The sequence below is a fragment of the Dermacentor silvarum genome, chromosome 6, assembly GCF_013339745.2.
Source record: "Dermacentor silvarum isolate Dsil-2018 chromosome 6, BIME_Dsil_1.4, whole genome shotgun sequence".
In the NCBI taxonomy this organism is placed as follows: domain Eukaryota; kingdom Metazoa; phylum Arthropoda; class Arachnida; order Ixodida; family Ixodidae; genus Dermacentor; species Dermacentor silvarum.
Window position 1 is genome coordinate 184738972 of NC_051159.1, and position 53678 is coordinate 184792649.

The 53678-nt window shown below is 47.8% G+C and overlaps 2 protein-coding genes across 2 annotated transcripts; both read left to right on the forward strand.

The window, feature by feature from the left end:
- Positions 1-1496: 1496 nt before the first annotated feature.
- On the forward strand, positions 1497-51473 carry LOC119456536 (anionic trypsin-2-like). Its single transcript, XM_037718368.2, has 6 exons — positions 1497-1655; positions 7262-7448; positions 13360-13450; positions 27504-27687; positions 42022-42167; positions 51049-51473. Exons 1-6 carry the CDS (start codon positions 1559-1561, stop codon positions 51217-51219), a joined length of 876 nt encoding a protein of 291 aa, XP_037574296.1. The 5' UTR covers positions 1497-1558; the 3' UTR covers positions 51220-51473.
- Positions 18482-19137, forward strand: LOC119456538 (putative nuclease HARBI1). Its single transcript, XM_037718369.2, has 2 exons — positions 18482-18565; positions 18604-19137. Exons 1-2 carry the CDS (start codon positions 18525-18527, stop codon positions 18986-18988), a joined length of 426 nt encoding a protein of 141 aa, XP_037574297.1. The 5' UTR covers positions 18482-18524; the 3' UTR covers positions 18989-19137.
- Positions 51474-53678: the final 2205 nt, after the last annotated feature.

A 53678-nucleotide genomic window follows, 5' to 3' on the forward strand; every position in this document is an offset into this window, starting at 1 on the left:
ATTGCTATGTTTTCTTGGAAAAGCTAGGATTAGATTCCGGGTCAGCGACGTGTGATTGGGCCGTTTACTCACTAGTTTCTTTGGGGCTTGAGGCTTCTTGAGTGACTGTGCACAATTTACTGTTTGCATATCTGGCACCGTGACAATGCTGTCGCTAGGTCTCACATCGAAACCGTGAAAGCAGCCGGCCACAGCCACCGAACTACTGAGGTCGCCTGCCCGTTTTATCAGTAATATTATTGGCTATACTTAAGCCTTACTACGACTATCAATGCCCGGGGTTCAGGCTGTACATGCCTGCGAGAAGGGTGGAGTTGTTTTATTGCGATAGCAATTATATGGACACTCCAAAGCAGATTTCTGCCGTCGGCGTCGCCGTCGTCGCCATTGTCGTCGCCGTCGCCGTGAGGTTCCGTATGACGTCAACGGCGATGAATTCGTCGCCGCGCTCCGGACGCTGTATGTGCGAGTGAAAGGGAGTGAGGGACTTGCGCTTTCACGGGGAGCGAACGCACGTCGGAGAGCAAACCTGCGTTCTCCGCCGTGCTCCCTGAAGGGCTGCAGAATTAAGCGTCTCTTTCCTCCTTTCCATATATAAAGAGCAAACGCAACTTTTTCCGTCGCGCGAAAGGCTGTGGGGGACGGGAGGGGGGGAGGGGAGGCGACGTTTAGCTGCGGCACCAAATACGTATTTACATAAAAACGCTGCGCGTGTTCGGTGCGAACGCGGGCAAAACGCCGACGGCGTCGACAACAGTTCTGCGCGTTGCTGGTGCTGTTGCATGTCCAAGTTTATACAGCTGATAAAACTACTATCCTTACTCCGTATAGCTCTCTACTAATTTGCTATCGCAATTGGTGCTTCGCCTTTCGGGTGAAACTGCGACAATGTTTTTCATCTGAACGCTGATAAAGTCACACTTCTTCATTAAGGGGAAATGTGCCAGCGAAAAATGGCACATCAGAGTGCTCGGTTGTCCTTTTGAAATAACCACTGAGCTTATTAGTTGTGGAGGGCATGTATTGTACACAGCAGCCCAGGAGAGAATTCTCAGTCCGCACTGATGAAGTGCGCAAGCCTCGGTCTTAAAGCTGCGACGGCGTGCAGGTGCGATCGACGAAGCCGGCTCGGTGTGGCTTTGATTTATCCCTGACGGCGACTGGAGAGACATCTGCGCCGACGGTGATGTAAGCACCGAAGGCCACACGGATTCGCTAACAGGTGCGAAAGCTCGTAATCAGATTACAAAAAGCCGTCCTCTAGAATAACACAATCTGCGACTTTACAAAGTTAAAGCGCCATCTGCTATCTGCGTTGCCTACTATAAAGTTGTTTAAAATATCAACAAGCGCAGGATTAACTTAAATACTTGGCAATAGGTGTCGCAGCTGCCGGTCTACACCGCAAAGGTAAGCTTCGAAGTGCTTGCCCCTGAAGCGTGGTTTTACGGTTCCCGCAGACAGAAAGTGCTTATGCGCAGCTTGGAATGGCCGCGAGTGAGCTCGGCTCGCTCGTGGCTACGAGTGGCGCCAACGAGGGCCTGCACTGGCCCCAGTCATGCGGAGCGTCCCGCTGCGTCCGGTGCTGCTTCTACGGCTGGCCTGCGTGCTGCTGCTGCTGCTGTGCGCCGTCCTCGCCGGCGGTTCCGAAAGAGGTGCGTGCTTGGTGGCAACGGGGACTTTTTCGTGTTTATTTCTTTTTTTCTCTTTATTTATTCCAAGGGCCCTTTACGGGCATTACTTAGGGTTGAGGGCAGGGATGCATAATCTGACAAAACACTGAATAATAGTCAAAGGTTACAATAAGCGCGAGTAACAACAAGGTCAGTACGAACTAGTGCGTGCAGACGGGTGGTACAATTTACTCATAGTCAGTGGAGAACACTTCAAATGAAAAGCGAATGATAACAAGAAAACATTTAAAAACATGAGTAGCACACTTGTAGATATGAGGCGAGTAGCATGGTGGCTATACAAACACGTGTTAAAAGGAAACCGAAAAATGAAATCGCGTTATAACGAAGAACTTCGTTTAAACATACGATAATGTAACAAACCCACGAAGAAAAATAAAGAAGGAAGGAAACAATGACTATATTATTATTTGTGACTGGCAAAAATGTGCTATTTGATTACAGCCCAAATTTGTTGACGTTTCTTATCTCAGCCACTGATCTCGGAAGGTGATTCCATTCATTGATAGCCAAGCGATGAAATGAAAACCGGATTGCATCAGTCCGTGCAAATGACGGTTCAATTTTTAATCCGTTGTCGATGTATGGAAATATTATTCTTGCTAGTTTTACTAAAGCTGCAGTGCGAATACTAGGGTTGTGAAAGTAAGTCGCGATAATATCCGTGTAATTTCTAATGGTTCAAGCCCGAGGTCATGTTTTATTTTAGTTACGCCTGAATGACGTGAGTAATCTTTTGAAATGAATCTAGCTGCTCTGTTTTGTAATCAGTCTAGTTCGTAAACAAGTGCATTCTTGGTTAGGATTGCTGATTACCGAGGCATAAACTATAGTTCAGATGTCACAATGTAGCTATATGCAAGAAGTCTAGTCACTTTGTTATTGCAGGGAGCGACGGATAAAACCGAGTTTTGCACGTCTTGCTCAAAAGGCTGTCAATATAGACGTTCCACGTAAGATTAGTTGTCAGCCGGACTCTTTAGTATTTAAATGATCGTACGAGTTGAACGGGTTCATTATTCGTTTTGTAAGTGTAAGACAAAATTTCACTGCCCGTAGTGAATAGCATTAGCTTGCTGGAATAGTCCTGGAACGACCGTGTCAATTTTTGTAAGTCGATCTTTATAACACTGCAATCGTTTGTGTTAGTTACTGGGCGATATATAACGCAGTCGTCTGCAAAAAGTCATTGTGGAGTGTATACCAGTATGAATGTCGTTCATATATGTTACGGCAGAAGACTAGGTGGAGTGATGAAGTTGGGAAATTTGAAGGTGCAGGTTGGAATAAGCGAGCGCAAGACAGGGGTAATTGGATATCGCAGGGAGAGGGAGAGGGGGATCGCCTGCAGTGGACATAAATACAGGCTGATGATGATATATCACACACACACACACACACACACACACACACACACACACACACACACACACACACACACACACACACACACACACACGCACACGCACACGCACGCACCGCACGCACGCACGCACGCACACGCACGCACGCACACTGAGCATGGACTTCACATTGCCACGAACTTGACGTGCCTTTTTCGGCCGCAGGGAATTTGGCGACTTCCACTGCGGCGACTGCTGTTTGGTTGCAGGATCGTAGCCATAAACCCATGTCTCAACCCCGGTTATTACACTGGATGGGAATGTGGGATTGTCTGACTTGTTGCTTCAGTTTCGTACACAGGTGCAGCTTCTGTTCGTCACTGAGCAGTCCTGGCACAAATTATGCAGAAATGCGCCTCATGTTCAAAACATCCGACAACATTAGATGAACTGTGCCGTACGATTGTCCTACAATGTCGCAGACATCCTTTATAGTTAGCCCGCGATTTCCAACGATAGCCCTTACGAACTTCCGCTATCGTTTCCGGGGTTGTGCTCGTTAACGGGCGTCCAGAACGTTCATCGTCGTCAACACACATTCCACCCCCTTCGAAGCGTTTATGCCATAAAAAGGTCTTGCTTCGGCTCATGGCGTTGACTCCAAAAGTGTCCTCTGGCATACGATGAGCTTCTGCCGCAGTTTTGCCAAGTTTAAACCAAAACTTGATGCAAATGCTTTGCTCCTTGAAGTCTGTCATATTGGTTGCTAAGAAATGCGCCAAATCAGTGAAACATTGTGTTGCAAAACAACACTTCGCAAAACAACACTTCTTAGATGCAAATCGTTCAGCACACTATCCGCAAGGTATACTGCTAGCTACATCTAGAGGCGGAAATGTGTACCACACTAAGTTTTTGCGTGCTTTTCAAATTCTCGGAACTTTTGGATATCACCTCGTACATGTCTGTACCTCCTGGACCCATCCTTCCGATTCTGCATTTCGTCTGGACTATCCCGGGAACCGATGCAACTGTTCTCTACCGACTGTGGCTTGGAATATTTTTCATAAATACATTTGCTTGCTGCATCGGAATGACTGACATTGTTGCCTGTGACGATTGCGGCAGCGAGGAAACCATCGATCATGTCCTCTGTCACAGTCCTCGATACAATTCTCAAAGATCGCGTCAGCGTTGGCAACCCTCAGCAACCGGCCACTTTTAGAGTGCCGGCCTATGCAGTCTTCACACCAGAAGGCGGCGAAGGCATTGCTGAAGTTCCTCCTGTCAAATGACCTAGTTGAACAAGTCTGACACTCCCGTGTTATTTTATGTGTATGTTTGTGTATGTGTTTGAAGGAATATGGACTATGGCTAGCCCTTCATTTTTCGCCGTGAAATAGCCCGCGCCTGATTTCGATAGCCAACGACTGGCGTATCCAGTAACTTGTCATTGTTAATTCTTTATTTGTAATATAATGTCACTGATGACGGTACTGCTGGGGTCGGTGTGGATCCTTGCGTCGGGATTGAAATTTGCCAGAATCTGCGAAGACTGCATAGGACGCAGGAACACTTGAAATGCCGCCCTTCTGCAGTGCTTCCTTCTTCTGCCGACTATTACTTTGTAAGAGGCATTGGCGGTTACGCTGATGGTGAAAAGTCTTTATCAAATCACCTGTCGTCGGCGCTTCGTCCCAGAAATCTGCAAACGGTGTTGCGCAGAAACGGAAACTTCCGGATGGCAGGCGTATTCTATGGACGCAACTTCGGAAGTGACCGAAAAGCACATGAGTCGTAATTTTCCAGTTTTATTGCGCTAATCTTGAAGATTCGAGATGATCAGTGTTCCTCCGGATTCTCCAGGGCAGAGTACGACCACTTCTAGATACACCATAGACTTAGAGATTGACTCCAACCAAATAAGGAAATTTACTAGCCCAACGTTTCGGAACCAATTCGGCTCCTTCTTCAGGGGGTATTCTTCGGAGGGGGCGGTGTGCCGCTTTTAAAGGGTCCGTCGTAACAAAGGAGAGGAAGGGGGAGAGAGCGTAAGGTGAGGAGACACTTGGCAGGGCACCTGTTCTAGACAGACAAAATAGGGGGTGGGGGGCTCGGCGTCGCTGGTCGGCTGGGTTGACCGATGCTGGCGCCCTTTAGTCGCGGGAATGCGTTGACGAGGGACGGGGGGGGGGGGGGGGGGGGCGAGTTGTTTTGGTGTTGCTGACCTAGAGCGGGGGGTCCTTTCTTCCCTTCGTCGCGTCTGCAAGGCCATGAACATACAAAGAAGGAAGAATGCCCTTCACGCGGTTTATATTACCCGCCGTGTTCTGAATGTGCCAAGACTCGAGTAGTAGCCGTTTTCGCCAGCTTGTCTCTGTTTGAAGGATTTGGGTTTCTTGGAAAGAAATCTTGTGGTCGGCGTCTTCGGAATGTTCGGCGACGGCGCTGCGTATTCGGTTGAATGTTCTGACGTCGTTTTCATGTTGTCTGATTCTTTCTTTTAGATTTTTGGTTTCCCCGATGTACGACGCCGGACAGTCGGCACAGCTGATTTTATAGACGACGCCTTGAGATTTTTCTTTTGGTGAACGGTCTTTTGGTTTAGGAATGAGGATATTCAAAGTGTTCATCGGTTTATGCGCGACTTTGAGGCCTTCTTTTTTCAATATTCGGCTGAGAGCTTCGCTGGTACCTTTGACGTATGGGATGGACACTCGTTTCCGTGGTCGAGGGGGGGGTCAACGGTTGTAGGTCTCGTAGTTTGTTTTTTCTTTTTTGTTGTCGGGTTGTTTTTCGAATGAATTCCGTTGTATAGCCGTTCCTTTTGAGTTCGTTGAGAACCGTTCTCCTTTCTTTCTTTTGATCTGATTCCAATGTGCAATGAGTTTCGACTCTTTTCAATAAAGAATTTACGACCGATGCCTTGTGGTTTGCCGGATGGTTGGATGAGAAGTGTAGGTAGCGGCCTGTGTGGGTTGGTTTTCGGTAGACTGAGAATTTTAGATTGCCGTTGGTTCGTGTAACTTAATTGTACATCTAGGAATGGTAGCGATTCGTTTTGTTCGCGCTCCGACGTGAACTGTATATCCGGGTCTATGGAATTTAAATGGCTCTGCAGGTTTTCGACTTGCGACTCCTTCACGATACAGAAGCAATCATCCATGTACCTGAGGAAAACTTTTGGCTTCGGGGAAAAAGTACTCAGAGCTCTGTCTTCGATATTTTCCATAGTTAGGTTGGCCATGGTGACGGAAATTGAGGCCCCCATGGGAGTTCCTCCCACCTGCTTGTAGTGAATGCCTCGGAAGGTGAAGTAGGTATTTGATAGGCATAGCTAGAGAAGGCGGCAGATCTCGTCTACACTCAAGGGGGTTCTCTCGTCGAGTGTGTCGTCGCGTTCCAGGGCATCCCTTGTTGCGGATATAGCTAACTGAATGGGTACTCTGGTGAACAAAGAGATCACATCACCATAGAAGTTTAAGTAAACCAAGGCGTTGAATTTTTCGTAACAGCCACACAAAGCCAACAGACAATAAAGCCAATATAAGCATAAGCGAAATTAACTCTGCCTTTTATTAGACCAATAATAAACAAAAATACAATGAAGGTGGATGAAATGTCAGCGTACCGCCGGTGAAAGGCGAAACCTAAGATTGCGCATTACGCGCGCGATGTGCCGGCCGGTGGCTCTCGCCCTGTCCACTTTCTTGTATATTAATGTGAAGCATTGTTCTCCAAGTCCAGCCACTTTTCGGCGGGCGAGCTTATTTCGCCTTTTCTTGGGCCGATCCCGGTGATAGTGCTGCTTAAAAATTGTGCCTCAGGGGCGATGTGCCACTGGAAGTTATAGAGAAGCTTACCAAGTGCGGAAGCGTGAAACACTGTGTGCGTAGACTTTGCAAAACCAAGCCAAACAGACCTTTGGTTCGTGATAAACTGGGTTTACAAGAGTTAAACCTCAGCCAATGTTTTATTTTTGAACCATTTCCCGCTACAAGTGTCTCACGCGCTAGCACAAGAAAAAGTATAAGAGCGAATCAGTAGTTTGAAGAGTAACGTGCGTAGGAAGTGCTTTGTACTCATCGATGGTTCTTGAATGCATTATTATTTAGGACGTGCGTGGGTTGTGGTCATTTGCAACGTACGACACGGTGTGCTCCAATGCAGAAGGCGTTTGAAAATGCCTCAAAGCTACGCCTGCACTGGTCTGTTATTGTGCAGCGTCCGAGTGCGGCGTGCGGCCTATGCGGCCCCTGGGCCGCATTGTGGGCGGCCGTGTCTCCAAACCAGGTGACTATCCGTGGCAGGTGGGCATCAAGTACCGCAGCGGTTTCCGCACCATTCACCTCTGCGGAGGGGCACTCATCGCCGACAGATGGGTACTCACAGCGGCGCACTGCTTCCAACAGTAAGGCACTTGGCGTGCGGCAATCTTCCGCTCAAAATGAACGAGCGTAGTTGTATTCAGGCACTGTCAACGGCAGGATCGGTAATAATGTCGAAGGCACATTGGTTAGTAATCCAATCCATAGATGCATGGTAGCACAAACTGTTTTCGAATGAGACTAAAGTGCATGAAAAGATTTAGTTAAACAGCTTAGTTAATTAGTTGGTTAACTTTGCTAGTTAGCTTGATTGGTTACTTAGTTTTGTTTAATTATTATACGTTTGTTACCTAGTTGGTCACTTAGATAAATAGTTCTTTTAGATTAGCCATTTAAATTTGTCATGTATAGTTATATTTGTTTAGTGGGTTGTTATTTCGTTAAGTTAGGCTATTATTTAGGTTAGTGATTAGCTATTTTAGTTGTTTATTTATTAGATGAATTACTTACTTGTTAGGTAATAGTTTATTAGTTCAATTAAGCTTGTTACAGTAGTTAGTTACGTTAGTTATTAGCGAGTTTAGTTAGTTATTTGTTATGGAATTAGTTGAAATGATGAATAGGTTAGTTTATATAGTTATATTAGTTAGTAAGTTAAGTTAGTTTAGTTAAATATTAGTTTGATAATGGCTAAGTTTATCTAATTAGTCATGTTAGCTGTGTCGGTAGTTAATTTGTAATAGTTATATTTTGCTAGTTAGTTCATTAGTTTGTTTTTGTTTTATTAGTTTAGTTAGTGAAGTTAGTTCTTTATAGTTATATTTGGATAGATACGTTAGTTAATATTTAGTTTAGTAAGATTGATAGATAGTAAGGTTGACCAACACATGATAGCCCTGCCAAAGCCGCATTGGGCTTGATGGGCACAGGCAGCGTTTACAAAACTGCTCTATCGCGGACACCACAGAATATGCCAGAGCGTTTTTCAGCAGGAACATGCAAGAAAAGAAGAAGAAAAGAGCCTAACAGCAATGAGGACGTAAATAAAAGACAAACAAAACAACGTAACTTAAGCGGAAATGTAGTGTGAGGTAGCACTCGCAATACAAAGCAAGCAAATAGTGATCATGCAGTTATATAATACTAAAAACCCGTGGATCTTCTCGTGCTCAGAACCAGTGATAACATCTGAAAAAAGAAAAAAGAACACGGGATAGGAAAGTACATAGGATATCAGCAGGGTACAGGACAGCACAATAAAACCAAAAAAAAAAAAATTACTGTCCTCACGGTCTATTCTTACACGTCAGCACCTGTATGATGAAGTAGCAAAACCATATTTCGTCCTCTTAAGGCTCTCATACCAGACAGTTCTCTATGATTGGAGTGAATCTGGAAGGGAAGGCCGAGGGCTAAAATATTAAACACTAATGCGACGAAGAATTTGCTTTAGTTTATATTTTGTATTCACGCGAAAGGCACTTGCTGGTAGTTGATTGAGACAGGAGAGTAGGAAGTAATCACGAGTGCGCTGACCGTATCTGGTAGAGCAGCGGATCACCCGAAAACGATCTTTAGGACGAAGACGAATGCCAGGCATTGTCGCAAGCACTGCTCGAGAGAGATGTGCCGCGCAGGGAGGTTTTAACTGGAGTGGCAGCCCCCGAATTTTCTTCAGCACAGTGAAGCCAGAGTTTGCCTCTTCTCTGAAACTGTGACAGCTGACACCTTCTCACAGCTCACGTCCTTTTGGTCAGTTATGCAAGAACGGCTATTTGCAAGTTGTGGCGCCAATGTTCACACGCCAATAGTGGCAGTTAGCTCTCGCGCGCGTAGAGTTTGCTACAACAATTTCATTGTTGTATGAAACTCTATGCTTACGCGAAAACGGACGTACGCACGGAACGCCTGTGGCGTCCGTCTCCGGGCGTCTGCTCCGGTTACTCGCGCCAGCACCCCGGCGTGTCCACTGGCGCGTTACGCCGCGGGAATTTCGTGACCAGAACTGCCACTTTCGCCACACTGACTGCTATAGCAAGGATCAACTTCTCGGACCTTGTTCTAACTTGACGCGGGTCCGACTGACGCCGGGTGCGCCCATATGTACACGCACACGTTGGTTTGACATGACAATGGCACCCGCCGTGGTTGCTCAGTGGCTATGGTGTTGGGCTGCTGAGCACGAGGTCGCGGGATCGAATCCCGGCCACGGCGGCCGCATTTCGATGGGGGCGAAATGCGAAAACACCCGCGTACTTAGATTTAGGTGCACGTTAAAGAACCCCAGGTGGTCCAAATTTCCGGAGTCCCCCATTACGGCGTGCCTCATAATCAGAACTGGTTTCGGCACGTAAGACCCCATAATTTAATTTTTTTCATGACAATGGTGTAAAGCGCGCTATGTGTGTCTCCTTTAGGCGCATTTACACCATCTATACACGTACGCTTGTCGGCGCGGTCGCGCGCCTTGCGTTTGCGGCGCCTCGCGAGGAATGGCGGTTTCAACCTATACAAGACGTCTTGGCTCACTATTTTCAGCTTGGTAGACATCGTTTCGTAATTTCGCGAGGCAGCACCGATATTTGTTTGGAGAATATCTCTATGCTCGTGCCACGCTTCGACGCGTACGATCTGTCGTACACGGCCTGCGAATGCGTGAGGCGCGAGCTTTCGCGCGCCGGCACCCGTACGGGTACTTTTCTCTGTAAAAGGTTTAGTAAACCACGCCGTGTAAGGCCTGTAATGACAGTGAACAGCACAGGCACCACTGCGCTTGCCGTAAGGAGTAAAATTACTTTACTCTCAGGTTAGAGCTCTGATATTGTTTTGCACTTTTAATATTTAACAGTCTGAGAAGATTTAAGATAGAAGGCGTGAGCTGTGAGATGACATTTGTTTGTGGGCTGACATTCTCAAAATTCCGAGGAATAATTTATTCAAGAATATAGGACCTGGTATGAGCAACTTTGATAGAACAGTGTAGCAATATAACCCGGATACGCAGCGTGGCATGTACGTAGTATGGCGTGGTATACCGTGTGTCCCAAACTAACGTTAGCCAAGCTGTTCACAGAAAAAAAAAATAAAGACTAAAACGTCACGAGGCAAGATAACATTATAAGACCTACGCTGTTCTTTCGTCAGATAATTGACAGCCGTCGCACCGTAGGTCTTAAAATCGTATCTTGCATCATGTTTTTTTTTTTCTTTAAGCAGCTTGGCTAATATTAGCCGGGACACCCTATATAGCATAGATATACCCAAGTATATGCGTAGCCTCTTGGCAACACCGACGGCGGAAATTCGTTTGGGGTGTCCATGTATAATTGTTATCACAATAAAGTATTGAAGGATCCTGCTATATAACCTTTAAGTCACGGATTCTACTTTCTTATGTTTAAGTTTATACATTTGAACAATTCGGCTCATTTGGGCCGCAAACGCAGACGTATGACGAAAAGGCGGAATAATACATGGTAGCAAGATTTTCATTTCCATAAGTTGTGGGAGCTTGACGCTTTGACATCAGTGTGCAGCCGCGCAGCCGATAGAGGTTAGAAGAAACGGCCACCGAAGTGCAGGAGTGATGCCACGAAAGCTTTAAAAGCTTGTGCACTACAGAACCACAAAGATTGAACTTTGTGGTTTAGGTCGTTTGCATGCGCTTGGATGTGCTTCCTGGAGGTGGCCGGGGGCTTAAAAAAATATGCAGGCAAGTTTAGTTCTGCACAAACTCGCTATGTGACTGTTGAAGATTTATGCAAGGTAAAGTTGCCATCCTTCTGAAAGTAGCATTACCCTACATGTGAAATGCATACACGTTCTTCGGAAAGAAAACTTGGTGCGTGCTAGCTGGGACAAGGTTCCGCTATGAGCCTCGTGCGCTGCAGCTTGTAACGAAACAAGTGGCGCCACTTACGGCGCGGAGCCGTACAAATCAGTTGGCTCGAAACAAGCTCGCGCATGGCTGAAAGCATGACCCTTGTTCGCCGGGAATATACCAAACAGCGGCAGAAATTTGTGGTGCTGCGTTGATTGGAAGTTTCTATTAAAAAAAAATGCGTTTTGATGCTTTGGCGTTTCGATATGGCGTTTCTCCGCGTCGACTGTCATTTATTAGTTTCAATACCAGCTGATTCGGAGTCAACGTCTGTCCCTTTTCGCACTCTGCGTGATGTTTTTTGAGCTCGAAGCTTTCACCGCCTATCTCTCTCTGACGCTTGTCATCAAAAAGTGAGAACGTGTGCACTTGTGTGTAAAATAGGAAGGCTATTAAAAATGATTGTACGTGTCACCTTGTTGCCTTACCTCACCAGTTCTGGTCATTTCGAAATGACAAGCGCAGTGCATACAATGCGCGCTAACGATCGTGCCTGCAAAGTATTACTCCGCTACGCGCCGCGAAAAGGTCTGAGATGTCAAAGTAGGCGCCGTTTGCCCGTCTCCTCGCGGGCGCCATGCTCGCAGCCGGACGTCTGTCGCGCAAGTGCTGCTGCGCTGTGCTGCAACGTCGCTCATGCATAGTGACACGTGTCTTGGAGAACTATTCAAGGCAACAACAGTTATTTGTTTAATCTGTTGCTTCAATACACGAATTAAAGTTGAGAGAAATAATTAAACATACAAACCGAATGTCTCCGTTTTTACTTTGTAAAAGAAAAAGAGAAATGTACTTCCGTTTCGTCTGCCCACGCCGTGCAGTCGCGCGCACAGAGAGCGAAACCACGTCACTTGCTACCTTGTTCCAACTCGCGATCATTCTCTACGATCCACTTGTGTCTGCATCAGTGTTCGTGTAGCCCTGACTTATACCGCTAGAAAGCGCGCAAAATCGTGCGGTGCACGAAACGAGACAAACGCAACAGCTCGCGCGCGAGACCGTCAGCGGAAGTGCGCCGCGCAGCAAAAAAATCGAGGAAGAAACAAAAAAGGCAGGGTCCGTGACGTATTCGTGACGCGAACCTCCTGCTCCGGTATGGGAGAACGCAGGGAAGGAATTTCACTTGCGGAGCCTAGACGGGGCAAGTGGAGAGAGTGTGCTATTGGCGGTGACGCTCGCCTCCTGACGTCATGGGTGCGCGGCGCTGAAATATTTCTATCTCGGCTATTAAATAACCAATTTGAAAAATTCCTGCGACAGCACACTCCATAGACAGCGCGCAACGACTTCCAGCGTATAACCAAAAATGGCCATATGACCTGGCGAGAAGCCTTTCAAGCTTCAAGTGTTACTGTTGCCTTCGTATGCAATATGCATACCATCACCCCAAGTTGAAACGTGAGCATTAGAAAACCTTACACATCCGCCGGCCTGTGCTACAGTGAAGAGATTCCTTGACCGATGCTTAGCACTGAGGCCGGAGGCTATCCAGCTGCCAGTTACGCCACGATGACACATCTAAATTTCCAGTAAGTATAAGTAAGTAAGTAAGTAAGTAAGTAAGTAAGTAAGTAAGTAAGTAAGTAAGTAAGTAAGTAAGTAAGTAAGTAAGTAAGTAATTAGGTAAGTAAGTAAGTTAGTAATTAGGTAAGTAAGTAAGTATAGGTAAGTAAGTAAGTATAGGTAAGTAAGTAAGTACGTAAGTAAGTAAGCGTAACAGATATTCCACGGTTGCTTTTTCCGTTCGAGTTTTATTACCAAAAGGTTGTACATGCGCACTAAAGCGTCCTCTGCCGCAGCTCAAGCAATGGATAGGCTTATTTGGGTGTGTATACCGTCAGTGCCGCCACTGCGCGTGAATTGCAGTGTTGTAGCATGTATCTGCATTGACTCAGCGCAATTCAAGCTGCACACTTGGGCCGGTATTTTGTAGCGATACCTTTAAAGTAATAATGCCTTCTCGCGTTTATCGCGCTTTGTCAGTGGTCAGAGCGATGGTCTGCTCGCGTTATCAACGGGATCAGCCGGCCGTGAGCGGTGGATGATAAGACTAGTATGGAATAAGTCATCGCTACAAAATCGCGCCCTTGGTGTCGTTTTTCCGCTGCCTGTAGCCGAAGAAACATATCGAGGTACATCTTCCGCCTTGGAGACTACAACAAGAGTGTCGTGGAGCCAGGCGAGATCCACTCCAAAGGTGACATGGTGAGTTGTTTCGTCTTCTAGTTCGCTCATTAAACTCAAGGAGACAGCTAGTTCACTTTCAGAACACATCACAGACCCTAAAGCTGCCAAACAGTAATTACAATGACAATAGCATTTGAGATTTATGAAGGCACAAGTTCTTCGAAGGCACCCTGAATGCGCAATAAAGCAAGGAAATAAGTAATTCAAAATTAGGCTTGTATCTTCAGCCAGACCGTATCGTTTATCACAACAAGACGCAGTTAACTTTTCTCGCCTCTGAAGGCTAGCAGTCTGGTTTTCTGATCGGTTACGAAAAGAAAGCATTCTCGGTTCGTAACGCCGCCTCTCTCTGACTTGAGCGGTTGGCGTCATCGCGAACGAAGGGTCGCTGTCAGTTGAAGAGACTGGACTAATAAAGCAATCGACTCCACATCTGCTCACGACTAAAACTCCTACATTTAGCAACATTAAACCCTCGGCCGGCACAACAAATAGATATCAGAACAAGGCATCTCAGGGCGCCCTACGCTGGTGAACAAAAGCAGAAAAGCTGTTTGCACGACTAGAAACTATTGCATCGAGAAAGTCGCACACAAAACTAAAGCAAAACTTGATCGGCCTACACGTGCTCTTCCCCAACCCACCCACGGAATGTCACGGCCATGAACAGATGAAGATCGCATAACGCAGAATTCGGGGTCGCATAATAATAATAATAATAATAATAATAATAATAATAATAATAATAATAATAATAATAATAATAATAATAATAATAATAATAATAATAATAATAATAATAATTAAAAAGAGGAAAAAAAAGAAAATGGTGATACGTCATCGAGGCGAGGCCCCGCCCCTGCACGGATTTATTGTGAAAACATTCGCACCCGCTCCGCAAAGGGTGCGGCTTTGTTCAGTGAGTTGCCGCGATGTGACGCTACCCAGAGGGTACGACTGCTTGCGTCACGCGTGCGTCTGAGCCACTGAGCGCGCGCCCCTGCTGTTTCGGAGGGGGTATTGCACTGGCATTGAAAAAACAGAGGAGGCGCTGCCAGTGCCAACAAATGGTTGAATTTATCTGCGACCTTGACCGATTTGCCAGAAAAAGAGAAAGAAATTGGGCTGATGTTTGCGGCGTTCTTGCCACGAAGGTAATTTACCAGTGGCCATGTTTTTGTGGCATTCCTTGATGACTGAAGAAATTTTTCGAAAAAGTATTGGCGCTTCGTGTATCTTATCAAAGCCCTATTACCCTATTTCTTGCAGCTTTGTACTCGAGGCGTAGGTTTTTATTTTTTGAGACATGTTTACACTGTTTCCAAGGCACGTCTTTGTAAGAAATGACACACATTATGTTCGCAGTCAACCAATTATAATCCTTTCTAAGTTTCTTTATTACGACGTGTTCAGAAAGATTTTGGAACTTTCTTATTTGGTCGCAGAAGATACTATAACCTTCTCTGGTGAATTATAATCAGTTATAGTCATCCAATTAAAGCTGTTTATAAGGTTATCTAAGACCCTCTGGTCCATTATAGTGATGTAGATTAGGTTATTGGGTGTATTGGTTCGACGACCAGGTGGCATTAGAAAAGATGGAGATGAACGATAAGCACCGAGATAGTGATCCGCAAAACGTTGCAAAATAACACAAGAAACAATTTACACCGAAAAAGCACGTGCATGTGGTACGTAAAAAGTCACCCTCGGATGTTACAGGCTTCTCATTGAACTCAATATTTCCCAAAGCCTTTATATTACCCACTGTTCCATAGCCACACGAGTTACTCCACACATTACATGTGCTGCTCAACTAGATTTATTCATCTCAATGTCAACTAGAATATCGGCTGCCTCTGAATGTTATACCTTACATCTTTCGTTCCATCGATTCTTGCATGTTCCTTGAGTTCTTGTCAAGCTTCCGTGTTAACCTTTGAGTTTCTATCCAATGGTTATTACCGATAGAATGAATGATTGTAAACTTCTATTTTCAATGATAGGCGAAAAGTCATGACTTAGGGTGCGATCTTGTACGCGCTCCAAAATAGAACGGAGGCGGTCCGTTCCATCGAGCCGCACACGATTGGTCAGTTCGAACCGTGACGAACGCCATGACGTTAATTGTGACGTGAGCCGTGACGTCTTGCTGCTGTCAATCATTCCGTGTCGTCTGCTATCGGACGAACGCAACGGAACGAATGCCGAGTCCGCCCGATTCGATAGAACGAATTAGAACGGCTACCAGATGACTTGGATTGGATTAAAACGTAAGCGCTTGGGACAGTTAGCCTCTTTTGTATCCGGTTCAATCTAATTCGGCAATCCCAACAGTTGGAGAAAATGGCGTTTGCTTTCTCTGCCGTGCCTATTCGTGTCACCTGTGCGGCTGCTGCAGTCGCGCAGAGACGACGACCCGAGGTAGATGATGCATTTGAAGATTTGACGGAAGAAGAGTTCCGGCAGTATTTTCGTCTGTCCAAACGAACAGTGCGTAGCTTGTCCGACGAGCTTGACCCTATCACTGGATTCCAGCGAGCCAGTGGCCTTTCCACAGAAAGCAAGGTGTTGTGCGATCTGCGATTCTTCGGCACCGGAAGCTTCTAGAGGAGCGTTGGTCGCGAGGAGCACATAGGCACGGCACAGTCGGCCGTGAGCAACACCATTCACGAGGTGAGGGAGGCCATCACTTCCGTTTCTGCCCGGAGAAAGTTGGTGGACTTTTCACTGACACCGGCTGCCAAGGATGAGGCAAAGGCGGCGTTTGCGCGACGCGGCACCATTCCAGGCGTGCTAGCGTGCGTCGACGGCACATTGGTCGCCATGATGAAGCCAGAGGGACACAGCCCGGCCGACACGGCGAGCTTCCTGTCGAGGAAGGGTTATTACGACTAAACGTCTTGGTCGTAAGTACCGTTGAAATGTTTTACTTCACACTGTAGTCGCCATTTTTACTCGCCCATAGTAGCAATTGTTCAGCTTAATACCCAAGCTGGCATAACTAGTAATGTAACGATTAAAAGAGGACATGCGGGGAACTGTGTACGAGCTCGTTGAAGTCTGACATGTCAGCGGTAATGATGAGTGCCATGTGTTTGTGTGCATAAGCCGTCTGCCGTTCCAAAATTGTGTTTTCGTTCTGGCGTGCATACACAATGGAGTTGTGCATTGTGGAGGTGTTAAGGAAAATGGGCAGCAGTCGTAGCAGAAATCGATACACTATAGGGAAGATACGATGGAAGCATTTTGAACACGGAAGTACTTACATCCATTGCATGGGCTGGCTTTGGCTTGTATGGGTGTTCTTGCGCAATATCGTGCCTCAAGTTTTCATTTAGCTATCAATTACTGCAATCCATAGGCGTGCGCACAAGGGGGGGGGGGGGATTGCCCCCCCCCCCCCTAGCAAAACCCTGTGCACGCCTATGACTGAAACAGTGTAGCCGCTTGTACCAGCGTACATGTATGTATTGTTTTCTGCATATGAATGGCAAAAAGGGATTTCGAACACATCTGCAGGGCTATAGGCACCGGGCGGCCGTTGTAAGGCGCCAGCAGCGCGCCGGCGATATGCTGGGGAACAGCGCCGCGAACGGCAGCTGTCGGAGTACTGGCATGTGAAGCAGACGACGGGACGAAGGCACTCGGTGCTTCCAGTGATTTGGCACTGCGGGTTTTAAGGGCTGACGCAGCAGAAAACGCATGTTCGTCTGTCTGCTCTTGAGAAAGGTCGTCACTTGTATGAGGCAGATCACATTCGTGGCATCAAGTAGTAAATGAAGCAGAAAACGAGCGCAAATTGCGATGCAAATGCACCACGCGAACGGAGCTCCGCGGCAAGCTAAGACGTGGAACTCCAGCAGTTATATTCCAGATGTTATTTTGCTGTGCACGTTAACATTCTCGCGTATTTAATCATGTAAATAGGCGAAGAATACAAAAATTGTGGACAGAAAAAAAGGAGACTTACGTCTTCTTTATTCTGTTTCTTGAGCTGCTTCGCCGATCGCACATGTGTCAGTAAGTTCCCGCTGTCTGTCCGTTGTAGTTCTTTTATCTTTGCAATGCTTCCCCATTCTTAATTGCTTATAAGCTAGCCCAATCTTCAGTCACGGCCCATTTTATATAGCTTAGCGCGACGGGAGCCGTCGGTGGCGGTGAGTGTGAACACGCCACTGCGTTGGCGTTCGTCGTCGATGGACAGCACAGTCATGTTCCGGACGCAACCAGAGTTGGGAATTGCTAGAAAGGAAAATCTACATTAAAAGGAAGACTGATACACTGATAAGACGGCAAAATGACTACAAATCTGAGTGTTCGCCTTCGGTGCCCAAGCTCCGCAGCCGTTACACTGCGGAGGCGAAGACAGGCAAGTGGGACACGAAGCTCTTGCGTATGAACGGCTCTTTTATTAACGTTAGAACAACTAGACCATAGCAAATTAGGGTCGGAAATGTACAGTGCCCAGCGATTGAAGCGCTGGCAGCACGCGGCTGCCGCCGTGTTTTTTTTTTTTTTTTTTTTTCACGCCACAGGTGAGCGCCGTGGGACCGAATGCAGTCATAATGCGTTACGAAGGTTCTCGCTTTCACTCTACACCACAATGCATCAGTTTGGCGTCCCCAGCGCTTACAGTCAGTGCAAAAAGCGTTGGGGACCATGCGATGCGAGTATCGCGTTTCAATTGCTGAGCACTGTACGCGCTGTTGGCTACAGACCGCACATATACAGACTTTCCGCCTGAAAAACGCGATGCCGCGATGAACAACGATTGAATTGAATGGCCTAACCAGCTCCAGTCATGTTTCAGTAACTGTTGGCGCACCTAAAAACGCAACATGTTTGATCAGACTTGGTTTCACGGCAGCGCCTGCTGCGCGCGGACCGGCCGCCACATGCCATTACATGGGCGGCGCCGCCGCATGAAGGCGCCACCGGTCCAAATTCATCCCGCGCCCGGTGCCTATATTGCATGTATTGCTCCCCCATTGCAGGTGTGCAGCGCGGAACTCCGCATTCGTGTTGTATACCTCCGGTTCCCTGGTTCGTGCCACGACTCTTGGTTGTGGTAGCACAATCCACTGCGTTTATGCCTAGCCGCACAACTGCAGCCTGGCGAGTATTTGCTTGGTAGGGCAGAGCACTCAGTTGTCATTTTTCTGTAACAGGAGACTCAGGATATCCCCTCGAGCCATGGCTGCTGTACCTGGCAGTCATGCCGGCACCACCTCCGAAGGCCACTACAACCGGGAGCACGCATCCATGCGCGGTGTCATGGAGAGATGTATCGGGGTGTTGAAAAGCAAGTTCCACTGCTTGCAGCACTTTCGGACACTGCTATACAGCCCCGATAGAGCAGCGAGAATCATTTATGCATGCGTTGCTCTCCAAAACATTGCCTTGGACGCGGGCGACTGGACATTGGATGAATATGGTGGGGAAGTGCCACCAGCTGAAGAGCCAAAGAAGCCTGGAGACAGCCAGGTATTGGCACCGCATGACCTGTTCCTCAGAGCAAGGCAGCAGCGTAGCGCCGTTGTCAACCTTTTCTGAAGAACACAGGAATGGTGATTTTTCATAATACATAATTTATTTATACAAATTGCAGTGCCCCTAGGCTATCACAGGGCTGTGTTTGTACAGTGGAAAATACATTAAAGAATTTGTATACACATTAAGTGCACCTCCATACGGATGGTTAATGTTCCAAATCCACACATCCGACAGATTATGATAATTTAAACACAAACAAAGTAAAGTTATACAAAGAATCCTTTAAAAAGAATACCACAGCCGTCGACTCGGAAACAATTGTACCCTCTTCACTGTGCAAGAGTCTCCAAGGCTACCACTTATTAACAGTAGTACTCGTGAAGCAGTCGTAAGACAATGCGTCATGTCCCTTTATTTGAGAAGAACTGCATTTGCTGCTGCCCCCAAGCTAGCACTGTTTTGTGCAATATGCGCATCAAAAAATGCTTCTTTCCTCGTGAAAAATTAGAAATACGATGCTACAACAGCTTGTATGCGGTGTGTGCATCCTATGATATGCCACTTGCTGTACATGTAGATGCAGCAGTTGTTACTTTATACTCGTGTCAATACACCGAACATGTGTTTGTTTTGCGATAGTTTGTGGTTACAGTTATGGGGAATCGGCACAAAGTAATTCTTTCCTAGTGCATCATGAAGTTCCAACATGAAACATGGTAGCAACGTGAAAGTGCAGCCTTTTCTTTAAATATCACATGAAATACGAAATGGAAGCATCCCTTGACCCATCATAGTCATGACAAAATTGATGCAAGCAGTACATATGATCGGCACTCTGTGCTTCTGGTCACCATCAGGAAAAGGTTTGCACAATTTTCATAAAACATACTACAATGATCATAACCGCCGCATCCTGTGCATTCGGACGCTCGGTATACATTGGTATGAACGAGGCAATATGCTTGCTAGCCACCTCTTGTGCTAGGTGTATCAAAATTTCCGTGCAAGCATGAATACGCAGACGAGGCAAGCAAGTAAAGCGTAATGAATGCGGATTCAAACACACACAGAAAAATGTAACGCTGTGTGTTGGGACAACATTACACTCGCCATATCATGTTCAAATGGGTAGACGTAAATTAACGTAAAAACACAAAAAATACAAAGGTCAACTTTATCACACGCTATGATGACAAGTACATCACGAACCTTGTAGTACAACACGCTACACGTAGCAAAGCATGTCAACATTGCAACATCAGCATCACACAATTCGTTTTCATCACGGCACATAAAACTTGCACTTACATTTACGTGACCTTCCAAGAAAGTATGACTTTGACAGGTGTGTCTGTTCATTGGCGTAGCCAGAATTTTTTTTTTTTTTTGGGGGGGGGGGAGGGGGGCTCAGGTTGCAGCGCGGCTTCCTCCTTATAGAATTTGTCGAGGGTTCAAATACATGAATAATACCTGCATTGCCAATGCCATTGTATATTAGATGCTGCAAACGAATTATTGAACGCTACGCACTGTCAAGTAAAATATGTATTTTTTTCATGAAAGAATATATTCGTATGTCCCAGAAATTGTGGCAGACATAACTGATACCAATGCTGCCGCTTTTTTTGTCTATTTAGTAAGTAAGGAAAATATCACATGAACTTTAGAACTATATCACTTCGAAACCAGCAAGGTAGTGCATGCAGCTGATATGAAAAACGTAAAGACCATGAAATGAATAACTTGAGGACAAATATTTTGATGAATCTTTGTCATTCAAGAACCTTGTTTACATTTTTGCACATAAGCAACGGCCAGGAAAAAAACTTCAATGACGCTGTTCTTAGTTGCAATGGATTGCGCAGGAGCAGCAGGTACCGGTCGTGTATTGTGAGTAATTGCACCGAAATTATAGTCGCAACAGTAACAATATAAAAAGCAGTTCTGCAAAATATACATTACAAATGCGAAGATAGAATGGAATATACAAGTGCGAAGATACAACTTGATAAATGGCCAAAAAAGAGTCGCTGGAAACAAAGTTCACTGCTTGTATACACAAAACCTCGCAACAAGATATTAAATATACGTCTAAGTCTCCAATAAATCTACGTATTTAAGCAAACGTCACTGTATATAATGCGCCAAACAAGACAAATAAACATGTTGCGCAGTCACAGATAGTAAACTTTGCGCACAGAAAGACAGATGATCTAGGCAAGAACAAAACTATGATCGCAAAAATCTTGATATGTACTCGGGCCATGCGGCGGTCGCGACAGCGCCATATGGGTAGAATAATAGAAGAATATTGTATAGAAATCAGTACGAAAATGTGTAATTTAACTGCCTGCACAGCGGCAACAATTATTGTACACCCAAACTTAAAGGAGGGTATTGCTTTGTTTCAAAAAAGAAATAAAAGAAGGTAGCTAAAAAGGAAAGAAAAGGACAAACGAAAGCCACAGATGATGCGGCAAGTTACACTGCCCAATATCCGAGATTGTTTTTGGCAAACGCCGCGTGGGCCGGGCTTTCAATGAGCAAGCTTGGTCAAAATTGGTTATTGGTGTCCTAGTAATTTTCGTATTCGCATGATAATTTTGATCATGATGCTAACTGCTAGAATAAACGGCTAAAATTTCTGTGGTTTTAAAAGCTAACGAACAGTGATACGTTTTCATAATTACGAGCTTATGGACCTGAAGGAACAGAGCTTTTTACTTGCATTGATTTGTGCTGCTCCGCTATCTAAAGGACAAACTTCTCACGGCGGGGAAGTTGAGCGAAGCGGTCAATGACTTCGGACACGTTGATGCCGACGTCTCTGTGGGTGTATAGAAGCGCCAGCCTAACCATGCGTTCCACATACATTGTAGAGCACAAGTAGTTTTTTTTAGTAAACTCTTGTTAAAAAATATTCTCTCTGCGCTGGCAGTGGTCACTGGAAGGTTGACTAGAATCTGCAGCAGTTTGTACACATTTACATAGAACCTGCAGTCACAATGAGAGAGGGCATCTATTCCGGTGCTAAAACCTAAAACACTCCTTCGATGTCGTTGGCATCCTTGTTTAGGTACCTTGCACAAACTGTAGGCTGTTCGATTCCAGCGATGTCCGTCGTTTCGTCAGGAAGTATGGAGAAGCAGCCTGCTTTTGCAACTAGGCTTTCTTAATGAATAGTAAAAACCAGTCAAAAGACGAAGGACAGAGAAGAGACGTGTGTGCCACGTCTCTTCTCTGTCCTTCGTCTTTTGACTGGTTTTTACTATTCAGTATGTACCAACTTACCCAGATAGCTACTCTACTGCTAGGCTTTCTTCGATAATTTCACCAGAAATTTCTATAATTTGGTTTTGTGCATCTGGGCTTAAAAACGAGGCATTACTGGGGCAATTTTCCAAATTGTTCCTCAGATATGTATCTCTACAATCAGCTCGCATGCGAAGAAGCGCTCTGAAAATACGTGTATTTTCAGCGGGGGCTATGCTCAAATCCATAGGGCCACTGTCCTTGTGGCCACGGAGAGCCAGACCTTGTCGCCCGAAAGAAAAAAAATTCCTCAATAATAGGCCGTTTACTTTCTTCTGTTTTCTCATATTTTACTTTGCCTGCCCTGGTCCAGCTGATCGATCACATTGGGCACGCTTCCTGAAAATGTTTGGAGAAAATTATCAGCTGCTAGCTCAGTTACGGTGATATTTAGTATTTTCGTCTGTGTGGAAGATTGCGAGCGCGTGCTTTCATTTCTGGAACGGCTTGGACACGAGGGCTCCAGTGCACGCACGTTGGCCCAAGTTTATAAGAGCATTAACCCCATAAAGTTCCAGAATTGAAAATATTTTAATTAAAGCAGGCCTTTGGAAATGTCAGTGCACCTTTCACGTCAAAAGTTTATAAGAACTTTATACCCATAAAGTTTCGTAATTGAAATCCATGCGCTCCGTAGATTCCGCGGCCGCTGCGAGACGCCGCAACGCGCCCGCTCGCTATCGAAAAGCCCTTGAAAGTTTGTGCTCGGATGGGGCTCCTTGCGTTACGTGACTCCAGGTGCAAGGGCGTTGCTACGAAATCCAGCCCGAGTTCGGATTGTTCGTGCCGAAATGTCTTTTCGGGCGTGAAAAAGACATTGTAGACAGAATCCAGAATAATTCCCGGCGTTGGTGGTATCGGTCGGCGGTGCATGCCGGCACGAAAAAGTTTCGGGGGGTGGTGGGGCTGAAGCCTCATCAGCCCCCCCTTCTGGTTACGCCCCTGTGTCCGTTCCCTTCTCAGTGTTATGAGTCACTGACTAGAAGCATTCATTTCTCGACAGCAATTGTAGTGCGATGCTAAACAACAGGTGAATCATAATGGTAAAAAGGTGAGTGAACTTGCCAGCTGTGATGAACCATAAATTACATGAATAATCGGCTCTACAGACTCGGAGAACTGGAATGAATAATGGTGGTGGAACTGTTCGCATGAGTTGCTGATAACTCGCAACCAGCTCATGGCTGGAAGCTGCTGTTGTCAAGAATTGCAACGTGCACAACAATTCCCTCTCTGTTGAAGAGCCACTGGCCTGATGGCATCCTTTGGCAGTGTCAAGCGTCGTGTACAAGCTATGCCCTCTTCGTTTGGACAGACCTACTGGAACTACTCTTCCGTCATCTACTCAAATGCATCTCTTACCACCAAACAGCCCTTTTCAGGGCTAACCAACCTTTTGCCTGGCGGTTGATCGTTGGCAAGATACGATACGGAACCCTCAATACAACACATATTTCTTGTTTACATCCCAAGTTGGTTTGTTTTTCAGATTCACGATTCACTTATGATAACAGAGCATAAAGAATATGTATGTCCTTCATGTAAAATGGTACCCAAGAATCTACCAACCTGGAGCATCTAGTCGCCCTGTTCGAGGCTGCGGGCGCACTGCGACGACATCGTGGTGTCCACCCGTCGCGGTCGACGTGGTGGCCGTACAGGATGCTGCAACACTGAAAGCATGCACCATTTTCTACAGTCGCACTGCATTTTATGGTATGCATAAAAGTGGCTATGACCATGTTGTTATTGGGCTAGTTCAATAAAATACGAGAGTTTATTTTCTCTAACAGCTTGAGGATCAATAACATACCAGGTGCAGCGGCCACCCTTTCCGTGACTGATGCGCCGCGCGGTGGATCCTCTGCCGCTGTAGAGTAAACACATTAAATGTTTACGAACTGCACACACATTTGGCGATAATTCAAACACTCATTCCTCTGATGCTTACGTGTCGCTGTGCTCCTCACGCCCGCAGCCTCGACGACGACTTCCATGGCGGCAGTGGGAATGTCAGCCTGCTGGAAAGTGTCATAAACGTGTCCTTTCACTACGTGACTATTCGTTACACTGGCTATGTTACAAGCTTTCGTACTACACATCTGCGGAAATATTCTGCAATTATTGAGTGCTTAATGGTCCCATGTATTACCAACCTCGTGCACTTCCCTGAAGGCATTTTATTTCTGCGATCCCCCTTTTCCCGAAAGCGCAGCCAACTGAGATTGTAGTTGATTAACCTACCTGCTTTTACATTCTCTCCTACGCTATTTTCCTGTTCACCAACAGTGTCGCGTTTCGCTAAAGGTACTACTTGCAGATAATGGCTAGTCGGCACCGGAACCCATGATATTACGGCGGCAGTGTGCTTGGTCGGTGACGCCACGCAAGCGTCAGCTGCAGTCCTCGGCCGCGGAAGCGGCCCCCTCTAGTGCTTCTGAAAATACACACCAATGTCGAAGGACAAATCGCCCAACCATTCGACGATCACTCACCTTTGCTCTTGGGCAATTGCGGTAGCGTCGCGGCAGGCCTCGTATACCTGCTTCCGCCACCACTCCTGCCAGCGGTCCACCGTTTTTAGGCCCTTCCTCGTTCAGCCCGTCAGCCAGCTGCTGCCAGAGCCGTCGCCGGTCGCCAACGGTGAAGCCCGACCCCAGCTCGCTGGATCTTAAAGCCAGATGCTGCTCCATAAAAGCGAGCACCATCTCCCTCGAAAGCGAGCGGTCCCTTGATGGGTGCGCAAGCTGTCACCTTTTGCGCCATGGCTCTCCCATAGAATGAACAACTTTGGCTCTTCGCACGCAACTGCTCGACTGAACCAACCGCTTCAAAAGTCGCGCCGTTTGCTTGATACGGGGTAGTGGCTAGCGCCAACACTAAACGTTTCGCAAAACTGCGACACCACTTAGCGCCATTTCAAGATATTAACCGCAATAATTTGTTTCAGTGTTTCCGCATTCCAAATTGAATCTTTGAAAAGCAACACCAACACATTTTGCTCTCAGTCATAATTTCTCAACATCTTAGAAATGCTTCCAAATATATTATACGGTCCCCAGCAGATGTCAAAAGCGTGACGTAGGCTTCCGCTTCGCTCACTGGCTGTTTGCTTCCTCTCGTTCTCGGGAACTTTACGTCACGAAATTTCGTGACGTAAAGAACGGACCGCCTTCGTTCGATTTTCGAACGCGTACAAGATCGCACCTTTGGTGATGCCTACCGTATGCGCTCGAACCCATCTTTATTCTTTTTTTTTTATTGCGATAGCAATTATATGGACACTTCAACCGGATTTCTGCCGTCGGCGTCGCCGTCGCCGTCGCCGTCGTCGTCGCCGTCGCGGTGAGGTTCCGTATAGATAAAATCTTCACCGCGCGCCGTATGCCCGAGCGCAAGCGTGCTGGGACGCACGCACTCAATCCCCCACGCGCAAGCAACGAAGCGGGAAGCCAGCGCCGGAGGGAGCGGGGGGGGGGGGGGGGGCACTTCTACTGTGCCAACAACCGCGCTCGTCGCTCGGCCGCACGGTCTCTTATCTCTCCCGCGCGCAAGCAAGGAAGCGGGAAGCCAGCGCCGGAGGAAGCGGGGGGGGGGGGGGGGGGGGGGCGCACTTTTCTTTTGCCAACAACCGCGCTCGTCGCTCGCCGCACCGTCTCTTATCTCCACACGGCTCTGACCTTTATGAGCCGTGTATTCGCGGCTCAGTTGCTGTTGAAGCGATAGACCGCACGTACCTTCGCCCGCAGCGGCGTATGCTTGCTGCCAGCGTTTTAACAGTCGTTATCTGTAGTCATTCAGTGTGATCTCTTCATGTTTGTTTGTGCGCGCTCACACCACGCTTGTTCATTCAGTTAGTAATAGTCGGGTCACATTTTCCAACGCACGCTACACATGTAATGCTGCCCGGATCGACAGTGCAGCGCTACAGGTGTGTCCCTTCGCACGCGCGCTGCCTACGGGAAGCGCTTCTCATCAACACCACCGTTTCACACGCGCCTTCTCGTGGTCATCGGGTCTCTCTTCATGTCGGTCTACTTACGCCGCAGCACACCTGCTTACTTAATCAGCTCATGTTTACTACAATTCATATTGTTACCAAAGCCGCTCACCTTACTTCGTATGACATTGCTGTGTTGCTATCGCATTCATTGCTTCGCCGTTAGGGCGAAACTGTGACATTTTTTAGGTTTCCTTCCCTTGATCACGGTTCCCTGTGACTAATTGGCCTAGATAAAGGCACTCCTGCACAGAATCTATGGCCTGAGTGCCAACAACGAATTCCCGTTTTCTTGCCAAGCTATTGAACGTTACCTTAGTCTTATGGATATTAATATTCATTTTAGACTTACTCTTACGCTCTGTCGACTAAAGTCATCAATGATTTGTTGCAAACCATCTCTATCATTGCTGAACAGGAAAATGTCACCTGAAAACCGCAGGTTGCAAACTAATTATTTCCAGTGTGACAATTTGAATACTGATTATAAGCAGGCAGTGAATGGCATTAGTGATTGTATCTCCTTGCCTGACCCCTTCATTGATCGGCATTGTTTGGCTTTTGCTATGAAGAAATAAGGTAGTTGTGGAATGCGTATAGAATATCTGCTAAAATATTCACGTATGCTTCCTGTGCTCTTTGACTACGCAATGCCTCCATGATTCCATGATACGCGGCGCCAATCTCTATGAAGTTATGACGAAGTTGGTAATTAGTAGTGGTTTTAGTGATAACACCACATACTGTACGGCCGCCCATGGAGTCTTGTCTGCTAGGTTTTTGCCGTGTTGCTGCGATGCGTCTTTTATTTTTTTGTAGGTTATTATAACTAATCAGATGCATGAGATATAGGTGAACACTGAGAGGGCAGAACTGCTGTAATAGTCCACTTAGTTGACTGTCCATTTCGGCTGCCGTCAATTGGCTCCAGCTGCAAAAGCGAGAAGGAGACTGGCTGGATCCTTCTCGCTCGTGCAACTGGAGCCAATCGGCGACAGCCGAAATGGACAGTCAACTAGGTGGACTCTTACAGAATACCCCCCTCCCAGCTATACGTGCCACGGTTCCCTTAACATCTGACGTGTAAAAGCAATGAATGGACAACGTTGCCAGTCTGGAACTGTACGTGCTTTCAAGTTACCAGGAGAAACAAATGAAGGAATAGATAATGAAAAATATTGACATGCTATATTGAGACCGTATTTTTGTAGGCCGCCGTGACCCACTGAGCGGACACTCATGTGCGGAAATGATGGTGCGCAGATGATCACGCACAACAAGTTTGACATCCAGACGTTCCGAAACGACATCGCCTTGGTGCGGTTGGCGGAGCCGGTGGACCTGGAAGGGAGTAACGCCAATCTGCAGACCGTCTGCCTTCCCGACGGGGGCATGGACTTCTCCAAGGCTCGCTGCATGGCCACAGGCTGGGGAGAGACGCAGTTCAGTGAGTGCCGACGAGGCTGTGTTGAGCGGGAGCAGCGCACGCGGGGACGAAAATGAGATGGGACCGCGAGTTGGCGCTGGTCCGTTTTCGCCCCTGCGTGCTGTTCACGCTCAGAGGCCTCGCAGTATGCCTGTTTGCAGCGGTTGTCCCTGAGACGGAGCTAGGAGATCTTACTACATTTGTGTCTGATTTTACTACATCTCATACGGAATAGATATGGTTGACGTACCACATATTTTTCCTTATTGTCTTTCTGGAACGGTCGACCATCTTACATTAAGCGCTCTGCATCACTTCATATATATAGATAAAAAAAAATAACCAAGAGAAAAAAATATTTTCCTACTTATTAAATTGAAAATATTGCGTTGTCTTTTTAAAATATTGTTCATAGTTAATGTCCTTGTTTCTTATTTCAGTGCTGATTTCCTTGTTTAATTCAACTAAGTTTACCACCGTGTTAACGCTGTTTAAGCAATTAGGTACTCTGCTACAATGGATGGGAGGTCCCGCTACAATCTTAAGGTCTCAGACTTGCTTCTGTGGGCTATTTATTTTTATGTTGCGTTCAACTCATGAACCTAATAAGCACGTTGCCTTCTGAAAAAAAAAAAATGAGGCGAGATCGTGAAGGTCAGTATTGTAAGCCGCTTTTTCGTACTTGTAGAAGCTCTCCAGTGGGCTTGTCCTATAGGATCTAAGCTCTTTTTTGTCGTCTTGCGTTGTGAAGAAAATTAGGTGCTGGTTTTCACGATTGGTGATCAGTGGCTATGCGTTGAACGGATATATACAAATGCCCGATGTTAGATGGACAATGTTTGGAGAAGCTTGTCTCGTTCTTGCATCAACATGACATGACATGACAAGAACTTTATTTGAGTCCTGAGGAACTAAGATCTAGGCGAGCCGAAGGCTCCCCCAGATTATGTCGGTGGCTCCGCCCACGATGGGACCGGGAGACCAAGTCCCGTCGCGATGTCGTGGGCCCTCTGGCCTGGTGTTGAATTTGAAGATTGCTGCTCTTGAGGGATTCCTCCCATTGCTCTTTCGTGATGGGTGGAGAGGCGTTAAGGGCTGGGCACAACCAGAGCATGTGATCAAAAGAGCATGAGTCATGACCACATTTGGAGCACGACTGTGAATGGTCAGGGTCTATCCTGTTAAGGGACCGGGGAGTGGGATACGAACGGGTTTGCAGAAGTCTGAGTGTGCTAGCCTGAGGTTTGTTCAATTTGGGGTGGGGGGGGGGGGGGGGGGATTTCCTTCTGCCGAGACGATAATGGGAAACAATTTCGTGGAAGGTACATAATGGATCTTTGTGGATGTTGACCTCGTTCCGAGCCTGGCTACCCCTGACAGCGCGGTACGTGAAATCGCGCGCTATCCGGTGGGCCTGCTCGTTAGGATTACATCCGAGCGGGTTAACTGAGGCATCTATATGGGCTGGGAACCACGAGATGTGGTACCCTCCTTCGCTGCTCTCCCGAGTTCTTTGAAGTGCTTTGTTCACAATATTGTTCGCCTGTTCAGACACTAGTGCGGCCGAGAAGGATCTAACTGCTGTGCGTGAGTCCGAGAAGATGATAAGGGGAACTTTTGCGCTGTGAAAAGCCAGAGCGATCGCCGCTTCCTCCGCCACATGTGCAAACTTAGTATAGACAGAAGCTGCATTAAGCAGGTTGCCCTCCGCGTCTACAACCGAGACAGCGAACTTATCCCCACTGTCATATCTGACAGCATCGACAAAGAGGGCCCCTAGTTTGTGCTGATTGATCTTTTTAAGGATCGACTTGGCTCTCGCGAATCTTCTACCCTCGTTATGCACTGGGTGGATGTTTCGCGGTGCGGGGTCAACCATGATGCGAGTTCTGGCTTGCTGGGTCAGGCTAATTTTGGTCCCCGGTTCATGTCTGGGTTGGATACCCGCTTCTTCTAAAATTTTGATCCCTGGCTTAGAGGACGACAATCTCATTATTTGAGCCACTGTGTGAGCTTCTATTAGCTCATCGATAGTGTTGTGGAGTCCTAGCTCCAGCAGCTTCTCGGTGCTCGTGGACTGCGGAAGGCCGAGCACGCGCTTGATACCGGTTCTGATTAGAGAGTCGAGTTTGGCCTTTTCCGCCTTACCCCAATTAAGGTACGGCGCGATGTAGGTAACATGACTTAAGAAGAATGCCTGGTAAGCTCTGAGCAGATTGTCCTCTTTGAGACCGCCTCTCCGATTTGAGATGCGGGCTAAAAGTCTTAGGACATTACTAGCCTGTCCAGTGAGCCTGTTGAGGGCCGTCGAGTTACAGCCCTTAGCATCAATGTGGAGACCTAGAATCTTGATCGAGTCCATCCTTGGTATGGGATGTCCATTCTTAGCTCGAATTTCTATCGGCAGAGTTTTCAGAGGCTCAAGGTTTCGGACCCCTTGTCGGGACTGTCGGTATAACAGTAGTTCTGACTTAGCGGGGGAGAGTTCAAGGCCCGTGCTGGAAAGAAAGTTTTTCGTTGCCTCCAACGCGCTTTGTAACGAGTGTTCGAGCATGGCAAGCGAGCCGCCCGGCGCCCAGATCGTGATGTCGTCCGCATATATGGCGTGACCCACGTTTGGGATTGCATCGAGGCAAGTGTAGAGCTTGTGCATGGCTATATTGAATAACAGTGGGGAGAGGACCGAGCCCTGCGGGCTTGCCGCAGTTGCCTAGCTGGTAGGGCCCTCCTGAGACCGTGCCTAGTCGGAGGTGTGCCTTGCGATCCGCGTCAACACTAAAAAATAAAAGAATAATGCATGCTAGTGGACACGCTGCATCTACCCTATCGAAAGTACAACTACTCTTTTACAAATCTTTTCTAGCGGTGCAGTAGAGGGCCGTAGAGAATTTGCAGCACATACACTACAGAACGCGCAAATGTTTTCTTAATAGATGGTGGGAGAGAGAGAGTAGATTTTAATGATGAGAAGGGAGGAGAGGTCGGCCTGAAGAGCGTGTCTCTAGCCTGCTACTCCTCACTGGGGTAAGGGGAAGTGGGAGATACAGAGAGAGGTAGGTGGCAGGTGATTAGGATATCGTACAATGAGCACACGTTGTCCAATACGCGGTTGTGCACTTCTCACACACTACACGCAGGAGTAGTGTTGTACACACAGGACGTCATCGCACAAGCACATTTCGCGCACTGCACACTGCACAGGTCCTAGAGACGACCGTCTAAGCCCGTCTCCCACATAAAGTTCAAAAGTGATCTTATGGTGCGCTGGGCATGATCAACGCTTCTCCATGCGCCTAAAACCTTGGCTTCCGAAAAGGGGCGGGAGTTCAACCAGTCAACACTACGCTTTAGTGTCCTTCGCTCGGCCGCATATTGAGGGCACACGCAAAGTATGTGTTCTATTGTCTCGGGAGTGTGACAGACGCTACAATCAGGGTCCCGTTCTCGTCCAATCTTGTGAAGGTATTTGCGAGTGTACGCCACACCAAGCCGTAATCGATGGATTAGTGTTTCCTGGCCTCTCCGCATCCGAAGTGGAAGTCGGAATCGCAAACCGGCGTCCAGTCTATAGAGGCGCTCTTGCGATGTTCGGGGTTGTCCCATTGTCGCTCCATAGACGTTTTGATGGAGTTGTGTAGCAAGGCACTGGTGTCATAACGGCAAAAGGGAAGTTTTATAATCTTCCCGTCAGTGTGCGCCATTTTTACTTGCGCGTCAACCTGCTCATTTCCGGCTGTTCCACAGTGGCTGGGAATCCACTGCAGTGCAATGGTATGTCCGGATTGAGACGCCTCAGTAAACAGAGCCATGATGTCGTAGATTAGAGGGCTATATGCGCTTCTGGGATTCATATAATTGCTTATGAGTTGCAGCGCCGGTTTTGAGTCGCAGAACACTGTCCAGTTAGCGAGGTTTTGTTGTAGTATGCAGCGGACTGCTTCTCGAATGCCGGTCAACTCAGCTGCTGTAGACGATGTTTTGTGTCCTATCTTGAACCGCTGCGTAATCCCCATTGCAGGTATCGTGTAAGCTGCCGCGGGAGAGGTCTGTGTAACAGAACCATCTGCAAAAACATGTTCGGTATATTCGTACTTGTAAGCAATGTAGGATAACGCGAAATGTTTGAGACCCGCAAGCGGCATTTTCGACTTTTTCGTTATTCCTGGGATTGAGATTTTCACCGTCGGCTTTGCCATCGTCCAGAGTGGAGCTTCCGGTATGCCATGCGGTGCGAAGTCCGACGGCAGTAGATCCCGTTGCGACAATACGGCTCCTGAGTAGGCGGCGTCAGGCCGTATACTTGTGACATTTGTCAGTGGATGATTCCTATGCCTTGTCAGTAGCCTTAAATGCACTCGCATTGGCTCATGTTGCAGATACAATAGATGGTGGGATCTCTGCGATAGCCTCGAGGCAGGGGCGTAGCAAGGGGGCGGGGAGGTTGGGGGGGTTCAACCCCCCCGAAATTTTTCCGCACCCCCCCCCCCCGTCCCCCCACTTACCCACCCTTTGTTCTCGTCGCTTCGCGCTGACATAATTTATGAAACCGGTGCTACTATCACAATTTCATTCCTGGTCGCTTCCGTTTGGGTTGGTAATTTACAGCGAATCATGTCTGCATATGGAAGAAACTGTCATGGTGTTTGTCAAGGCTTTGACACTCTGTGAAGTTTTGGGCGAGAATGTGGCGGCCGCATTCTGAAGCAACAAATGCGCAACAAATGAAGCAACAAATGCGGCAGCCGCATTTTAGATGATGGCGAAAACGCTCGAGGCCCGTTTACTTAGATTTGCGTGCACGTTAAAGACCCCAGGTGTTCGAAATCTCCGGTATACATTTCCGCCGCTTCCCTTCAGGTGCCGGTTAGGCCGCGCTCACGCAGGATCGCGCTAGAAACGTCTCTTGTTTGCGATTGCGCCCCTACGGAAGGCTAATTACTGTTGTGTTGTTGAATCCCAAACCAGCATTTACGGAAGGCTGGTAGTTGCTGTTTTGTTGTGGAATCCCAAACCAGCAATGTACACACGAAGGGGTTGATGACAGCAGTGAAATTCCACCGACTCGCAACAGAATACACGAAACAGACAGCCGACAAGCATGAATTACTGCTGTGCTCACACAGCGTAAGTAAACTCTTGTTGCAGGCGCTGACAGTTCTCGTCGGAGTTCACGCTTCCTGAGAAATTGATTATGTGCACTATGCACTGAACAAGACCGGAGTTCATTGCTGCATCACTAGTACACCAATCAGTCGAGATTCTGTGAGGTACAAGGCCGCTTCCTGTTTGCACCGGCGTAAGTGAAGCAGAAATGAGTTGCACGCACTACATAAAATGCGTACACATGTCATATCTATGCTGTGCGGTGAAATATTCTGTACAATTCTGAATCTGTTGACGTAAAGGCAAATGACGGCTGCACGCTCGCACACAGCGGCAGACACAGCGGCCCATGCACTTGCCGCAGGAAATGCAACCCTCTCGTATGAGGGAGCAGGGCGACGAAAGCTTCGAAAAAAAAAAAAAAACGCCTTACGCGTTTTTGCGCGTATTTAAGTTTTCTATCGTAAAGACGCAGCGAACAAGCTATTGCTATGGGAGTAGGTATAGCCTGGTCACACGTGCATTTTCACGCGTATAGGCGTCCTTGACTTGTGAAACGCAGTTCGCCCCGACGAGGACGACGCCATCTACGCTTAACGGAAATTAACAACTAATGATGTCTTCTCCGATCGCACGGGTCGTCTGAATGATGCGTTTTCGAAGACTGGTCCATGCAGCGGCGCGATGAGAGACCGTTGCTCCAAACGCCCACTGTACCTGTCGTACTTACTGTATTTACTGAGCTTACTTTACTTTTTACTTAATTTCTTCACACGCACACGCACACGCGAGGGGGGGGGGGGGGGGGGTCCCATGTCTTTGATATACATGTATAGAGTCTGCTTAAACTACCGATATTTATTATCGATCACGTGACGTAGAAGAAAGCAGTAGCTTGCCCCCCCCCCTCTGGTCCAGCCGGTGAACCCCCCCCCTCTGGCTACGCCCCTGCCTCTAGGGGCACATTTGCTTCACGGCAGCGAAGCCATACACCGATAGTGCGGCACAAAACGAGCATTGCAATCTTTGCGCACCACTTAACTCTGTATGGTTCACCAACTGCGTGCACATAACAGAAGCGCACATACCGTAAACGATTCTTGGCTATTGAAGGAGCGATCATGGCGACGCACAGTCGTTGCCACCCTTGTGAAGCCGCTGCTTGCGGCTGCACATTTAGCTCAGGCACAAGATTCCCGTTTTTTGCGTGTTTGGTTATTTTCACAACGAAAGTAAAGTGAAGACATTGCCCATGTGTGGAGTTTTGATATGTGGCACAGGTGCTAAACGAAGAGAAAAAAAACTTAATAAATGCGCGGGGCGCCGGAATCAAGGCTTCCCTGCATACTCGAGAGCTCGACAAAGCACCTCGTAATTACGTGATCACTATGCTGTCTAATCCCTCCGTTGTCTGGCTTCCCGTGGTGCATTGTCTTTTTCAGCGCTTATCGCTCTCTGTACGAGTTGTGATTTATTTAATCTGACGACCTGGATTGAAATACTCAGTCTTTCCGTGCCCGCGAACTTAGCGTCTTCGTCGTGTATACCGTACGTACAGTCTTGGTAGTTGTAGGTCGCGTCAAGTGCAGGTAGGTTGAGTGCGTGCGCTGTCGGTGGCTTTTGTGACTTCGGATGTCCCTTCACGCGTTTTCGAGTGACGAAGGCGAACAAAGTTCGATACGTTAAAGGTGCTCTTCTTGGATCCTTATGAGGGATCGAAGGAAACTGCTGAGTTTATCGTGAGCCGAACCTTGGAGGTTTGCATTACCGGACATTTCTAGCAGCGATGGAGGTGCTGTCATTCAGGTAAAAGTTTTCAATGTTTTATTTGACTTGCCGCTTATCATAAAGCCACGCATATGACCGGCTTATTTAGAGTATAACACACGTCAGATGTTTCTGTTTATTACATATGCCTATCTTTAATTGTGCCAGTTACCACGTTCGTCCGACATCGCTTATATGGCGAGATTTCTTGGGCGCCAAAGGCGGGGGAGATTCAACAATTATTCCCAGTTTTGTTCATGTGTTAAAAAGCTCTTTTACAGGATATTTAGTAAATTTGCACTTGAGTTTCAGCACTATTACACGTGCTTCCAACACTACGTGTGTGATAAACAAGACGGCATTAATGCAGCTGCGGGATCAGCGCGCTTTGGCTTAGCCAACGTTTTTCCAATGGACTTCTCAATGCGTTGGCCATCGAGCTGTATACAGCTCGATAGTCACCTTAGACATGGCTATGCGCTCTGGCGTCACCGGTAGCCTGACCACTGCTGATCGCTGGTCGGACTATGGGCCTTTTCCGTTTTGCTTCGAAGCTGTATAGTTGGCGGCGCTTCCGAGAAACGAACCGTCGGCGCTCACAAGATGCCACTTTTATTGCGATAGCAATTATGTGGACACTCAAAGCGGATTTTTGCCATCGGCGTCACCGTCGCCGTGAGGTTCCATATGACGTCAAACGACGATAAAATTCTCACCACGCGCCGTATGCTTTATGCGCGAGTGAAAGCGCGCGAGGGACGCGCGCTATCACGGGGAGGGAACGCACGGCGGAGAGCAAACGCGCGTTCTGCGCCGTGCTCCCTGAAGGGCTCAAGAATTAAGCGTCTCTTTCCTCCTTTAGAATCACCATATATATTTAGAGAGAGAGAGAGAGAGCAAACGCGACTTCTTCCGTCGCGCGAAAGGCCGTGGGGGGACGGGAGGGAGGGAGGGGAGGCGACGTTTAGCTGCGGCACCAAATGCGTATTTATATAAAAACGTTGCGAGGCGAGAAGGTGGTAAAGAGTTCGGACGCTGCTCGACGAGTGTCCCGTTCTGATCTCGTCGAAAACCTCCGAGCCGCCCCCAGAGGCACCGGCAACAGTCATCAACGCCGCGCGCGTTCGGTACGAACGCGGGCAAAACGCCGACGGCGTCGACAACAGTTCTGCGCGTTGCTGGTGCTGCTGCATGTCCAAGTTTATACAGCTGATAAAACTACTACCCTTACTCCGTATAGCTCTCTACTAATCTGCTATCGCAATTGATGCTTTGCCTTTGGGGCGAAACTGCGATATTTTATTGCGATAGCAATTATATGGACACTTCAACCGGATTTCTGCCGTCGGCGTCGCCGTCGCCGTCGTCGTCGCCGTCGCCGTGAGGTTCCGTATAGATAAAATCTTCGCCGCGCGCCGTATGCCCCAGCGGAAGCGTGCGGGGACGCGCGCTATCACGGAGAGCGAACGCACTCAATCTCCCACGCGCAAGCAAGGAAGCGGAAAGCCAGCGCCGGAGGGAGCAGGGGGGGGGGGGGGGGCACTTCTCTGCCAACAACCGCGCTCGTCGCTCGTCCGCACAGTCTCTTATCTCTCCCACGCGCAAGCAAGGAAGCGGGAAGCCAGCGCCGGAGGGAGCGGGGGGGGGGGGGGTGGAGGGGGGGGGGCGGGCGCACTTCTACGCTGCCAACAACCGCGCTCGTCGTTCGTTCGACCGCACCGTCTCTTATCTCCACACGGCTCTGACCTTTATGCGCGCTCAGTTTCCGTTGAAGCGATAGACCACACGTACTTTCGGCCGCTGCGCGGGCGAAGGTACGTTGCGCTGCCAGCGTTTTGACAGTCGTTGGCTGCAGTCATTCAGTGTGATCTATTCATGTTTGTTTGTGCGCGCTCACACCACGCTTGTTCATTCAGTTAGTAATAGTCGGGCCACATTTTCCAACGCACGCTACACATGCAATGCTGCCCAGATCGGCAGTGCAGCACTACAGGTGTGTCCCTTCGCACGCGCTGCCCACGGTAAGCGCTTCTCATCAACACCACAGTTTCACACGCGCCTTCTCGTGGTCATCGAGTCTCTCTTCATGTCGGTCTACTTACGCCACAGCACACCTGCTTACTTAATCAGCTCATGTTTACTACAATTCATATTGCTACCAAGGCCGCTCACCTTACTTCGTATGACATTGCTGTGTTGCTATCGCATTCATTGCTTCGCCCTTAGGGCGAAACTGTGACATTTTTTTTCCTGCTTATCTGCTGATACCGTTTTCTCGAAATAAGGACATGTCTTTTACACGATAAACAAATCTGTTCAATAGAGGAGCGAAGTTTGGATCAAAGAGCATACCATAACTCTCAACCTATCCATTTAAATGAAATCACTTCTAATACTTCTTCCTCTTACGAGAGGTAGCATTACAGAAACCACGCTGTTTAGGACATACAGCTACAGTTACACCTAAATTTAACGAAGTCAATGAAACCCGGGAGTTATTTCGTTAAATTGTGAGCTTAGTTAATTCGATCATGCTTATTTACGGACAAAATAAACAGATGTAATTTTCGTCTGCGTACGAAGTTATCGCATAAAGCGAGTCCGTTGATCGCACCTTGTGTTTCTTCATCGGAGCGGCAAAACCTTTAACAGGTCAATGGTGTCCGTCACCTCAACTAAAATTCTGCATACCCATATTTGACCCATACTTTTCCCAAAAACTTCGTTAAATCGGGCGAGACGCTGAGTTCACTTAGTTGCTTCGAGGTGTTCAGCGCATTAGCGCATTAGGCTCTTCAGATATCTGTCGAGGAATCCGCAAGCCAGTGACGCCTTATGTCATCTCAATTAATTGGCGGACCATATGTCAGAACCCACAGGTTTCCTGGCGTAATCATTGACCGAGACCTCTGTTGGAGGCCGCACGTGGCCTACATGAAACGGCGCCTAACAGCAACTTCCCAGTTGTTTAAATACTTGACAGGAAATACGTGGGGGATGTCAGTAGACGCAATGCTGAAACGCTACAGAGCTCTCTTTCTCGGTTTTTATTGGGATAACAATTATATGGACACTTCAACCGGATTTCTGCCGTCGGCGTCGCCGTCGCCGTGAGGTTCTGTATAGATAAAATCTTCGCCGCGCGCCGTATGCCCGAGCGGAAGCGTGCGGGGACGCGCGCTATCACGGAGAGCGAACGCACTCAATCTCCCACGGGCAATCAAGAAAGGGGGAAGCTAGCGCCGGAGGGAGCGGGGGGGGGGGGACACTTCTACTCTGCCAACAACCGTGCTCATCCCTCGCCCGTACCGTCTCTTATCTCCACACGGTATGCGCTGTGCATTCGCCGCTCAGTTTCCGTTGATGCGATAGACCGCACGTACCTCGCCCGCTGCGGCGTATGCGCTTGCTGCCAGCGTTTTGACAGTCGTTGTCTGCAGTCATTCAGTGTGATCTATTCATCTTTGTTTGTGCGCGCTCACACCACGCTTGTTCATTCAGTTGGTAATAGTCGGGCCACATTTTCCAACGCACGCTACACATGCGATGCTGCCCAGATCCGCAGTGCAGCGCTACAGGTGTGTCCCTTCGCACGCGCTGCCCACGGGAAGCGCTTCTCATCAACACCACCATTTCACTCGCGCCTTCTCGTGGTCATCGAGTCTCTCTTCATGTCGGTCTACTTATGCCTCAGCACACCTGCTTACTTAATCGGCTCATGTTTACTACAATTCATATTGCTACCAAAGCCGCTCACCTTACTTCGTATGACATTGCTGTGTTGCTATCGCATTCATTGCTTCGCCCTCAGGGCGAAACTGTGACATTTTTTTGTGTATGTAATGTCCGCCTCTTCGTGTATACCAGCTCATGAAGTAGATTTGCGCTATCTGCCACAGGCAACTTTTAAACATTTTTGAAAGTGTTCGCTGAAACACCCGGTCTATGAAACGACGAAATGCATTCATAGCCGGGCACTAGCTGTGACGCTTGTTTGGGGAAAATTTGTCGCTGTTTCACCCGAAAGGCGAAGCACCAATTGCGATAGCAAATTAGTAGAGAGCTATACGGAGTAAGGATAGTAGTTTTATCAGCTGTATAAACTTGGACATGCAGCAGCACCAGCAACGCGCAGAACTGTTGTCGACGCCGTTGGCGTTTTGCCCGCGTTCGCACCGAACGCGCGCGGTGTTTTTATATAAATACGCATTTAGTGCCGCAGGTAAACGTCGCCTCCCCTCCCTCCCTACGTCCCCCCAGAACCTTTCGCGCGACGGAAAAAGTTGCGTTTGCTCTCTACATATGGAAAGGAGGAAAAAGACGCTTAATTCTGCAGCCCTTCAGGGAGCACGGCACAGAACGCGCGTTTGCTCTCCGACGTGCGTTCGCTCCCCGTGAAAGCGCGCGTCCCTCGAACCTTTTCACTCGCACATACAGCGTCTGGAGCGCGGCGACGATTTCATCGCCGTTGACGTCATACGGAACCTCCTCAAGGCGACGGCGACGGCGACGCTGACGGCAGAAATCTGCTTTGGAGTGTCCATATAATTGCTATCGCAATAAAACAGTTCGCACGCAAAATCGCAGACGTTTGCCGTTATAGGTGCACTTGGGACCGCCACGCTCCTTCTTCCGTCCGCGATTCGGAAATCCACCGCTAGGTTGCTTTCAGTGGCGTCTCTACAGCAGGATAGGTTTCAATTTGCCACCGCCCCGTTTCAAAGCGGATGTCATTAAATCATCATCACGCAGGTGGCGCACGCCGCCTATACACAGACTCACAAACTGCTTTCGGAGAACGCCAGAAATAACACAGCGTGATTTATAGGATGCGTGACATCATGAAAGAGTGCAGCCAACCATATCTTGTTACGATCGACCAGTGGGGGCAACGAACTTGGAGGATCTCCTGCTTGCCTGTGACGAATCGCTTCCGGAAGCTGAAAAAAAAAATACGCCATCTTCTCGTAGGGGAACCCTGAGTAGTATGCGAAGCAGCCATGGGGTCGATTGAAGGTAGTTTTATCAGCTGTATAAACTTGGACATGCAGCAGCACCAGCAACGCGCAGAACTGCTGTCGACGCCGTCGGCGTTTTGCCCGCGTTCGCACCGAACGCGCGGGGCGTTCGTGACTGTTGCCAGTGCCTCTGGGGCGCCTACCGTCGCGTCTCTAACCTAAGCTGCTTCGCATTATTGCGCGCGGAGCCGCAGGTGTTGCCATTCGTTGCGCAATCCGGAGAGGATAGGAGCGTCGGAGAGGAGAGGAGGAATGCCGAGAGGAGAGGAGAAGAGGGGGAGGAGGATGCGCATGAATGCCAAGAGGAGAGGAGATGAGACAAGGAGAGGAGAGGAGCGGGAGGAGGATGCGCATGCGCAGTAGGGGTGTGGACGCACGGCGGTTGGATGGATGGAGGGAGGAGCTAGGGAGGGAGGGATCGAGTGACATAGCCCCGAGCATAAGAAGCTTCGCATCTAAAACATCCCACGGGAAAGATCAGCGGCGACACCATGGCACGTTTCAAAGAATACGTGGTTACTAGATGTCACCCGGACGCCGACCACGAGTCTAGGAGCAAGAAACTCTCGGAAAAGGGCCTCTTCTACGACGCTTTCTTAGGGCCGCTCGACAGACCCGCTAGCCGCCAAGGCCGTTCTCCAGACAAACCCGCGGATGGCTGGGACATCCCGGGAACCAAGACGCGCCAAATCGAGTCAAGCGCGAAGCCGCCTGTCTACGAGCGTCCCCTCCTTTCTGTGGCGGAGTGAGCAGTGAGTGCCCGAGGGCACTTCTCCGAATGTGTTCAGGCTTCAGGGAACAAAGGCGCCGGGGGATTATGCGCACCCTTGCCCTCAAGACGAACCCTTCGGTGACTCTCGAAGCTCCGATTGGAGGAAGATGGGACCGCAGCTTTCCCTGGCCTAGGCATCTAGGGGGGGCCAGAGGGCTTTTAAGCGGACTTTTGCGGCTCTCTGGGGTGCTTCGATCCAGTCGTGTTAGACTGATGAGACGTAACGTTCTCTACTTGTCATGTAAAGATTGTAAATAAACCCAGTACTCTTCGTTCTCGATGAGAACCTGTTCCTCCCTTTAACAACGTCTTCAGCGTGGATGAGGCGGACAACGGCTTGGGATATGCCCGACCTCGTACTCTCCTCGAATGAAGCAACCCTCGTCAACTCTGCTCGGACGACGGCGTGAGCCCGCTTAGCCTCCGTGTGACGCCCCGGTAGCGTCGACCAGCTACGAGACGCCCCGGCGGCGTGGACTAGAGAGTGACCCTCAGTTTGACGTCGGTCTCCGAGGCCACGACTCCCAGCTCCTACAATCTCCACTCACTGGATCCACTCAGGCCATGAAGGCCTGAGTGGATCTCAGGCCTTCATTATGACAGGAGTTATGACAGGATATCCGATCATGCAGAGGCTCCCGGAAATGAGCGGGCAGACGTCCAGGCGAAACGAGCACTTAGTTTGATACAACTTGAATGACTCACGGGACGCCTGCTTACCGCCAGTTCCAGCGCATGACAACGAATGTGACGGTGAGGAAATTTTCTATGAGCCGCGCAAAACCCCAAGGGACGCACGCAAAGAACGTACAGCAGCGATAAGTGCGAGTGTACCACGCAAGTTTTGCTCCACCATCTTCACTCTGGTTTTGCCTTGACGGGACCGAACAATGAAGTTGCCACATCATGCAGTAAATAAAGAAAGCAACAGCAGCTGGACATGACAACGACACCCGTCTCTCAGGCCACCGCGATCACAGCGTAGCAACCAAGAAGTCTCGACTGCCTAATGCCACTCAACGGTCCGACACCTAATTTAGAACTGTCTGGCAGGAAGCCACCATCGAGGAGAGCTGGATCAGACCAGCGGTTTTCGACTTCCTCCTGGCGTTCGATCACCAAGGAGAGCTGACTCTGGTCCTGTGACCGCGGCTCCAATTTATTTACTTCCCCTAAACACCTTCCTCAAAACAGGCCAACGAGCCAACATATACCTCAATAAACGCTTACAGTAGAATTCGCTTAAACGGAACTCGAAGGCGCCGACGAAATAGTTTTATTTATGCAATCTTGCTTAAGCGAATTACGCGAAAATGAAAATTCTATTTGAAAAGCATTGAGAGTGTAAATTTTACTGCAGCGAACTGACTTGCGTTATTCTGCTCTGCTTCGAATGTCATCGCTTGCACTTTAGCCATTAATTCTTGTTTTACGTGTAATCTAAAACCGGAGTATGTATGAAATAAATAAATTAATAAATAAATATTTTCTGCCTTCTCTTTCAAAAAAGTGAAACTGATAGGAAAATTGGCGCTGGGCGGACGCTTGAACAACATTATCTAACTGCGTTTTTCAGTCATTAGTCTTGAGGTGCACGCATCCGCGTCCAGTTCTTCGAAAAGTGCCGAATCTGTCACATCCGCGGCACGTACACAGTGATTGTTGTTCACAGTGCCCTCTTCTGGTGATTCGCAGAGGGCCGCCACTCAGACGTGCTGATGGAAGTGATGCTGCCCGTGTGGCCGCACGACAAATGCGTGCGAGCCTACAGGAACTACAACAAGATCACCACGTCCATGTTCTGTGCCGGGTACGTCGAGGGAAAGAAGTCCTCCTGCAGTGTGAGTGCGTCTACTGTGGCGTCGAACGTTTTTACGTCGGGCCGTTGTCACTTGATCTGAACAGCGAACGTGGTGTCCAATACGAGATTTCATTTGCGTTGTCCGCAATTTTCATCAGATGCGTGTAAACTTATTCCTTGGGGTAGCGCCCTGCACGTTACCGAAATGCCGTGCGGAATATGTCGCACCATGTCCTCAAAATTCAAATGCCTGGAGAGGGCCTTGCTTAAGATATGGCGAACTGAAACATTACTATAGGAAGAAAAATTCACTCTTTTGAACTGTCCTCCGCTGCAATAGACGAGGCAACCTAAAGTTTGCCCGCGCGGCACCAGCGCCGAAGACTCCCCTGGCGGAAGGATGGAAGTGTCGAAGGTCGCCGCTGGGCCAGCGCGCGCCCGTGTTCTCTACGGCACGAGCGATCGTGCGCGTTCTTTTCGCAACGGCGAGCGCGACCTCATCAACCAGGAAAGGTGGCACGCAATACTGCTGTGTTGTTGATTGCCACAAGAGCCTCGAAAGGTCGAAAGCCGCCCGTGAAGTCCTACAGAATTCCGGGGAGGTGGTACGAGAAGGACCGACGACAAGCGTGGATAACTGCGGTGCGCCGAGTCGAGTAAGTCACGTACTTACGCATTCGCGTGCAATATCACGGCCGATCGATAAAAACGCAATACTATTGTGCCTGTATTTAGCGCATGGCTGTTTGTTTAGACGTGTTGCGTAGTTTAATCGTACAGTGACATCCGCCGTGCTAGCTTAGCCGTAAATGCATACGTGTAGCGCCGCTAAGCTCGACGACGCGAGCTCGATTCCCGGCCAAGGCGGCCGCATTTCGATGGGGGCGAAATGCAAGAATACAGTTCTTGCCATGTACTTTGATTTTTGTGCACGTTAAAGAACCCCCGGTGGTTAAATTTATTCCTGAGACCCTCCATTACAGCGCGCCTCATAATGATATCGTGCTTTTGGCACGTAAAACCCACGAATTTAATTTATTGTACTCTTCATTCACTCGCGATCGGCAAAGACGAGCTCAAGATAATTATATCCTTTCTCCAAACGTTGCAACTTAAATTCCTAGTTGTGCAGGCAACAAAAGGGGCCGCACGTTATTTGTCTTTTGTGTGGTGGCAATACGTATTTAATGCAAGCTGCGGTCATCGCATGCGTCGGTAAGCGGCAGATCGCAAAGCAGCTGCCTGAGACGCACGCGTTATGTTTGTTGCTTGTCCATGCTTTCTAGGTTCACAATATCCAAGCATGTTTTAAAGTAATTGCCACCTTGCACATTTTTGCTGCTTCACTCTTCCTGCCAAGAATCTTCGTTTCGTGTAGTAGCCGGCCATCGATGTGAGCTTACTTTAGCTGCGGCGGGGCCATTCGCCCGATGATAAACTAGATTTGCTTTGATGAGGCATGTATCGCTAATTCTTGCGCTCGTGCTGCTGGTCCCAATTAAGGTAATCGCTGGTTACCGTGACCTGGGTTCATTTCGCGGAGCAGATTGTACGAGTGATTTCTCATGACCAGTGAAAAGATACCTTGCTCAATAATGCAATGAGTTGCCATGACTCTAACATCTACATTGAATAAGGCATGATATACATTAAATATATTTATACAGCACGATATAAGTCATTATGCACATATATGTAGTACTTACATCGTTAATTAATTTTATTGGCTTATTAGTGCCTAATGCATGTGTTCTTTCTGTTCCGACAGTGCTGATGCCACTCCCTGGAGCCAAAATGAGAGCAACCGTGCGTGCGCGCCCAGCTGCCAACGAACCCAATGGCAATCGTCACCGTCTCTGCACATCTCTGCAAGCGTGCATGACCGCTTTGTGACTGCACCAAAGAGAAATAAAAGTAACTAAATAACTGAACTCGGCGTGTACCTCTACTCGATGCCGTATAAAATCTTGTTGGACACCTCCGACACGCACTTGGCTTTCACTGTCACATCACCGCCCACAATTTGTTCAACGCCATAGACGTGTGGAAGCAGACGCTCCCCTTTCTTGAGGTTGCCGCCACGAAAAAAGCTGTCGGCGTCGGCAACCTTCTTGAAACCGCATTGGAGTCTTTGCATCGCTGTTCAGTAAGCACGCGATCTGCCGCCGTCGAAAACGAAGCGCAGTGAGCACGAGCAGCGAAGGAAAGCGCGGGCGAAACAATGTGAACAAAGCGGAGACTGCACCACGGCGCAACCGCGCTGCTTGAAATTTCCACATTGGGGGCGCTGTCAGGAGGCGCAGCCGCGCCTTCTGACGATCGTTTTCTCGTCTACACTTAAATCTCGTTATAACGAAGTCGAACGGGCGCTGAATTTTTTTCGGTAAAACCATTAGTTCGTTATAGCCACTGACTAATTATTACACGACAAATTATTGTATGCGAGGCAGTACTCACTACAGGTAAGTCACCGCGGAGGTATTAGCTCCTGTCGCAGCCGAGTTGCTGTGTCTACAGTAAAGTGCTAATCGACAAACGGCGAAAAACTGGGATCAAACACAATAACACAAGAGCTGATTTTATTGCGCGCGACGTTAGCCGCGTTGCCTTTCATGTAGATGGTGCGAAAAAGTCTGTGTTGCTTCGCTGCTGCATCTTCCTCAAGCGAAGTATGGTCTTCTCAGCAGCAGCTGCTATCTGGAGACGTCTTCGTACCCGCCAAAGTCTCTGGCTTTTCTCTGGAGTAGTGCCCCATTCACGGACAAATTAGCAGCCTGTGCATCCAAAAACCACTTGAACAGCGCCACTTCCACTGCTTCAAAGGCACGAGACCGAAGCTTCTTCCGCGTACCTTTTACGCCGCGTGCAGCAGCACCAATGATGACTTCCTTGTTGCTGAGAATGTAGAAAGTGTGCTCGGCGCGATGCCGAAGTCCTTGGCCACTTGCGTTTTCTTCGTCCCTGATGCAACAGCTCTAATTATGGCTGCCTTTTGATCCAGAGTGATAACTTTCCGTTTTCGTTTCAACCAGCTGCTACCGTCAGTCATTTTCCTGTCGTGTAACCGGCAACACGGCGTAAAAAGCAAACGGGCTGAGCAACCTACGCCCGCTTCCGAAACAAAGCAAACGAGTGCGTACAGCACGCTAACAGAAGTTAGGCTTGGCCATCTTGGCTTGGCTAGCTTGGTCATTTTAGCTTGGCTAGCTTGGTCAGCTTGGCTTGGCTTGGGGGAGTTGCCGATGCAGCCGCAGAATATTTAAACTGGTACATTAAGACGGCCCGCAAAGCGCCGCGCATTTTAACAAATCAGCATTTTGTGTGCAAAGCGGGAGGTTAATTGTCATTTTGGAACAAAAACTTTTCGTTATATCCCTTGATCAGTTTAAAAAATTTTCGTTAAAACGAAATTTTAAACACATGGGTTCTAAGGGGATTTTCAATGTGAATTAAGATTCTTTCGTTATATCGATTATTTCGTTATAAACCGTTTCGCTATAACGAGATTTAACTGTATAGCCATTATATCAAATTCACCGATGACATCATAAGCTGACGTTGTACGCGCTCTGTGACGTTTGTTAACTTTGTAGCCAGCCACCGCTTGCATACTCTGTGCTGCAGCGCGTAACTTGGTGCAGTAGCTCCTATAACTGTCAACCGACAAAAAAACTGAAACAATTCATAATACTTGGCCTGCAGCCTGGATTTCACCTTTCCTCCGTGTATTAGTGTTACGCGACCAACAGACTCAACTTCCGTTTTACGGGCTGCAAATTATATCGGAGCTGAAACTAACCCTTTTCACCAGAGCCGCTTCCCACAAGCTTTTGGCATTGCTTGTACGCCAGACGACATATGAGAAGTTTCCTCCAGTTACCGACAGAGCGTCCAATATTAAAAAAGCAGCGCTGTGGTTATATGTAAGAATATTAGTTACAAAACTACCTGAAGCGACAACCGAACGCTATTGAAAAACGTCGCAGTTTCGCCCGAAAGGCGAAGCATCAATTGCGCTAGCAAATTAGTAGAGAGATATTCGGAGTAGGCATAGTACTTTTATCGGCTGCATAAACTTGGACACATCCGCTTACTAACTGAATTAACAAGCGTGGTGTCAGCGCGCACAAGCAAACATGAATAGATCACACTGAATGACCGCAGACGACTGTCAAAACGCTGGCAGCAATGGCAGCCGCCGCAAGGTTTGTGCGGTCTATCGCTTCAAAGGAAACTGAGCGGTGGATGCACAGCGCATACAAAGGTCAGAGCCGTGTGGAGATAAGAGACCGTGCGGGCGACGGCCACAGTCGGGCAAAGTACGAACGGAGTTGGCAGAGTAGAAGCTGCGCCCCCCTCTCCCTCCCGCGCTGCCTTCCCGCTTTCTTGCTTTCGAGTGGGAGATTGAGTGGCAAGTTCCCCTTACGCCCGATTGCAAGATACGCCTTTGGTGCCGGAGCACAGCGTCGCCCCGCCTCCCTCCCTCCCATACCCCCACGGCCTTTCACGCGACGGTCGCGTTTGCTTACGGCCGTGCGTTCGCTTTCCGTGATAGCGCGCGCGTCCCCCGCGCGCTTTCGCTCGCGCATACGGCGCGCGGCAACGATTTTATCGCCCTTGGAATCTATACGGAACCTCACGGCGACGGCGACGGCGACGCCGCAGCAAATGCAACCACCGAGTGCGCCCGCACGCATGTCGTGGTTTTGCCGCGGCGCGGTCACTCCTCGTCTTTTGTGAGTCGGCGGTGGCGCGCCCGTTCGCCGCCGCGTCGTGTTAACTCTTCACTTATCGGGCCCAAATATATCTATCAATTTGATCGACAGCTTTTCGACAAGCTGTTAAACGTAGCCGTCGGGATTACGCTTCCACCAGCAACGCCCTGCGCCGTTTCAAATAAAGACAACTCTAGCTTTTGGTCATATTTGACAATCTGCAGCGCATTGAGCAGTCTTGAAAAGTAAAACTTCAGCAGGAGCGTTCGCCGAAACTGGCCTTCCAGCACTTCCGCATTCAAACAACGCAAAATTTGCTTTTTAACAGCGGAGCTGTTTAAGCCGCGCGTTAGCCCGTAACGTGCAAACAGAAATTGTGGGCCGATCCTGGCGGTAGTGCAGAAAGGGTCCAAGCGCAATGCAACATACCCCAGTGAACTAGAAGCTGAGCCTGAATAAGTCTAGGTAAGCATGGTTGGGACTACTTAAGCTTATAAATCATCGATGGCCAATCAATAGCTGATTGATAATCGATGAATAATCAATAAATTCCGGAAAATGCTGTGGATGGCTTGGTGTCCTTAGCCTGGCCCAAATACGCGGCCAATACCTTGCGATAGCCAATCAATAGCTAATCGATGATCGATCAATAATCAATAAATTCCGGGAAATGCTGGAGATGACTTGGTAGTGCTTAGCCTAGCCCAAATAAATGGCCAATATCTTTCGATAGCCAATCAATAGCTAATCAATTATCGATCAATACTAAATCAATTCCGCGAAATGCTGGGGATGGCTTGGAAGTGCTTAGCCTAGCCCAAGTACGTGGCCAATACCTCGCGATAGCCAATCAATAGCTAATCAATGATCGATCAATAATCAATAAAGTGCGGGAAATGACTTGGTAGTGTTTAGCCTAGCCCAAAAGCCAGGACTAGCTATGTGCCCATCAGCTTTGCTGCCTCTTTAGCATTGCGCCTCTAGTGCAAGCTACGCTAATTTTTTGTTTGACTCGGTTACTTTTTAATAGAAGGAGCGGGGAAGACCTAGTAGTTTCTCTCGGGTTGTCTAATTTTCAGCTTCGATGTCTACGCTGTTATAACGATGCCTGACACTTTGTTACATGTTCAGAAAAGCGCGTTGTTTTGATTATTGTGTTCGACTAACATTAAGTGCAACTTTATTATTGTGATAGCAATTATATGGACACTCAAAGCGGATTCCTGCAGTCGGCGTCGCCGTCGCCGTGAGGTTTCGTATGACGTCAAACGGCGATGAAATCCTCACCACGCGCTGTATGTTTTATGTGCGAGTGAAAGCGCGTGAGGGATGCGCGCTATCACGGGGAGCGAAGGCACGGAGGAGAGCAAACGCGCGTTCTGCGCCGTGCTTCCTGAAGGGCTGCAGAATTAAGCGTCTTTTTCCTCCTTTACAATCACCATATATATATATATATATATATATATATATATATATATATATATATATATATATATATATAAAGCAAAAGCGACCTCTTCCGTCGCGCGAAAGGCCGTGGGGGGACGGGAGGGATGGAGGGAGGGGAGGCGACGTTTAGCTGCGGCACCAAATGCGTATTTGTATAAAAAGTTGCGAGGCGACAAGGTGGTAAAGACTTCGGACGCTGCTCGACGAGTGTCCCGTTCTGATCTCCTCTAAAACCTCCGAGCCGCCCCCAGAGGCACCGGAAACAGTCACCAACGCCGCGCGCGTTCGGTGCGAACGCGGGCAAAACGCCGACGGCGTCGACTAGAGTTCTGCGGGTTGCTGGTGCTGCTGTATGTCCAAGTTTATACAGCTCATAAAACTACTATCCTCACTCCGTATAGCTATCTACTAATTTGCTATCGCAATTCATGCTTCGCCTTTTGGGTGAAACTGCCACATTATTTTTTCCCATAGTGGGTTGCTGTTTATCCATTAGTGTTCCAAAAGCGTACATACAACGTATAAAGAGAAATCCTTTCCGTAATCTGCAATTTTCAATAACCCAAAAGTAGGCAGTTGATTTCATATAGCGACCTTCCGCAGAAGCTTGACTCTTGTTTTGCGAACACCACCTGAGCAAATTCGCTTATTCATTAAATTACAGTACTGTGCAACACATTGTAGATTAAACTGTACAACAATGTACAAATAACATAAAGAAACATAAAGTAACACAAAGAAACTTGAACGAATACAGAGACAGGCTATTAGGTTTGTTTACAATAAATTATCGACATTCGCCTCTCCGACTGAACTAATGAGGTATAATACTATTCCTACACTTGAATCGCGTCGAAAAAAAAATCGTGGCTCGACTTCATTTCTTAGTTACTTAATAACAGAGTGGCCCTTTACCCGGCAATGTATGTAAGTCCACTAATAACGAGACCGACTCGCCAACGTCACCAAAATGTTCTAACCCCCTATTTCGCCCGAACCAACCTATTTAAATACTTTTTCTTTCCACGCACCATTAATGACTGGAATAACTTGCTTTTATATAAGTTGTATCAACATTGTTTACTTTTTGTATAAGTATTATAGCTGTATTGTTGTAGCATTTTGTTGTATTAGCATTGTTTTACTTCTTGTGACCTAATATTGTATTTTATCCAGCCTGCGTGGACTTTGTGTCAGCAGTATTAAATAAATAAATAAATAAATAAATAAATAAATAAATAAATAAATAAATAAATAAATAAATAAATAAATAAATAAATAAATAAATAAATAAATAAATAAATAAATAAAGTACTGCGCAAAACACGAGAAGGCTCCAGCGTCAGTTGTTGGTGCACGACAGCTAGCTTTCTTGCATAGAGAAAATAATGTAGCGCAATAACAAATTTAATAAACATGCTAACGGGCGCGAAAAGTAGTTGACACACACAGGCGAATGTGTGTGTCGTGTTCATTGCGTGCTGTCTGCTTTCTGCGTCGTTTAGTAAACCGCAGCAACTTGACCAGCAACAAGTGCTTGTGCACAATGATCGAGTATGCGGAGGCACGTGGATGGCTCCCCCAACATGACAATCAAGAACCTAAAGGTTGTTGACAAATAAAGAAACCACGTGCAGGGAGTGGAAACAAACGCTTCGTTTTACAACGGGCGCTAGCTTGAATTCAAGCTTACGAAGGTACAGCTTTCCCGCATAGCATGGACATCACTGTGGCTAATATTATCGCCTCCAAATCTGCATAATATGTCTTGGCGTAGTCTAACTTTAAGAAATTGGAACATGGCACATATTTGCATGCTTGAATTTTCTGTACTTTCAGTGGCTTTAGTAAAAATTGAAAATTTTTATTTTCATTCGTAGTTCTTTACGTAATTCTTGGAAATTCCACAAGATTTCTCAACCACTTTCTCAGCAATTATTTCTGCTTTATTGCCTTTCAGAACACCAAGCATTATTATTATCATTTTATTCATCACGGTATGTCTGGCGACTAATACGTCCTGGAATAAAATGTTGGAAACACAAAAGCACTGAAATTAAGCCCATTCCTGGCGGAAAGAAATGAGTTAACCACATGGTGTTTGAGATCACGTCGTGCTAATCTTTTGTCGAGAGTGGCGGGGGCTCGCTCGCCGGGCTGCTGTGCCTGTACATGCCGAGAGCATCATCGACGAGCGTAGCAGTTTAAACCAGAACGCTATAGAATCCTCCTTTACACTGAAATGTCACGGAGGCAGAACGCTGAAGTGGTTCGGCGAGATCGGGAGTGCCTAGCCCGCACCACAGCTGACGCTTATACATTAGCGTTACACACTCGTCGTCCATATAAAAAACAATTGATGTGTATGTATGTGTGCGTAGGTGCGTGCTGGCTGCATTGTCAAAAGTATTCAGCGCTGTACTCGCGAGATCTGTCTTGCAAATGATTTCGCCATTATCCGCTGTGTTCCCGCGAAGGAGGGTCCTATATCGTTGCGTGTTGTAGTAAACAAAGCACGCGCACCCGCACGTTGTGTAGAGATAAGAAAATATTTCTTTTCCTCAGGCGCATTTTGATATATATGCTTCTTTCAGGCACGCGCTCTCCTGTGCGCGAGAAATAAATGCGTCAAATCGGTGTTGTGACGGCTGTCGGCCAACAAAGGCCGCATGTGAGCTTATTATGGGTTGACGCAACAGCGAGCCAGACAGGGCGCAATGCTCGCATTTCTAACCGAGTTCCTCCGCTCTGCCGCAGGGTGACTCTGGCGGGCCGCTGCAGTGTACTTTCGACGAGCGCACTTGGTTCTTGGCCGGCGTGGTGTCCCATTCGGTGTACTGCGCGCTCCCCAACATGCCCACAGTGTTTACTAAAGTGGCGCCTTTCTTGGACTTTATCCAGGACCAGATGGCCCAGCACTCAATCTGATTAAAGAAACCGAAAGAGAGATAATTGTCTCCTTGTATAGTACCCCAGGGAAACTAGATGACATCCGCATCTTTACAAAACGTGAGCGCCGTGCTCTGTTGCAACGGCTGGCGCTAATATCGTTTCCACGTAGAAAGTTCACCGAGCAGTGCGGCGGCCATAATTCCAACGCTCCAGCGCTACGAATGCCATAATTTGCAAGAATCCCGCAGACAGGGGCGGTGAAAGGGCCCTGGATGGGTTGCACGCATTTTTACGAACTTTGCCCTGAGCACACATCTTCTGTGGTGCTGAGACATATGCGACGTGGTGCTGGAAGACGATCATGTTCTGACATCTCTTGACGTAAGGTTGCTGTTTACAAGTGCACCCGTTGATCTGGCTGTTGAAGTATGCAAATGGGCCGTACAGTCAGATCATACGTTACCGGACAGAACACCCATCGATGTTTCAGACCTCGCATGGCTGCTACGATTCTCCTTGCAGAACCCGTACTTTACTGAACAAATACTACAAGGAGATGCACGTCACTGTCCGTCACCGTCGCTAACCTTACCATGGGAGCACTCGAAAGCCATAACTTGTCTACGTTTGCTGCCCGCCGACAAAAATTGTTGCGTGAGCTCCAGCGTTGCTTGCTTGAGTCGCGCACCATCAGAATTGAAGGACGCTTACTTCGCCTTTAAGAGTACAACGCGATAGCATTAAAATATTGATCAGGCTTTTTTTTTCTCGTATATTCAACTTACAATCCGACGCTATCGCGTCTGTAGGCTGTAGCATACAGCTGATAAAACTACTATCCTTACTCCGTATAGCTCCCTAATAATTTGGTATCGCGATTGATGCTTCACTTCGCCTTTCGGGTGAAACTGCGACATTTCTTTGAGGGGTCACTCCAAGATAATTAGGCCTCGTTTGCCAGGAGAATGTGCGTTTCACTGCATCGCAGCAGCAGGATTAGCATTATTTTCCGTACCCCAAGGAAAACGCGACGACTGGCGTCGTAAACAGCTAGTGGCTGCACAACATCAGCAGAAAGGCCGAAAGACGCCATTCTTCGCATGGAAAGTGTTGTACCTTTGTTGTTACTTGTAGGCGAAGTTGCAGCAAGTTTTTTTATAAATATGGGTCAGCCACGCTCAGGTAAATTATCACAGTGCACCAGACACAGCTGTATCTAAATCGCGTTTATTTTTCACAACTCAGTGACGTGCTGCCATTCGTTCAATCATTGTTTTCTTGATGTCGATCTCTATTCGCCACTCGCATATATTAACAGCGGAGCTGTTTTAAGCCGGCCGTAAGTCCGTAGCGCGTTAACAGATAATGTGGGCCGATCCTGGCGGTAGTGCAGAAAGGGTCCAAGCGCAATGGCACATATCCCTGTGAACTATCCAAGCTGAGCCTGGCTAAGTCCAGATAAGCATGGGACTAAGTCATCGATAGCCAATCGATAGCCAATCAATAGCTAGTCGATAATCGATAAATAATCAGTACATTCCGGAAAATGCTGGGGATGACTTGGTAGTGCTTGCCTAGCCCAAATACGTGGCCAATGCCTTGCGATAGCCAATCGATAGCCAATCAATAGCTAATCGATAATCAACAAATAATTGATGCATTCCTGGAAATGGTGGGGATGACTTGGTAGTACCTAGCCTAGCCTAAATACGTGGCCAATACCTTGCGATAGCCAAATCGATAGCCAATCAATGGCTAATCGATAATCCATCAATACTCATATTCCGGAAACTGCTGGGGATGACTTGTTAGTGCTTAGTTTAGCCCAAAAGCCAGGACTAGCTAGGTGCCCATCAGCTTCGCTGTCTCTTTAGCATTGCGCCTCCAGTAAGGCACGAAATTTTTTTTTTTTTTCTGAGCATTTTTCACTTACGCGTAGCGCTTCTTTGGTGTCATTTCGTTGCTTGCTTGTTCTGTGGTGCTTTTTTTAGTATTAATATTTTCACGCCACATTATCTTCAATGACTGCTTTTGCTTGGCTCTTGTGCATAAATAAAGATACGTTTTATCAAACTTATTTTTTGCCTGTTAGGCTGCCTACAACTTGTATCGATTGGAATCGCACTGACGCATCCTTGGGGACATGTGTTTATCTTCATAAATTCACTTCTTTAATCGCATATGATACAGTGTGTTTGTGGCCCGCGAATTAGCTATATAAAAATTCTGGTCTAAAGCAAGGACACTGCCGCGAGAGATACGTTAGTGGCGCTTTATTATAATAAATATGGTGATGAATGTCTGAGCGATACGGCTATTTCTATGCCGCTGAATTCGCTTTTTCTGGAGTCACACCTGTTATTCGACTCCGTGGTTACGTCGCGCCGTGGTTTGCACCTTTTGTGTGTACCCGCTTATATAAGTAATCATTCTGCTCAAAAGAAACTTCAGGCCAAGGCGAGGTGCATAATTGTAGGATACCTAGAACACACCCA

Excerpts from the sequence above, each read along its gene's own strand:
- LOC119456536 (XM_037718368.2), top strand. The coding sequence starts at position 1,559 with ATGCGGAGCGTCCCGCTGCGTCCGGTGCTGCTTCTACGGCTGGCCTGC. Across the intron at positions 7,449-13,359 it reads GCGGCGCACTGCTTCCAACA|CCGAAGAAACATATCGAGGT; the intron begins GTAAGGCACTTG and ends CGCTGCCTGTAG. Across the intron at positions 27,688-42,021 it reads CTGGGGAGAGACGCAGTTCA|AGGGCCGCCACTCAGACGTG; the intron begins GTGAGTGCCGAC and ends GGTGATTCGCAG.
- LOC119456538 (XM_037718369.2), top strand. The coding sequence starts at position 18,525 with ATGCCTAGCCGCACAACTGCAGCCTGGCGAGTATTTGCTTG. Across the intron at positions 18,566-18,603 it reads GCCTGGCGAGTATTTGCTTG|GAGACTCAGGATATCCCCTC; the intron begins GTAGGGCAGAGC and ends TTTCTGTAACAG.